Genomic DNA, 71576 nt, shown 5'->3' with positions numbered 1-71576 from the left:
AGAACACAACTTCCTGATTGTGAGTAAATTAAGTTGTGTTTTTTTTTTCTTTGCCAGTTTAACAGTTTCTGTTGTGCCTGTCACTGTTCCCTGTCTGTTTTCTTACCTGCTTCTTCCTGATCTTGTACTTTCTCCTCACGTTCCCTCTTTCCTCTCTCCCTCTTTGGACTGACAATCATACACAAATAGATTCAATTAGATGATAAATTACATTAATATGAAAAAAATTCTAATAAGATCACTAATAAAAAGTCCTCTCTCAGTGTACTTTCAAGCAAAAGGCAAATAACCAAAACACATAAAAGATGTGTTTTATATAAATATTGAAACACTGATCCAACATTATTCTTGATTGATGGATCATTTGATTTTACACTTTTACTTCGTTAACTTAAACTTCCTTATATCCATTATGAACCTGGCTGTCTCTCTGTACACACACACACACACACACACACACCAGGAGTTATAAGGTTAATGGGCATTCAGTCAGTTAGCTAGTTAGTATCCATTTCAAACAGGACAGTGGTAACAACAGCAGGCTACGAACAATTTTAAGTTTTAGATAATGTCAATGGGAGCAACAGGACGGTCAAATGTCACTGATTTTACTACAGAGCAGGACGGATTGTAGGGTAGCAAACATCGTCGCAAAACACGTTTTCAACACTGAGAGTTACCTGGTGTAATGTTTTTCAGCTAAAAGGAAACATGGTCTGACTCCTACCTAACTATATTAAAAGTAACTGAAAGTTTAATGCAGCTAATATGTCCTGTTTTAAGCCAGGCACTCACACCTCCTCTCCGCTGCGTCTCAGCCACCATCGCTCTGGCAGCAACGGTGCTAGAGCCAGAGCAGGGGAGAGGCGAGCTGGAACAAACCATTTTGGGAGGGGGGGTTATCTATACATTTGTTGTTAAAATGTTACGTCTCAAACAAGTACAGTACTGTATGCTTTTTAAATTTTTAGTAGTGTGTCACCCAAACAGCATATATTGTCAAAAAAAAAGTAAGAAATCTTTGGGGGTGATTTGATTCATTTTGGGGGTGCTTAAGCACCCCCAAAAATGGGCTAAAATCACCCCTACATTATACCACCGTCCCAGGCTCTTGATGGACATCTCTTAGACTTTTGGAATTGGTTCTCCACTGATATAGAATTGCTTGGCTGTCAGTTTTCCTTTTAGGATGGAGATGCTGCAAGATTTACTTCGCCTAAACTCCATTCTTGCCCATTTGATGTTTTCCTGGAGCTTCTGTAGCAATGAAGCTTTTTAAAACTGCTTTTGGTTCATTTTTTGCCTGTTTTATTTTCTCTTTTTAAATCTTTTTATGACTCTTATGTGCAGCATTTTATGATTCTGTCTTGAAAGGTGCTTTATAAATAAAAATGTATTTATTTATTATTTATTTATATATTAATGGCCTAGTACATGGTTTTGTTGTTGTAATGATCGTCATGTACTCCTTGTAGGCTCTAATACAAGAGAGGAGCTAGACTCAAGAAATTCAGCCACCAATTCTTTCCATCATTACAGAAGCCGGAAGAGTGCATGGATAAGGAGTGTGTTACAAGCACGTCTGTGGATACACTAATAAGGGTATCTCACATAAGAACAGCGCAACCTCAGAAGTGAATACTGCCTACTTGGCAGATGTGAAACAGAACAGAAGTGGGACTCGAAAACACACCTCCAGGAAAAAGTGTGCCCTAATCGTAGCACCTTAGAGCGCTCGGCCATCCTAACTCTTGCCAAGTTGCATTGTGGCGACAGTAAAAATTCCAGACAGCTGTTGTTATCGAGGTTATGGCAGAAATGTAATATTTGAAGTGAATGAAAAAGACAAAGAAGGGCTGATGAGGCTTCTGTGGGATGTAAAGTCAGGTATACCTGACATATTATCAATTCTGTGACAGCAACATGAATTGAATGTATAAGATGATATCAGGTGCTGTTTGGAATTTTTAATGTCACCGTAATGCATGGGGCTCATGCTACAATGAAAGGGTAAAAGGCAAAAGGTTAAAGGTAACACACTGATTGAGTTACTAATGTTTTTTTTTGTGCTGATGTTAAATTCAGAGGAGGTTTTGAGCTGTGCAGTTAGTCAGCAGAGTGTGACTTTTACACACAAGGGACCTCAGCACTCAGACATCCCACTGTGTAACTTTGTGTGGTGTGCATCTGCATTTCAGACAGCTCTTTAGTACCATTCTTTCGTGATTCACAAGTGTTTCTAAAGGCAGGCGTCATGATTAGCTGCTTGATTTTATACACCTCTGACTGAAAGCACAATGTGCTAGAGAAGACATGCACTATGGTTTCATATCCCAAAAGCGAATCCCACTGGATTCGCTGCATTCAGAGTGCTAACCATTGCACCGTGGAACCACAACAAATCATATCAGCATTATTGTCGTAGTATTTTTAAATGGCTGTACAAGAAAAAGAACGGCAGATGCATTGGCTGCATTTTTAGATTAATAGTCATATAAAACTTTGTTGTTTACAAAATTTGTAAACTTATGGACAAAATCTTTGCATAAGTTTTAAAAATGTACAATTTCTATTTGCATTTCAAGTTATGAAGATAATTTACTAAACATGTCTGTGGTTTTACAGTAAGAAGAAAAAATAACTACTACTAGGATTTTATGTTCTTGTGTGATTTCAGAAAAGTTGTGTTAATACAATATGTCAATGAAAAAATAACTGTAAATTCAGACACGTGAGGTTGTGCTGAAAAGAATGATACCAAGCAAGGCAAGGTAGAAAAAAAAAGAGAGAAAAAAAAAACCATTCAAACAAACATTTACACAGTAAACATCTGGAATGATGACAGCCTTTCATATTTTCATACCATCACGTGGGAAGGACCAGTCCTTATTTTGGGATAGTTGGAGTAAAAGATAAAGATTGTTTCAACTTGCTGAAAGTTTTGACTTCACAAAATCAGGTTTTTAGCACATCAGTGACAGTGTGAACAAATCCACCCTCTAGTGAATTTTATTGCAATTATCTAGAATGTTGTTACATTGTGCATGATTACAAAATCCACTGCTGTCAGGGATGAACAGTGCACAACTCTCATAGTTGCCAGTTTCAAGTGTATTTTGTCACAACAGTAAGAAGTCTCCAAAGGTTGATTCTGTTCATCTGGATGTAGCGTTTTCAGTGGGAGAAACGTCTCGTCACTCATCCAAGTGACTTCTTCAGTCTCAACTGACTGCAGGTTTCCCCAATCTTATAAACAGTATATTTGCATAATGACTGAAAGCAGCCACCTGAAGGAACAGTGGGCTTGGAGGTCAGTTCCTTCATCATGATTATGCAAATTCTCATGACCATTGATCAACAACCACTGATCAAAGACCCATGAGTAGCAGTAAGAAAGAAGTGCAAAGATACAATTGTCAGAAGTGGGATTCGAACCCACGCCTCCAGGGGAGACTGCGACCTGAACGCAGCGCCTTAGACCGCTCGGCCATCCTGACATGTTGGAGCTTACCACTGGTGAATAATCCAGCGCAGTTGCTGATTTCCATACGACATTCTTGTATGTTAAGTGCTTGTAATAAAAAACAAATGAAAAATACTTACAAAGAAAATATATTGATTTAAAAGTTTGTGTTAAATGTTGTAAGTCACATCAAAATAGAAAGATCAGGTGTGGGTGGACAGGAATGATTAGATGTCAACAACTTGATTGGATGGCCAAAGTGTGAAATGTGACGTCCTGTGAAGGAAGCGTGAAAAAGTGTGAGCAGGTATAAAAATTAGGTAAAAAAAAGACATTCTGGGTTCTTCCATTTTATCTTTTGCGAGATGAGCAGTTGGGAAGGTTGGATCTAAGAGGTTCACAGTTGAAAGTTCAAGCAGAGACACTAGAGGGGGAACCACAGCCCAACCTGTGAACTGGTTTCAAATGAATGCCCAGCTGCTTTCCTGTTGGGTGATTTTCATCAACACAGAACACGGGGATAAATGCATTTCTGGTTCCATCCTCTCTCCTCACCAATAAAATAAGAATAAAATCTGCATTAGCTCAACGTAGTTTAGTCAGATAAGTGATGTTTACATACATAATTGTTTGGCGACCATAAGCATGCACGTGTTATCATCAAATTTTCATGGCATGCTGCTGTTACACATGTTGCAGATTTAAAACAAGTGGGGCTTAAAACTTTACTTTGGAAGACATAAAGATTATACTTCACAAAACACATAGCTGCTGTTCAGCCATGGAAACCCATACCACGATGCTCATGTTTGTTTTTTGATGTTAAAGACAGAGGAGGTTTAGTGCTGTACAGTTGTTGAGTCAGCAGCGTGTTTGTGACTTTTACTCTGTAACTTTGTGTGGTGTGCAACTGAATTTCAGACAGCTCTTTAGTACTACTCTTTACCGATTGACAAGTCTTTTGTAAAGGCAGGCGTCATGGTTAGCTGCTTGATTTTATACGGCGTTCACTGAAAACACAATTCATACAGAAATTCAAAGTGCCAGAGAAGACATGTAGTATGGTTCACCTCCCAAAACTCAGGTCCCACCGAGATTTGAACTCGGATCACTGGATTCAGAGTCCAGAGTGCTAACCATTACACCATGGAACCCTTGTTGTAGCATTTATACTGTCAGGTCGTGGCAACCTGCCAAAAAGTATTCTGAATTAAGTAAGAACGGTTCCATGTAAACCCATGCCGGAGGTGGATCAGATGAGAAATAGTATATCATCATGCACAATTGTGCAGCCCAATAGTACCACTGAAAGTTAGGACCCTTAAGCCCACCCCTGTCAAATGGCAGATATAATAGAGTTAACCGAAGCCGATGGCGATGATTTTGCCAAATAAAATTGGTAATAATTTTCTTTAAGTTAAGAAAAAGACCTACAGGTACTTGTAGAGGGATATTCTGAAATAAGTAGAGGATTTTAGGGAGTACGCTCATCTTCACAATAATATGATATGGGAAGATTTGTCTACCTATCTACAACCTCTGGCAAAGCGGATGGCACAACACAGAAGAGCACAGAAGAGGTCAAGGCCCAGCCAAAAGTGAGTTTCAACAATGAGATGGGATTCATGATAAAAAATGAAAAATGTCAATGTGATGACATCCAAAGAGGGAGCTCGCAGTTCCCAGTTTTCATGCTGATGTTAAAGTCAGAGGAGTTTTTGAGATGTGGAGTCAGTGAGTCAGGAGAGTGTTACTATTACGCACAGGCACAACTCAGCACTCAGACACCCCATCGTGTAACTTTGTGTGGTGTACAACTGAATTTCAGACAGCTCTTTAGCACCACATAGTGATTGACAAGTATTTGTAAAGACAGAGGTCATGGTTAGCTGCTTGATTTTATACACCTCTCACTGAAAACACAATTGTAGCACAGTTCTGGTGTGCCAGAGAAGACATGCAGAATGGTTTCACCTCCAAAAAGCAGCTCTTTCCAATTTTTGAATTCAGATCACTGGATTCTAGTCCCACAGTGCTAACCATTACACCATGGAAGCCCTACTAAAAAAAAAGGTATGACTACCAGATTGTTGCACTGTGACAGCACCATACCAGACTGAACCCAGAAAAAAAATGTGGGATAAAATAAGACAGATTATAGTTACTAAATGACTACAAATCAATTTAAATTGGAAAAAGGAAAGAAAATTAAAAGCAAAAAACAGAAATAAATAAATACATAAGAGAAAAAAAGAAGAGAAAGACTCTAGCTCATAAGAGGGAAAAATTGATTGAAATGATCAAAAACCTCACCTTATGATAGTTCTTGTTTTAAATACAATATTTGAGCGAGCTGACTGGAATTATCTCGATACTGTTAGATAATAATCATATATTGTTATATTTGTGTCTTTAAAAAAGATAATTCCTCAGTGGACAACTCCTGATAAACCTTTTTTTTTTTTTTTTTTGAAAATATTGTTATTGAAAAAAGAAAACAACAGTACTTGCAGTTACCAAAATACAATCAACCTTTCTTCATTTTCCTAAGTAAATAAACTTTAAAAAAAAAAAACATGACATCTTTAAGCCACCGGGAAATACTATAGGATACTACTAGGATACTTAACAGACTTCCAATGCAACAATATTAGACGTCTTGCTAATAGGGATGTGAAGGCTATAATATCCTTTTGTGTGGAATCAAGTGTAAGTGAGCGAACAGGAATCCCAAATACAGCAATCAGAGGACAAGGATGAAGAGTTACCCCAAGAACAGTTGACATAATAGCAAAATACCCTGTCCAGAAACTTTGTAGCTCAGGACACAGAAAAAACATGTGGCTAAGGTGACAAGGAGAACCATGGCATTTATCACATTTATTTTCCACTTCTGGATACAATTCAGAAAGTCTAGACTTAGAGAAATGCACCCTGTGTATGACCTTAAATTGAATAAGTCCAAGACGAGCACAGGAGGTGGAAGATCGTACCCTCGCTATAGCCTGTTCCCAAGACTCCTCATGTATTCGAATTCGTAGTTCTCCTTCCCATGTACACTTAAGCTTAACATTAGAGTGGTTACTAAAAGACAGAATAGCATCATAGAGTTTCGAAATGGTTCCTCTGTGATGAGGAATAAATGATAACGTAGTTTCCCACTGCTGTTCTGGAGGTAAAGAGGGGAAATCTGGGAAACACTTGGCAACAAAATTTCGAATTTGAAAATAGCGAAACAAATGGGTGATAGGGAGATTATAACGAGAAGACAAGTTGGGAAAACTATCGAAAACACCATCCACATATAAATGTTTGAACTGTTTTATACCCTTGTCACACCACACTGAGAATGTCGAGTCCAAAAGTGAAGGGGGAAACAAATGGTTGTCGCTTAAAGGACCCGAGGAAGACGGCATTACAAAATTAAAGTGACGTCTAAACTGAAACCAGAATTTGAGTGTGTTAAGAACCACCTGATTATCAGTGTACAGAGAGGGTTTTACGGGAAAAGAGGAATAAAGCAAAGCCGGTAAAGAAGAGCCCTTACATGATGATAGCTCCAATTTACACCACGAGGAACCAGAAGATTTTAGCCAGTAGCAAAGTTTATGGATGTGTGAAAAAAAAAATCCAGTTAAAATTAGTCCTTTTACATGCACAGCACCAGGAAACCAGCACTATGACAGTGAATTGGTTCATATAAAATGCAATTACACCTTTAATATCAGTTTGTTTAGGAGTAGGCTAAAAAATTAGGTAATGCAAGTCCTCCACTAAATCTGCATCGCTGCAGCAAAGTTTTAGAGACCCTGGGTGGCTTCCCTCCCCAAATGAAAGAACCAATAATCTTGTCCAGTGAAACAAAAAAATGTTTCGGCAAAAATAAGGGAATTGACTGAAATAAAAATAAAAATTTTGGTAAGATGTTCATTTTAACAACATTAATCTTACCGATTAAAGAAAGGGGGAGATTACCCCATCTTTGAATATCAGATGTGATCCTTGATATAAGAGGAGACAAATTTGCTGATTTAAGGCTAGCTAGAGAGCGAGTCACGTTAATCCCTAAGTACTTAAACCCAGATGGACTGAGACGAAAGGGTAGATCGGACTGTTGAAGTTGACGTGCTGCCGTATTAACAGGAAAACACTCACTTTTCCCCAAATTTAATTTATAACCTGAAAACGAACTGAAGTTCTCCAGAATACTTAAAACAGCAGGGATGGAGCATGCATGGTCAGTCACATATAATAACAAGTCATCCGCATACAATGATACTTTATGTGTAATTCCATTACGGATGATTCCCCTGAATACAGAAGATCTCAATGTAATAGACAGAGGCTCGATGGCAATGGCAAAGAGTAAGGGAGACAAAGGGCAACCTTGACGACAAACACGACCCAGTGCAAAATAATCAGAGTAAACATCATTAGTATGAACACTGGCTTTAGGGGACGAATAAAGAAGCCGAATCCAGGAAATAAATTTATCGCCAAAACCAAATTTCTCTAAAACTGCAAACAAGTACTCCCACTCCACGCTATCGAAAGCCAATACCTTTGCATCAGCATTAAGCAGAGATAATGGCCTGTAGGAACCACAGGAGGTTGGGTCCTTGTCCTTTTTGAGAAGGAGCGCTATGGTTGCTTGTGTGAAAGTAGGTGGTAATGAACCCATTTCCAAGGATTCGTTAAAGACAGACAAAAGCAATGGAGCCAATTTACCAATAAATGTTTTATAAAATTCAATTGGAAACCCATCTGGGCCCGGGGCTTTATTAGACTGCATAACTGTAATAGCTTTTAATACTTCTTCAACAGATAATGGGGAGTCCAATTGCCCCGCATCATTAGCACCAATAACAGGGTTTGAAAGATTATGAAGAAATGCATTCATTTTAGCTTTATCCGTGGGAAATTCGGACTTGTACAACAAAGAGTAAAATGTTTTAAAGGTAGAATTAATTTCCAAGGGATCTGTAGTGATATTGTCATAAGAGTTTTTAATACTGGGTATCACACGTGAGGAGGCCTGACGTCGTAACTGATGTGCCAACAAGCGACTAGCCTTGTCACCATATTCGTAATATGAGCCACGACTGCGTAGTAATAAGTGCTCAGCCTCTTTGGTTGACATAAGATCAAATTCTGCTTGCAAATCAAGTCGCTGCTTCATTAATTCTGGAGAAGGGTTCAGTGTACAACTTTGATCAAGGTTACTAATTGCAGCTATAAGTTCTTTAAGCCTGGCATTAATCTTTTTATTAGCACAGACAGAGTAAGAAATAATTTGACCTCTCAGGTAGCATTTAAGAGTCTCCCATAGCAGAGAATATGAAACAGAATCATCCTGATTGAAGGACAAGAACTCCTCAATAGAGCTTGAAATAAATTCACAAAATTCTTTATCCGCCAGAAGGAGAGAGTTAAATCTCCAAAGTGGAGGACTACGTTTATGGGTAGAAAGCTGAACATCCAATAGCAGAGGAGAGTGATCAGATATTACAATACCAGAATAGTCGGAAGAATTAACACATGAATTAAGAGTTCTGTCGATGAAAAAATAATCAATCCTGGAATAAGACTGGTGGACCTGAGAGAAAAACGAAAATTTTTTGATTGAAGGGTTGCAAAATCTCCATGGATCAACAAGATCATTCTGTTTCATAAAATCTGAGAATGTTTTAGACATAGATGATGGAGTCAAATTACGAGGACTAGATCGATCCAAAATTGGATCAAAAACACAATTCAGATCACCACCAAGGATAAGCAAATGTGTATTCAGAAAGGGGATATTACTCAGCAATCTATTAGTGAATTCAGCATCATCAAAATTCGGGGCATATACATTTACCAACAAAACCTTTTTCTGCATTAGGGTACCAGCAACAATGATGTATCTACCATTCCTATCAGCGATAACACTGGTCGAAGAGAATTGAACTTTCTTATTAATGAGAATGGCCACTCCTCTAGCTTTCGAATTAAAATTTGAGTGAAAGACCTGACCTACCCAAGGGCAATATAACATATAATGATCCTTAATGCGAAGATGAGTCTCCTGTAAAAATGCTATGTCAGAATTTAGATGTTTCAAGTGAGTAAAAACCTTAGATCTCTTAACAGGGTTACCCATACTTCTGATATTCCAACTAGTGAATCTAAGAGGCATGCCTGACCCAGCAATGCTGGGGTCTATATTGCCATTAACCATTCATAAAAAGGAAGAAGAAAAAGACCAAACCAAAATGCCAGTGGCCAAATGGGACAGCCCTCCCCCCAACCCAACCCTGAACACAAATACACCCCAAGTCTCCACAGAAAAGAACAAAAGAGACAGCAGTGTACCCCCAAAGTAGCAAAAATGATTCACCAAAGTGACTGGACTAATTGGAGTCTAAATAAAAATAAAAGCGAGAGAGGGAAAAAACAACCTCTCGCCAACTTCTCTACAGTATAACAGTGTGCGTGTAACAGTAAACATGTTTTTTTAAAAAGGGAAAAAAGAAAGAGGAAACCAACCAACCAAAAAAGATCTCACAGTACAAAATATGACTTCCTCAGAAGGAGAACTTTCCAACAAATCACCGAAAGTGCATAAAAGTAAAAATAAATAAATACATACATAAATAGATAAACAATTAAAACAAAAACAACCAAACAAAAAATAAATAAATAAAAATTTAACAGAAACAAAAAACAACCCACTCCTATGCAAATCAATGCAGCAAGCTTGGAGAAGATTGTGCCAGACTGGTCCGAAGTTCAAGAGTATATTATATGATTCAGTTTCAATAAATAACAATGAAAATAAAAGGAACCAGCACACCAACAGTACAATAACTAGCACAACGGCCTAAGAAAACAATGCACAGGTGGTGAGCGTGAACCCTTAGCAGCATTACAGCATCAAACTGAGGGGCTATTGAGGCTCATCCAGAGATCAAAGTTTTGACATAATCACTGGCCTCCTCTGCTGAAACAAAGTCCTTCTCGACACCCTTATATGTGATGCGGAGTCGCACTGGATGAAGCAGGCCATACCGAACACCTTCAATGCCACGGAGTTGCTGCCTGACCGTGTTGAATGCAGCACGAGCCCGTGCCACCCTGGCGGTGTAGTCGGGGAAGACTGAGATGGTCCGATCTCCAACCTTAATCTGTCGGCGTTCTCTAGCACGTCGTAAAATGTCAACACAGTCAGTGTGGTAATGAAACCTCCATACAATGGCTCGTGGACGGTCGCCAGGCTTAGGTGCGGGCTGGAGGGTCCTGTGCGAACGATCCAAAAGCGGCTCCTTCCCCAGATCAAATGCTTCTTTTAGCAAGGAAGCTACAGCAGCAGTGGTGCACGTGTCAGGGCCCTCCGGTACTCCCACTATCCTAACATTGTTGCGCCGCGACCTGGACTCCAAATCTTCACACTTACTTTCCAGCTTGGCTACATGAGCTGTGAGGCCCTTGATAGTGTTTTTCATCTCAGCTGTATCATCAGAGCAGACAGTGAGTGCGTGCTCCATCTCCTTGACCGTACCTTTTAGCTCAGACATGGTAGCGTCATTGGCAGCTTTATCGATCGCCAGCTGCGTCTTCACCGCCTGCAGGTCGAACTTAATGGTAGACAAAGCATCACCCAGAGTATCCTGAAGTTCCTTTTTAAAGATGTCGGCAATATCTTTCCTCAGTGAAGCCAGCAACTCGACCTTGAGAGCCTCAATATCAGGATTAGCTTGACATGTGGGGGGCTTTGCAGGAGACGATGGCTCACCCGAGGGTGTGGTCGCGGTTTGCAAACTAGGCCTCAGTTGTGTTTGAATAGTACTGCGGGTTTTAACATTTTTTGCTGCCATTTTACGCTGGCCCGAGTAAAACTTCTCAACAAAACAATCCACAAACCAAAACAGGACTGGAAATATGGCCAAAAAGCGCGAATAAATAACAATTTAATCGAAGTCGGCGGGAGCTCCCAGACTCGCGTCCTACTCCATTAAAGCTCAACCGGAAGTCCCTGATAAACCTTTTTACAAGACATTCATTCAAATCTGTGGTTATAAGGTGACACAGGCTCACCAAAATTCAACAATAGAAGATTGGAAAACTGTTGCCTGTACTTCATATTCTATAAAATAATATGTTTTTAGTTGCTGTCTGTGAGGCCCACATTTAATGAGCTGGATTTACAAAAACATAGTAAGTATTTCAGCTGAGCCCATGATAATGCAGAATAACATTGGCGGGGGATTTTTCACTTGAATGAATACTTTTAATTTTGAAAATTTAAATTGGATTTTTTAATACATTTTAAAAATTGTGCAGTTTATTTGTAGTATAATATAGTATTGTAGGTACTTTCATAAAGCACGTAAACAATTCCTCATCACTCCTCATTGTCATTTAGTGGTTAAAGGATCGTCATGATAGTGAGACATTGCTAATGAAGCTGTAAAACTTGAGAAGGCCACATAAGAGTACAAATCTGTGATTTAATTACAAAATAGCATATTTTATTGTACCTGGTGTACCAGGTAACTGAAAGTGATATTGCTGCAGGGTGAACTACAGTTACAATTATTACCTAGAATTAATCTCACTGGATCTCCTGAGTATGGGTGTGTAACTGTAAAATACAGACAAGGAAAAGCCAACAGGACGTGTCCTAGTAAAGTGCTGCAAAACTATGTGCTGGCATAACAACTTCAGTGCTCCTTGTTAGTGAAGCTCAAGATCACTGTCTAATACAGGGGTCTCAAACTCACAGTCTGGGGGCCACTTCCGGCCCACATTACCCCTATTTGCAGCCCGTATATTGACGTGAAGAAATATAATGCACTTTGGCCCTTGAAGTTACTTTTCTTTGTTAGTGAGGATTTTTTTATTGTTCAGTGCAATGTTAAAAAATGTTCTTTAAAAAGCAAAAAAATTATTTAATACAAAGGCAATATGAGCAGAGAGCACAAACATGTCGAGGGACTGGCTGTGTTAGCTCAGTGAGAGAGTTATTTGTAAAGAAAACAATTTTCACTGGCAGTCAAAAACTAATGTGTACACTTATGTCTGCATTTTTGTTTTGTTAAGTAGAAGCAAAATTAAAAGTGCTGGCACGTGTCTGGCCATGAAGAGAGTACCAATTTGTTTTTTTGGTAGTCAATGAAAGGCTTCAGTTAGTTAAGAGTGAGAAAAAATTGTGTTCACATTTGCAGTTTTTTCTTGCTATACAATATTTGAAATAAATAAAAAAAACACTACATTTTCAGAAATATTTGTGGATGTTTTCTTGTTTGTTTGTTTCTTGTACTACTTAAACACTAAAGTGGGCCTCACATGAGATGTCAGTGCCAGCAGTGGCACTGTCATCTTACATTATTTTCACCCTCTTCGTTGTAAATGTTAAATTCACTTTGAAGAGGTGATTGATCAGAAAAAAAAAAACGTACACTACTTTAAAATGATGGTTCCCTCTAAAGGGATAAAGTCAAGCACCCAGACCCTCACTTTAGGCATCAAAAGTTACATTTTACCTTTAATACTGAAGACTCACAGATTTTACCAGGTCTTTACACACACACACACACACACACACACACATACAGTGCATTATTTACATGTCATTGCTTGGATTTGAAAAAAACTTTCTCCACTGTCAATAGATGGACAAGGAGAGAGCTCGAGAAAGCTGGTTTGCATTGTCTGCTCATGTGAGGTAGCAAGAAGGACAACCCAGCATACCTGAAGATGTTTATTACACGGAGTCTTCTTAATAATTTTATCTGTTTTATTAATGATTTAATTAAAATGTTTTGACGGACTTGACCCACATTTCCAATTTATTAGAATGAACTTCTGTTTGCCATTTCTTTGGGTTTTCCTCCACAGTGTTACATCTGAGTACTTAGAAAACCTTACAGCTGAGTAATGTGTGAGCAGATGCAATTAATTTTTAGTCTGTCTTCATTCAGTCTTACTGAGATTGACTATTTTTCCTTGCTGAGCAGTCTCGCTGTAATATGGAAGTTTGATTTGTGGTGGAGCTGTAATCTGCAAATACAGTCTGCATCTCCACCTGTTCATTTATTTTTGAGGCTTTTCATTGGTTTCCTTGAGTGCCTTGCAAAAGGTGCTTACACCTCTGGTGCGGTGGTTATGTTATTCATACTACACACAGGTACTCTCTAGTATAATATGTATATGCAGTGTTTCATTTTACAGTATACTGCAATGATCGTCCTTCAAGGTAATTTGAACCATCAGACACTTAAAACCCTTTGAATTGTTTTTCTGCGCCAGTTTGAAGTTTAGAAATATCTCTATTTATAGAAGGAAAACTAAACTAAAATCAGGCTTTATTTGACAAGCATATGCTGGCATCCATGAAAGAGTGAAATTTAGACGCAGACACTCTCCCATGATGCCAGTGGTTTTACTTGGAACCCCTGTTGGTAATGACACATGCGGTTTTTCAAACCTTAGCTCATGATTAATAGTAGGTAGGTCAGCTACCACCTCCATAGAGAACAACCTCCATTATGGTTTAAATAGCTGGGACTCTTCACCTTTTTGTTTTTCAAGCTGAACAAACCTCTTGGATGAGAAGTGAAATGTTTTAAATGAGTCCAGCTGCCTCTCTTAAGACAAACATGACCTGATTGACTAGGAACCTACACAGACATGGAGTCAGCATGTCTTGTAGATTTCAAACGACATGCAGATAATGTAAAGACTGTATCCAGTCTTTGTTTATCTTGGGTCTGCGTTTGTGTCCTTCCTGGCAGACAGAACAGTTCATTTTACCTGAGATTTACTGCTTAAAGCACATATGATAAAACACTAAATGGATCCAGGCAATCAAGATCTGAGACTTGCAACATAAGAAAATGTAATTTTTCAGAAGCTGACCACGCTGCAGCTGTCAGCAAGTGACCAGGACAGTGAGCCGGGCGAGCTCATCTACCGCGTCACCAAACAGACGAGCCTGGGACACCTCGAGCATGCTGCCAGTCCAGGTAGACCAGACCTATATGTTAGTGTTTTTAGAAAGGACGCAAAAGTAAAGATGAAAGCCAAACTAAACCAAACCAAACTTTTCCCACCGCTTTGTGAGTAGTTGGCATCCAACATGCAAACTGCAGATGACTATGGCAATCTGATTGCAACCAAAGCAATCACAATTATGTTTTTGGTGCAGCAGACCCTGATTTCACCTGGCAACCACCACAAACCAGTGGCTTTACCCCCAAAGTTGCCAGGGGTGTGCAGCGCTGTGGTCCATTGATCACCTCTCCGGTTTGAGCCTGTCCAAAGACATGCTTGTCAATTGGTGATTCTAAAGTGCCTGTTGGTGTGATGGAAGAAGAAAAAAGTGACGACAGGGTGTGGGGACGGGAGCTGAGCCGAGGAAGCATTCATGCATCAAATACCAAAAGAGTCAGGGGAACACTGGGGGGGACGACAACAAAACTAAAACAGGGAGCTAAGAACTTCACTACTGTATGTTTTCAATGTTTTTGTCACTTTTTACGGAATCAAACTCAATGTAAGCTTTAAACCCTGCATGGTCGTACTCTCTCCTGCACTTCATATTATCCTTTGTCGATCTACACATGTCTGTTGCTGCCACGGACGTCGCACACTTGTACGTCATTGACACTCTCACGAAGAAAATGACGAGGATTAGTAACGCAGTAATGTAGCCTGCTTACGGGAAAGTAACAGTAATCTAATTACCTTTTTTGCAATAGTAATCCCTTACTTTACTCGTTACTTGAAAAAAGAAATCAGACTATGCGGTGTTGCCCATCTCTGGTCCACATACAGAAAGTATCATAGAAAGATTTAAGGTATCGTGCTACATTTGACCTCTGACCTCTTGTTCATGGTTAGTAAATTAAGAGTCAAAGTGAAAGAGAATTTTGAAACTTTGTTACTTATTACCGTTGTTTGGAATAGATAGGAATATAGGGAATTATATATTTTTATTTAAAGACAGGACTCACATGTTTTCATTTCTAGTCTTTAAACCCTGTCTCTATCCATCTAGTATTAATTCTTTCTGGGAAACAAGTATGTATATTATGCACACACACAAACACACATGCAGCTATTACCTATTTCTTGTTTTTATACCTAAGATGAATTATTGTTGAATAAAGACATTTTTCAAACACATGTAAAATGTGGGCAATTGTGTTTATTGGGTAAAGGAAAAGGCAGAAGGGGGGGGGGAAAGGGGGGGATAGAAAGAATGAGAGAGAGAGATGAGAGAAAACCCCAACAATCCCCGCTGAGCAAGCACCAGGCGACAGTGGATAGGAAAAACTCCTTTTAAAGTGAAAGGAACCTAAAGGAGAAACCTATGGCAGAACCAGGCTCAGGAGGGGGCAGTCAACTGCCGAGACTGGTCGGGGGGTGAGGGTGAAAAAAGTCAAAGGAGGGAGGGGAGGGGAGGGGGAAGGGGGGAAATGAAGATGGAATAGAGGTGGAGGAAGACGAGGTTACATCGGGTGAGAAGCAGCAGTGTCCCTCCTCCAGAACCAGCGGAAGCGTTTTTTCTTCTTTTTCAAATACTCTTCCACGAGCACTTTTTTCTCAATGATGAGGGTTTTCAGCTCATCGATTGTTTCTGCGTTTTCTTTCTCAAGTTTGTTGCATCTTTTCACCATGTCTTCTAATTATTCTTGTTTTTCTTTATGCTTGTCTTTCAGTTCTTTAACTGTTGCCTCCTCTATTCGCTTTGCCTCGTGCACATCTGTGTGCATGTCTTCCAGCTTCAGGTTTCTCTTCTGGATTTCTTGAAGTCTACACTGCAGGTCTTTATGTGTTTTCTGTTGTTCTTGCTTTTGCACCTGGATTTCAGTGTTTTTGTACTTCAAGGTCTTAGAAAGTTCCTCAAGTTCGGTAATTTTTCTCAGCATCTCCTTGATGCTACTCTGCATCGCTGAGCATTGTTTTTCCAGTTTTTTCTTTTCTCCTTCCAGTACAGTTGTTTTGTACTTCGTTTCGTTATACAATACTTGGAGTTCTTGATTTTTCCTCTGGAGATTAAGTTTTTCTTCTTCCTGTTGTATTTTCTGTTGGTCTTTTTCTTGAAGCAGCTCTTTATTTCCCTGCGCTTTTTTATCAAGCCTGATTTGGAGCGATCTGTGTTTTTCCTCCATCTCGTCAAGCTTGGAGTCCATTTCTTTCTGTTTCATTTCCATTTTCTTCTTGTCTTGAAGCAACTGTTGATTTTTCTGCAGAGTTTTGTCATGTTTCACCTGCAGCGCTTTGTATTTTTCCTCCATGGCTTGGAGTTTGCTCTGCAGGTCTCTCTGCTCTACGGGCTCTTTTTTCTTGTCTTGGAGGATCTCCTTATTTCTCTCCAAAGCTTCATCAAGTATTACTTGCAAGCCTTCATTGTGTTTCTCGATTTTCCTCAGCTTGCAATCCATTTCTTCCTGTTGTATTTTCTGTTGGTCTTTCTCGTGAAGCAACTCTTTATTTTTGAGCAGTGTTTCCTCAAGAGTTATTTGGAGCATTTTGCATTTTTCCTCCAAGACTTCAAACTTGTGGTCCGTTTCTTTCTCGAGCATTCCTTGTTGCTCTCTCTCTTGAATGAACTCTTTATTTCTGTGCACTTTTTTATCAAGCTTGATTTGGAGCAATCTGTGTTTGTCCTCCATGTCGTCAAGCTTGGAGTCCATTTCCTTCTGTTTCATTTCCATTTGCTTCTTGTCTTGAAGCAACTGTTGACTTTTGTGCAGAGTTTTGTCATGTTTCACCTGCAGCGCTTTGTATTTTTCCTCCATGGCTTGGAGTTTGCTCTGCATGTCTCTCTGCTGTGTGGACTGTTGCTTCTCTTCTTGGTGGATTTCTTTCAGTTTTTCCAGAGCTTCGTCAAGCTTCTCTTGGAGCTCCTGATTCTTCTTGACCATGTTTTCCTGTTTTATGCTCTCTTTTTTCTCCTTTTGGAGCAGATCTTTATTTTTTTCCAGAGCTCCATCAAGCTTTTCTTGGAGTTCCTGATTCTTCTTGAGCATTTTATCCCCTTTAATGCTCTCTTTTTTCTCATTTTGGAGCAGATCTTTAATTTTTTCTAGAGCTTCATCAAGCTTTTCTTGGACCTCGTGATTCTTCTTATCTTGGAGAGCCCATTGTTTCTCCTCAATAATACCTTCCCTTTCCTGAAGCTGGTAGGATAATTTTTCTAATTCAGCGCTCTTTCTCTCATTTTCTTCTGTCAGGATCTTAATCTTTTCTCTGTTCATTAGATTTTCATTCTCCATTTCTTCTACTCGCTTTTCCTCTAATTCTACCTGTTCATCCCAAGGAAGAGAGCTGATATAAGGGTCTAGGGACTCATACCATGGAATAGAGCTGGGGTCAGCTTCTTGTCTTTCTTGCTCTTTCTGAGACATGTTGGAGTCTGTATACCCTGAGTACGAAAAGGATCCAAATGTTTGAAAATGCTTTACTGGTGAACGTTTGAATGCTGCTAACATAAGTGCTGCAAATAACGGACTAAAAGTTGTACCTCCTCACCCCTACTTAAGGATTCATGAGGATCAAAGCTTCAAAGGATCAAAGCTTTAGAAGCCTGTGACATCAGAATTCCATAAGCCAATGAGGTTGTCACATGACATTTTTGAATGAGGTCATGTTTTTGTATGAATTTTTTAAATAACATCAACATTCCGTAAGCCAATGAGGTTCTTACATGACTTTTGAATGAGGATAATTCTTTTGTGTTAAAAAAAAAAGTGTAAAAAGTGTTATTGCAATAACATAAAAAGTGAGTAAATAAAGTAAATAAAAGTACAGTTTTATTTATATAGCACCTTTCAAAACAAATTGATTGTGTCTGAGTTGTATTGGTAACTCGTTGAAGTGTTACTGGGTATCATAACTAGACAGTTTGCGCATACAGTGAGTGAAAGCATTGGGTGGACTGAATCAGGTTAAATTAAATCGATAGAACTGAGTGGATTGTATTGATCAGAGAGTTAGAACAAGGAAACTTTGATTCATCTGAAAGGAACTAATATAGGTTAACAGGTAGCTGATACAAATCGGGATTTAAAACCATTTTTGGTTTGTTTGTTTTTCTATTTGACTCCTTGTTTAGACTTAGTTTATATGATAGCATTATGGGTTTGTTAAACTGTTCCATTTGAAAATGTTGGGAAATGAAATATCACAGGTGGAAATCAATGAAAGTGGAAATTCAGAAGAAATTCTGTCCTATTCCTCATTAATGCACATCATAGATAACTATGTAATGTGTCTGTTGCACACTTTGTATGTCAGGAATAACCATAAATGTGTTGTCTTACAAACAGCTGTATCAGGTCTTTACATCCACAATAAGCGAGGATAGCAGAACTCCTGGAAAGCAAAAAAAATGTGGTTCTTGTTTTTAAGACAGTCACATTTAGTTTCATGCTGAGTGATGCTGGATTGTTGCAGACAAACCTGATTATGTTTCCCACTGGGTTTTATACTTCAGAGGCAACACAGAGTAAAGAGAAGCATTGTTATTTCAGTGTAACTTTAGTCTCAGTTTAGTTTTATCCCCTTGTAAATTTGATAAGAGCCAAATTGAGGAAACAAACTCAGTGTGTGGCCAGAAAATGCCATGGTGGCTTACAAACACATGTCAGAACAAAATATGAAGGATAAGACATCACACGTATAACGGAAAGAGACGCAGAAGAATTCATCTCTGAAATTTCTCCCTTTATTGAACTGGCATTTGCCCGAGACCACTGGAATTGGTGGGATGGACACAAAGAAAATCAGAGGTAGACAAAAATCCGTCAGGAGGGATCAGGAGAGAACAATGGTCTGCCAAGCCATTCCCTGCTTCAGAGTTTTGTAATTTTGCACCTGCTGTCGCTTTAATATTAAACTAACGAGGTTGAAATAGACTCACAGTGGTTTCTGCTTCTTAATTAGACAGATTTATATCCCTTCATGTGCTTCCGTCTTCTGTGCTTCACTGTCTGTGATCATGCTCGAGCTCATCTTCAGTCAGTTATCTTCTGTTTGTTTCCTGCTTCCTTTTAAAGGTCAAGGATCCCACCTTCACCTTGCCACCTGCCTGCGTGCCATGGTTGCCCAGGTTTGCAAATACAATAACTTGAAAACGAAGCAATGTTGTATTTTCAAATTGATACCATAGATACATCTAGTACAAGTCTTGAAAAAGTTTGCATCTTCGTGACCTTGACCTCAAGGTCTGATGCCAAGTCTTGTCACTTGAGACTGAGGTGATGCAGGATTTTGAAATTTATTCTATATGTGCAGCTACTAAGAGGCTGAAGGATAACACTGATATTCTTATATTTTCATGGAGCTGCTCTCAAAGATTTTTCATCTCACCTCAGTTCCTATAATTCAGTCCTGGTCCTGCATCACAGTGTGTGGTGTGGAATAAAACTGTGACAGTGTCAGAAATTTAGCTTGATCATCTGAGCGTAGCTGCTGCTGCTACTAGCAGCAATAAATAGAATCAGTTTTTAAATTTTAGCGCAGGTTTGCTTTGATGCAAATATTTGCAGTCTGCTATATGTGTTTAAATCACTGTCTGCCTGTAATGTGTTAGAGGGAAGATGAAGGAGGCACAGGAGAGGAGAAAACTGGAGGAGGAGCTGAAAGAGCAGCAGAGGCTCATTGATGCTCTCACTGCTGAAACCATGACTCTAAGAGAGGAGGCTACAGCCCTGCATTTGGGACTGGGCTTAGGTTATTGTTAGTCCAGCTATGCTGCTAAATCATGAGTTGGTGACGATGTGCCTCTCAGGCAGGGTTACAGCAGCGGACGGCAGAGCTGGAGCGGAAGTTGGACACAGTGGTGTTGGCGATGGGATGGCCTTTAATTGGACCCCAGCAGAGAGCTGAAACATCAGGATAATTCAGGTGTTTAAATGAGCTGAATATTCTCCAGCAGAGTAAATGTGTCTGTGTGAAGTGTGAAGGAGAAGCTCCATCACTGTTTGTTCCGAAATTAGCCACTCCACCTGCACCTGCTGGCTTGCACACCTCATTGCAATGCAGCGCTCAGGTTTGTTTGGTAGGCACTGAAAATATGTCACATCGTTCATTTATCCTCAATCTGTGCTGTGTTTGTGCTGCAGGTAATTAAGTCCTGGGAGTTTTATCACTGAGCCAAATTATCACACTGTTACACTCCTGTATCTTCTCCTGAGTGCTGGAGGGGAAAGCAAAACCTGACCATTACCATCTTTTGGGGAAACCTGCAGTCAGCTGAGACGAATGAGTGACGAAACGTTTCTCCCACTGAAGACGTTACCAGTTTATCATATAGGCAGGAGACCTTTGGTCAAAGAAAATTATTAATCCATCTGAACTCATTAATATTTGTAGGTACAACTGTGTTCTGGGATATCCTGCACTTCCATGTGCAAACATGGATAGCCTGAGGTTAAGAAAGGAGCAACAAGGTGGTCCCATGATAGTGCAGTTTTTGTTATGGCCTGCAGGGGGAGGCAATTTCCAGACAATTTCTTACTGAGTTTCATTTAATACAACACTATGTGTCGGTTACTAATTGTGGCCCTCTTTATTTATTTAGGTAAAGAGGGCCATGCTTTACAGCATCATTACCCTGCCTCTAACTTAGGAGTGTGCAGTCAAAATGTGGAAAGTGTTCAGTGTTATAAATATCTCCCTTTTGATTCAAAGCTGAATTTCAAAGCAAACACTGAAGCTGTGTGCAGAAAGGGGCACCAGCGGCACCTGTCTTTAAGAAGGCTTTTTTGTTTCCACGTTGATAAAACCATGATGGTTTTATTTCACCGTGCTTTTAATGAATCTGTTTTGTCCTTTTCCTTGGTGTTGTGGTTTGGATAGTTATCTGAAAAGAGCAGAAACTCTCTCAGATTGTTAAGTGGTGTAAAAAAGGCTGATTGGAGAACCACAGCTGAAATTTTCTGTACACCAGACAGTTACAGCGGTCAGCTGGTTTAATTTTTCTTGATGATCCTTCACACAGTGAGAATCGTTTTCTTCCTCCCGGACAAAGGTTTCTGGTCCCAAACTGTGAAAACGACAAGATTTAAAAAGTCACATTTGTGGATTATATGATGGCCAAAATTAGTGTTAAGTTTTGTTGTCAGTATTTTTTGCTGTACTTTTTTGTTTTCTGTTGTTTCTTCGATTCATGAGAACAAATCTAACTACAGTTACATATTAAATACCTGAACCTTAAAATGTTCAAATCAAAGATTCCCAGCTAGTTCCGAACCCAGCGTCCACATAGAAGTAATTGGCAAATTGAAAAAGAAGGTTGGTTGCAAAGTGGTTTGCTGAAGAAACGGCTTAAAAAACACAGCAGATATAAACTTTCTTTGAAATCGTTTATTATATATCTGGCATTAGAGGTGAACTTAAACACTTATATAATGTCATTTCAGCTCTCAATGCCACCGTGGCTGTTCAGAGAGGAAACATCAGTCCTGGTTTCTCAGGTTCTTAATCCTGATCCGCCTCAGAGCAAGTCAGGTAATATCTGCAAGGGATGGATTTTCTCCAAAATGAAATACTCTGTTTGAAGATGAGATCATGTCAGAAAATCAGTGTTGTTCTTCTTTTATATGCTGAACAGACTGGATCGGTAATCACACCAGCAGAGCCAGGAAGTGTGTTTCCCAGGGTTCAGAGCTGGACGGCTCCCCTTTTGCCTCTCTAAGCGGGGATCAGTCCAGTCTGGGCCTGCTGCAGGCCATGTTGGGTCAGGTGGAGCTGGATAAAAACAAAAACAAATAAACAAAAACAAATAAAAATAATTACAAAGAAAATATATTGATTTAAAAGTTTGTGTTAAATGTTGTAAGTCAGATCGAAATAGAAAGATCAGGTGTGGGTGGACAGGAATGATTAGATGTCAACAACTTGATTGGATGGCCAAAGTGTGAAATGTGACGTCCTGTGAGGGAAGCGTGAAAAAGTGTGAGCAGGTATAAAAATTAGGTAAAAAAAAAGACAATCTGACTTCTTCCATTTTGTCTTTTGCGAGATGAGCAGTTGGGAAGGTTGGATCTAAGAGGTTCACAGTTGAAAGTTCAAGCAGAGACGCTAGAGGGGGCACCACAGCCCAACCTGTGAACTGGTTTCAAATGAATGCCCAGCTGCTTTCCTGTTGGGTGATTTTCATCAACACAGAACACGGGGATAAATGCATTTCTGGTTCCATCCTCTCTCCTCACCAATAAAATAAGAATTAAATCTGCATTAGCTCAACGTAGTTTAGTCAGATAAGTGTTGTTTACATACATAATTGTTTGGCGACCTTAAGCATGCACTTGTTATCATCAAATTTTCATGACATGCTGCTGTTACACATGTTGCAGATTTAAAACAAGTGGGGCTTAAAACTTTACTTTGGAAGACATAAATATTATACTTCACAAAACACATAGCTGCTGTTCAGCCATGGAAACCCATACCACGATGCTCATGTTTGTTTTTTGATGTTAAAGACAGAGGAGGTTTAGTGCTGTACAGTTGTTGAGTCAGCAGCGTGTTTGTGACTTTTACTCTGTAACTTTGTGTGGTGTGCAACTGAATTTCAGACAGCTCTTTAGTACTACTCTTTAGCGATTGACAAGTCTTTTGTAAAGGCAGACTTCATGGTTAGCTGCTTGATTTTATACGGCGTTCACTGAAAACACAATTCATACAGAAATTCAAAGTGCCAGAGAAGACATGTAGTATGGTTTCACCTCCCAAAACTCAGGTCCCACCGAGATTTGAACTCAGATCGCTGGATTCAGAGTCCAGAGTGCTAACCATTACACCATGGAACCCCTGTTGTAGCGTTTATACTGTCAGGTCGTGTCAACCTGCCAAAAAGTATTCTGAATTAAGTAAGAACAGTTCCATGTAAACCCATGCCGGAGGTGGATCAGATGAGAAATAGTATATCATCATGCGCAATTGTGCAGCCCAATAGTACCACTGAAAGTTAGGACCCTTAAGCCCACCCCTGTCAAATAGCAGATATAAAAGAGTTAACCGAAGCCGATGGCGATGATTTTGCCAAATAAAATTGGTAATAATTTTCTTTAAGTTAAGAAAAAGACCTACAGGTACTTGTAGAGGGATATTCTGAAATAAGTAGAGGATTTTAGGGAGTACGCTCATCTTCACAATAATATGATATGGGAAGATTTGTCTACCTATCTACAACCTCTGGCAAAGCGGATGGCACAACACAGAAGAGCACAGAAGAGGTCAAGGCCCAGCCAAAAGTGAGTTTCAACAATGAGATGGGATTCATGATAAAAAATGAAAAATGTCAATGTGATGACATCCAAAGAGGGAGCTCGCAGTTCCCAGTTTTCATGCTGATGTTAAAGTCAGAGGAGGTTTAGAGATGTGGAGTCAGTGAGTCAGGAGAGTGTTTGTTACTATTACGCACAGGCACAACTCAGCACTCAGACACCCCATCATGTAACTTGTGTGGTGTACAACTGAATTTCAGACAGCTCTTTAGCACCACATAGTGATTGACAAGTATTTGTAAAGACAGAGGTCATGGTTAGCTGCTTGATTTTATACACTTCTCACTGAAAACACAATTGTAGCACAGTTCTGGTGTGCCACAGAAGACATGCAGAATGGTTTCACCTCCAAAAAGCCGGTCTCACCAATTTTTGAATTCAGATCACTGGATTCTAGGTCCACAGTGCTAACCATTACACCATGAAAGCACTGCTAAAAAAAAAAGGTATGACTACCAGATTGTTGCACTGTGACAGCACCATACCAGACTGAACCCAGAAAAAAAATGTGGGATAAAATAAGACAGATTATAGTTACTAAATGACTACAAATCACTTTGAATTGGAAAAAGGAAAGAAAATTAAAAGCAAAAAACAGAAATAAATAAATACATAAGAGAACAAAAGAAAAGAAAGACTCTAGCTCATAAGAGGGAAAAATTGATTGAAATGATCAAAAACCTCACCTTATGATAGTTCTTGTTTTAAATACAATATTTGAGCGAGCTGACTGGAATTATCTCAATACTGTTAGATAATAATCATATATTGTTATATTTGTGTCTTTAAAAAAGATAATTCCTCAGTGGACAATTAACTCCTGATAAACCTTTTTACAAGACATTCATTCAAATCTGTGATTATAAGGTGACACAGGCTCACCAAAATTCAACAATAGAAGATTGGAAAACTGTTGCCTGTACTTCATATTCTATAAAATAATATGTTTTTAGTTGCTGTCTGTGAGGCCCACATTTAATGAGCTGGATTTACAAAAACATAGTAAGTATTTCAGCTGAGCCCATGATAATGCAGAATAACATTGGCGGGGGATTTTTCACTTGAATGAATACTTTTAATTTTGAAAATTTAAATTGGATTTTTTTTAAACATTTTAAAAATTGTGCAGTTTATTTGTAGTATAATATAGTATTGTAGGTACTTTCATAAAGCACGTAAACAATTCCTCATCACTCCTCATTGTCATTTAGTGGTTAAAGGATCGTCATGATAGTGAGACATTGCTAATGAAGCTGTAAAACTTGAGAAGGCCACATAAGAGTACAAATCTGTGATTTAATTACAAAATAGCATATTTTATTGTACCTGGTGTACCAGGTAACTGAAAGTGATATTGCTGCAGTATAATTATTACCTAGAATTAATCTCACTGGATCTCCTGGAGTATGGGTGTGTAACTGTAAAATACAGACAAGGAAAAGCCAACAGGACGTGTCCTAGTAAAGTGCTGCAAAACTATGTGCTGGCATAACAACTTCAGTGCTCCTTGTTAGTGAAGCTCAAGATCACTGTCTAATACAGGGATCTCAAACTCACAGTCTGGGGGCCACTTCCGGCCCACATCACCCCTATTTGCAGCCCGTATATTGACGTGAAGAAATATAATGCACTTTGGCCCTTGAAGTTACTTTTCTTTGTTAGGGAGGATTTTTTTATTGTTCAGTGCAATGTTAAAATAAGTTCTTTGAAAAGCAAAAAAATTTTTTAATACAAAGGCGATATGAGCAGAGAGCACAAATGTGTCGAGGGACTGGCTGTGTTAGCTCAGTGAGAGAGTTATTTGTAAAGAAAACAATTTTCACTAGCAGTCAAAACCTAATGTGTACACTTATGTCTGCATTTTTATTTTGTTAAGTAGAAGCAAAATTAAAAGTGCTGGCACGTGTCTGGCCATAAAGAGAGTACCAATTTGTTTTTTTGGTAGTCAATGAAAGGCTTCACTTAGTTAAGAGTGAGAAAAAATTGTGTTCACATTTGCAGTTTTTTCTTGCTATACAATATTTGAAATAAATAAAAAAACACTATATTTTCAGAAATATTTGTGGATGTTTTCTTGTTTGTTTCTTTCTTGTACTACTTAAACACTAAAGTGGGCCTCACATGAGATGTCAGTGCCAGCAGTGGCACTGTCATCTTACATTATTTTCACCCTCTTCGTTGTAAATGTTAAATTCACCTTGAAGAGGTGATTGATCAGAAAAAAAAACGTACACTACTTTAAAATGATGGTTCCCTCTAAAAGGATAAAGTCAAGCACCCAGACCCTCACTTTAGGCATCAAAAGTTACATTTTTCCTTTAATACTGAAGACTCACAGATTTTACCAGGTCTTTACACACACACACACACACACACACACACACACACACACTGTGCATTATTTACATGTCATTGCTTGGATTTGAAAAAAACTTATACAATAAGTATACAATTATACAATAGATGGACAAGGAGAGAGCTCAAGAAAGCTGGTTTGCATTGTCTGCTCACGTGAGGTAGCAAGAAGGACAACCCAGCATACCTGAAGATGTTTATTACACGGAGTCTTCTTAATATTTTTATCTGTTTTATTAATGATTTAATTAAAATGTTTTGACGGACTTGACCCACATTTCCAATTTATTAGAATGAACTTCTGTTTGCCATTTCTTTGGGTTTTCCTCCACAGTGTTACATCTGAGTACTTAGAAAACCTTACAGCTGAGTAATGTGTGAGCAGATGCAATTAATTTTTAGTCAGTCTTCATTCAGTCTTACTGAGATTGACTATTTTTCCTTGCTGAGCAGTCTCACTGTAATATGGAAGTTTGATTTGTGGTGGAGCTGTAATCTGCAAATACAGTCTGCATCTCCACCTCTTCATTTATTTTTGAGGCTGTTCATTGGTTTCCTTGAGTGCCTTGCAAAAGGTGCTTACACCTCTGGTGCGGTGGTTATGTTATTCATACTACACACAGGTGCTCTCTAGTATAATATGTATATGCAGTGTTTCATTTTACAGTATACTGCAATGATCGTCCTTCAAGGTAATTTGAACCATCAGACACTTAATACCCTTTGAATTGTTTTTCTGCGCCAGTTTGAAGTTTAGAAATATCTCTATTTATAGAAGGAAAACAAATCTAAAATCAGGCTTTATTTGACAAGCATATGCTGGCATCCATGAAAGAGTGAAATTTAGACGCAGACACTCTCCCATGATGCCAGTGGTTTTACTTGGAACCCCTGTTGGTAATGACACATGCGGTTTTTCAAACCTTAGCTCATGATTAATAGTAGGTAGGTCAGCTACCACCTCCATAGAGAACAACCTCCATTAGGGTTTAAATAGTTGGGACTCTTCACCTTTTTGTTTTTCAAGCTGAACAAATCTCTTGGATGAGAAGTGAAATGTTTTAAATGAGTCCAGCTGCCTCTCTTAAGACAAACATGACCTGATTGACTAGGAACCTACACAGACATGGAGTCAGCATTTCTTGTAGATTTCAAACGACATGCAGATAATGTAAAGACTGTATCCAGTCTTTGTTTATCTTGGGTCTGTGTTTGTGTCCTTCCTGGCAGATAGAACAGTTCATTTTACCTGAGATTTACTGCTTAAAGCACATATGATAAAACACTAAATGGATCCAGGCAATCAAGATTTGAGACTTGCAGCATAAGAAAATGTAATTTTTCAGAAGCTGACCACGCTGCAGCTGTCAGCCAGCAACCAGGACAGCGAGCCGGGCGAGCTCATCTAGCGCGTCACCAAACAGACGAGCCTGGGCCACCTCGAGCATGCTGCCAGTCCAGGTAGACCAGACCTATATGTTAGTGTTTTTAGAAAGGACGCAAAAGTAAAGATGAAGCCAAACTAAACCAAACCAAGCTTTTCCCACCGCTTTGTGAGTAGTTGGCATCCAATATGCAAACTGCAGATGACTATGGCAATCTGATTGCAACCAAAGCAATCACAATTATGTTTTTGGTGCAGCAGACCCTGATTTCACCTGGCAACTGTTACGGATTCAAATATTGAGGAGGGATACAGGAGGAAAACCCAAAATAACAACACTGGTCCGGCCGGGTCAAGTCAAACGATGATTTAATGAACACACGCGTGGGAGATGGACACCATACAGCAGACAGCATCAGATCTCATTACAAACTCCACACACTCATTGTTTTATGAAAATCAGGGTATTAGAACGCCCCCTCATGCGTACAGATGGTACAATACAGTCAATATTGACAACTTTAGACACATCAAGAAAAACATTCTCATCGTCTCGAGGACAGACACTGGCTCCTCCGCCTCTCCTTGGAGCGAACTGTCCCCTACGGAGACACAACATTACAGCTGCAAGGTTTTCCAAATTATCAAGTTGACCTGTATATAATACGCTGAGTCAGGGATACAATATTAAATGAAGGTTGGTTTAATGAACTACCACTACTTAAAAACTTAATGAAAAGATATAACTGAATAAAAAATCACAAAGAATCACATAAGATCAGTGTTATGTAAGCGCGTGCAACCTCCTGGGCCCAAAGTCATCCCACACCATGGATCAGCCAGTCATAACGCTGACTGAAGTTTTTGACCTTTATTAACTCGGGCACAACTCTATAATGAGCAACAAACTGCCATATGTATAAGGTGATCATGTTTACACCTGCAAAGAGAGATCATATAATTATTCTGACACCTGTAAATAAAAGATTAACACCAGGTTATAACAATCACTGTAATACAAATGTTAAATGTAATGTCAATAGCTTCAATCAATGTTTAATGCAATGCTTATTAAATGATTCTGATATAATGATGATGCTACTGCTAAAAATGAAGTAAAACACTTTTTTTTTACCATTTCTTCTTGGAGCAACTGTAACGCACATAATTTCCTTAGGGATTAATAAAGTATTCTGATTCTGATTCTGATTGTTTCAGGATGACCTGCCATTATCCAATCACACATCTGCTTACCTGTATCTTTTGCTCGTTTCTCCTCCTCTTCTTTTCTCTTTTTTCTAAACTGAGGACCTGATGGCTTTGAACTTTTCTTGTTCATCTTCCATTGGTTTTAATTTTGCACTCCAGTATGAACACAAATCCCCCAACCCGAGGATCACCACAAAATAACCTAACAGACCTACACCTTAGTTCACAGATTCACTTTGTCTAAGGTGCATTTCTGGGATTTCACACAACCCAGGATTCAAATCATGAATCCATAATGGGCTTGGATTTACAACATTATGAATGAAATGTGCTCTATTTGGAAGCCCCTCCCCTTTCGACAGGTCGTGTGTGAGACTTTAAATCATCAAACTGTAAATTTTAAATTGTTATTGATCCCTTTACTCCGAGTCCTAAAGTGTATATTTATTTTCTTACTCTTCTTATATTTATTGTTGGTTTACTTGCACTGCTGTAACTGGAGCCTCGTCGTCTCGTCTCTCTATGTACTGGACTTATGTAGCGGAGATGACAATAAAGTTTACTTTGAATTCAGCAGCAAGCAGGCGCACCGAGGGCTCTCGCGCTCACTTTTTGCGTACAGAATTTCAAAAAAACATCGGTGCAAATTATAAGTCTGTATCATGATGTCTGGTGTTTTCGTGTTCGTTTGTTTGTTTTTATTTTGTTTTATTTTGCGAGTTGGTTATTAGACGCTGCTCCAGCCACCAGAGAATCCCCCGCCGCCCCGCCCTCTCCTCCTTGTGCCGCAAGCAGCAGGCGCACCTCGCAAATGGGCGCCCTTACTCCCAGCAAATGGGCGATAGAAAACCGATTGGTGCCTGTGCCATTCACAATGTGCGCTGGCTGACGTCGGGGCAGCATGAGTACGAGCATTTTTTATTTATTTTTTGCCGATGCCCGTGATGCCGCCCCCACCACGATGCCGCCCCGGGCAACCGCCCGTGTCGCCCGTATCTAAAACCGCTACTGCCTTGACCTATACAGCCTGTTCGACGTGCATCAATGGCATCATGGACATCGGAGTCACAACTCTAGGGTCCACTGCCCTTGTGATCACTTTCTCTAACAATGCTCTGGCACAAGGAATGAGACAACACCCACAAATAACAAAAATACCCACCAAAACAGACAAAGTAAGCATGACCGAAAGCACAAGCCCTTTCCACCGTCCGAACACCGAGGTCATCCAGCCCTCCAGCGGATTGTCAACTCCTGAGTGATCATGCATTGTTTCAGACAGGCTCTTTAAGCCCTCAAGAGCCCGAGTCACTGAGCCGTCCGGAGCGGTGTTGTTTGGAATGAAGGTGCAGCACTGATCTCCAAACATGGCACAAACGCCCCCTTTTTCTGCTAATAACATATCAAGGGCCATCCTATTTTGCACACCCATTAATGAGGTGGGACCCACCTGCTCCGCTAACCCCTCCATCCCGTCTCTGGTCAGGTTAGAGAGTCTCAGCACATTATAATGAACATAATTAATCCTGTCTACGTTCTTGCTTGGGGTCACTGGAAAGAAAGCAGAGATTATTGGAAGATTTTCAAAGCCGGCTGCTAATTGGTCAGCAAGTTTATATTCATTTGGAACCCCCCTGGGCACTCCAATGGAGTCGATCCAGGTTGGTGAATTCATTCTAGGGTCATAAACATGTGTTCCATCAATTTGTCTTTTTAGCAAAATGTGTCTCTTGCGTCTGGCTGCCAGTGTGCGTGTGTTGTGCTGTGGGATCGCTTTTACCTGATTTCCAATTAGCATAAGTGGCGCTCCTAGTCTCACCATCGCGCACGTCCCCACGCTTCCCAGAGGAACACGAACCAAAAGAGTCTTGTGGCCGCAATAATAATACAGCCCGCTCCTGGCCCAGGTTCCAATTAATGTAGATGCATCACTTACATTATTTGTGGTCCTCCCCAGGTGTGTAACAGAACACCAACTGGGATCAATTTCTCCCAAATTATACTTTACTTTATCCGTGGAGAACTTAAAACACGTATAATTATCCTTTCTAGGCATAAACGGTCCTACTTGGGTGTATTTGTTGATAGGGGGAAATAAACTCGACAAAACAGTGCAATTCCCACTATTCACTACTTCTCTCGTCATTCGCAACATGCAATTATAGCCCCACTGATCCTCTGGATGCAGTGGCGCAGGCTCTGTAAACAAACGCGGTCTAGCGGAAGCACAAGCTACACAATTAGACAATTTTTGTTCTCTCGCATTTTGAGCCATCCAATCCAGCCAGATGTTGCTGTCACTGAACCCGGTGGCGCGTTCAATCAAGTCTCGAGGTTTTAGTGTGCTATAGTCCACTGACAGGACCCGTCTACCGTTTGGTTCCTGCTCCTCTGGTACCGCCTCCGACGACCCGCTTCCCTTGTGGCCTGTAAAAGAAGTAACAGAGTTGATTGGATTGAAAGTCACGTGTGTTGCCGTTTCTTTTCTAACTGACTGTACTAGGTTATGTTTTTCTAAGAAATTAACTTTAATTAACCTTTTTGGATCAACTCCTGCAGTTTCCACGCCCACAACTAAATATACAGGTTTTTCCCGCTGCCAACTCCCCAATGACAAAGTCAACAGATTTTTAGATGGACTGTAATCCCTTTGAAGTTTAAGCTCATTTCCTGGTCCTAATTCTGACGGTTCCCAATTTTCCCCAGTATAACCCTTTACCTGATTCCAATTCCTACACCACCCGTCATAAGGCCGATTTCCCCTTTCGCAATGTGTACTCACTGAGTAGTCCCAGCAGATCCACACATTGTATCCCCTCCAATTACTGCTCGCGCCCTTACAGTTAAAAAACATCACACAAATCAAACGTAAACGAGGTTGTGGAGCCGTTAACATAATCTAATTCTAAACCACCATAAGTGCTGAGACACTCATCCGTTTTACCAGAGATTTCGCGCTTCATTCTCGCCCGCGACTTGAGTTCACTGAGTGGTATATCGAGTGGCGCTGGGCTGGAATGACCTCCGTGCTCAGACAGTCTGCGTGGGCCGGTCTGCAACAAATAAACCAAAAAACATATAGCGGTGATTAATAACATAGTCAACATCAAACGAAGTAACATTTTGTTAATTTTTGTAACTTCTCTCTCATCACAGGTTTCTGATTGTTGTGATGGCATTGTATTATGTGTGAATTATTTTTTCTTTGTTTTTTTTTTTTTTTTTTTTTTTTTTACATACAGGTTCAAAGCTCTTCTTATTAAAGCCTTTATGTGAAATATTCAATTTGATACCGCTCCTTTTTGCTGTCGTGGTGACTTCCTCCTAAGCTGGTCTTCGTTCTTCGGCCTCCCAGGTAGACTACCGGTCGGCCCGTTGCACAGGTGTGAGGGTTTATTCTGCCTCTGTTTTTCACCTGTGTTGGGTGGAGTTGCAATTTTTTCCACCCAGCTGTCGCGTGCCGGTGCACACTGCGACCAGTGATACCAGTTGTCGCCTTTCCCTTTCAGTTGAACCGCTTTCGCCGTCCGGGCAAACACCTCATATGGGCCAGTCCAACGAGGTTCCTTCCACTTGCGTTTGATGACCTTCAGCCACACCACTCTCACGTCTGGGACCTCTCCTTCTCCTGGGGGTCTTTCACAAGCCACCTGCTTTGTGAAGCTGGACACAAGCGCCTTTAACTCGATCCAATAGTCTGCGTGAGACCTGTTCCCTCTCGTGCCCTGTTCCACCGGGCCCACCGTCCAAGGTGCCGGAAACTGTCTCCCAGTTAGCAGCTCGTATGGCGTGAAACCTGTGGACTGATTAACAGAACATCTTATGGTCATCAACGCAATCGGCAGGGCCGCGACCCAATTGAGCCCTGTTTGCGCGCAGATTTTAGCTAATTTATTTTTCAAATTTAAATTCATCCTTTCTACTTTCCCTTGGGATTGAGGATGATACACTGTTCCAAATTTGTGCTGAACTCCCAACATTTTTTCCACCTTTGCCAAATCTTGATTTTTAAAGTGGGTTCCATTATCTGATCTAATTCTTTTAGGGAACCCATGTCGAGGAATATAATGATTGATTAAACATTTGATCACGGTACTCGCATCTTCCTTTTTAGTCGCCCATGCCTCTGGCCAGCCGGTCAGTACATCTACACACACCAACAAATAACGAAGACCACCAGGGCCTGAATCAATCATATCAGTGAAATCAATGACAATCTCCTCTCCCGGCCTCTCAGGCATCCGGAACTTACCCAATTCTGGTTTGGTCACTGGCTTGGGATTGTGTGCTCCACAGATTAGACACATTCTGACCTTCTCCCTTATCATTTCTCTGAGGTTAGGGTGCCACCAGTGACACAGATTTCTCTCCATCTGTGCTATTCCGACGTGTCCAAGCCCGTGGGCCTCGCTCACCTTCTGTTTCGCCATTTTGGCTGTTAGCACGGGACGCCCGTCTGGCCCCCTCCACAAGCCTCCATCCTGCCAGGCTCTCTTGTTTTTCCACACCCCCTTTTCCTCTGGGGATGCCTCCTCCTGGGCCTGTTTGACCTCCTCCGTTTGGTTAATTGGCCCTTCCTCTTCTGCAATTACCTGTATCATTTGTCTCCGTCCTTTGTAACCTGCTGCCTCCTTTGCGGCTTCGTCCGCTTTCTGGTTTCCTTTTGCCACCATGCTGGTTCCTTGTGAGTGCCCTTTGCATTTTATGATACTCACCTCTCTTGGATCGCCCAAGGCCTCCTCCAGTTCCTCCATTTCCTTCTTGTGGCAAATAGGTGCGTTGGTTGCTGTTCTGAATCCTGCTCTTTTCCATTGAGGCAGCTCCACATGCGCTGCTCCGAATGCATACGCTGAGTCAGTGTAGATGTTCACTCTCATATCCTTAGCTAACCTCAAAGCTCGAGCTAGGGCTATCACTTCAGCTCTCTGGGCCGACTGCTGTCCCTCAATCCTTCCTGCTTCTTTGACCTGATACTCATTTCCTACTCTACAGACCACCGCATACCCGGTTTTTAGTCCTTCTTCATCTCTGTGGCAACATCCATCTGTGAACCAATCCTCAGCTCCAGGTATAGGTTCCGCCTTCAGGTCCTCTCTAATTTTTTCTTCAACCTGTGCTCTTTTGACGCAGTCATGTGGTACCCCTGCTCCCATTAAATCTGCCATGTTAGTTCCTTCATGTGTGAATGTCAAATTTGGAGCCTCCAAAACTTTACTCAATTTCTGTTGCGCCCGTGGTGTCATACTAAATGCTTGTGAGTTCACATACGCCACTATACTATGTGTAGTGAGTATTTTTAGTGGATGTCCTCTCACTACATGTGCTGTCTTCTGAATGACTTTGGCAACCCCTGCTGCATGTTGTGTGCATGTGGGATGTCTTGCTTCTGTTGGATGTAGTTTTATACTAACATACATGAGAACATCCCTACTTCCCCCTTTTTTCTGAAACAACACCCCGTTTACGACGGAGTTTGTTTCGGAAATATCCAAATAGAATGGCTCATCATAATTAGGTGTAACCAAATCAGATGCTCTTGACAGATCCTGTTTTAATGCAATAAACGCGATTTCAGTGTCAGACGTCCAAGGCAATTCAGCCTTAAGATTTCGAACGCCAACTTGCTTCATTAGGCCCCTTAAAGGGGCAGTTTTACCTACATAGTCAGGAATGAACTTTCTGCTGTAACCTGTCAAACCAAGGAAAGAAAGCATTTCTCTCACTGTTCGCGGTTTTGGGTGTGTCAGAATTTGGTCTCTGTGTGTGTTCATTAAACCCACTGATTTGTGTGCGATTACCCGACCCAAAAATGTTACCTCAGGTCGAACCAATTGCAACTTTTCTTTACTCACTTTGAAGCCACACTCCGCCAATCTATTCAACACGACAAGCGAGGCTGCCGCACAATCCGCTGCTGACGGGGCTGCAATGAGAAGATCATTGACATATTGAATCAATGTACATCCATCTGGCAAATTACATGTTGACAGGGCCTCTTTGAGCACCTGATTGAAAATGCCAGGAGAAAGTGCAAAACCTTGTGGTAGACATGTGTATCTGAATTTTTTGCCTCTGTATGTGAATGAGAAAATGTCTCTGAGTGACTCATGCAGTGGAAGACAAAAGAATGCATTTGCTAGGTCAATACAAGTGAACCACTTTTGGTCACACGTAATATCTGATAGTGCAGTGTAGGGGTTTGGACCAGGTACAGTGTTAGTGTGCAATATGGCATTAATGGCACGCAAATCATGTGCCATACGATACTTTCCTGTTCCAGATTTCTCCACCGGTAGAATTGGTGTGTTCCAATGTGAGTAAGATGGCTCTAACACTCCGACATTTAACAGCCCTTCAATTGTTTCTGCAATTCCCTCTTCTGCTTCAGGTTTATGTTTATACTGCGGTCTGTTGATTGGTGTGTTTGATTTCAGGTGGAACAGGACAGGCGAACAGGTGGCCAGGCCAACATCTGCGGGCCCTTTGGACCACAGAATGTCAGGCAGTTTTGACAGTTCAGCAACTGCATCAGGATGATCTGCTCTCTCTCTTCCATATGTTTCTGAAATTTCTTGATGTTCAAGGGTCACTACATCATTAGACATACAAGTTATACAATAGATTTTAGAATTTGGTGCATAACATAAATTTGGAATTTGGGTGCTTTGCCACCCTGCGTCGTCCAGCGCCCGCCTGATCATTGGTCCCAGATCACATGCTCCATGACCTTCGTGGACCGCCAATGTAATGTGAGGGGCCGAATTTTCTCCCACATTATACCAAGGCAGTTGTTCATCAGTTAATTTTACAGCCGCGGCTACACCTTCTGGCCCAATGTAAATGTTATTTGTTTGCACATTCCAGATCTGACCCTCAAGATCAGACTGGAATAATTCACGATAGGTGTCATCATTTTCCCTGTCATAAAAAAGAGTGACGTGGTATGGATCTCGTGGTGGGGAGTAAACTGCCAAGCTCATTATCCAGGGTCTCCACAGTTGGAATTGACTTAGAATGCCTTCCTCCAGCAGCCTTCCCCAGTAAATATCGGCTTTGGGTTGTTCACAGTTCTGAAGCAGATACTGAGTCTTTGAGTTTGTTCCCAGGCACGGGAAATGCTGTCCTCCTGGCAGAGTAACAGACAGTCCATCTGCAGAGCACATGATAGTAGCTCCCAGCTTCACGAGCAGGTCCCTGCCCATGAGATTCACTGGCACTTGAGGTGACACCACATATTGGTGTTTCACAGTCTGCTTTCCCAGCTTTGTCACGGCTGGATTGGTCAATGGCAGAGTCATTGGGACCCCGGAAAAACCCACCACATTAACTGTGTGATAGGAAAGTGTGGCACAGTCTGGTGTTGCTCTCAATGTGGAATATGTTGCTCCAGTGTCCACTAGAAAGGGCAATTCTGTCCCTTCCACGGTCATTGACAGCATAGGGTCTGCCATCCCCATGCTGTTTGGTCTCTCCGGGCTCCTTCAGTACTGCTCCTGTTCCCAGCCCCAGTCAGCCACTGGGTACTGAGCGACTGGCGCTGCACTTGGGTTTGGGGCTTGATATGCTCCCCTGTACCCATTTCTCCCTCTTTGTGTTCCACGTGCCTGGGGTCGATAGCCTCTCCTTGGATAGCTTTGAACAAGTTCTGGACACTCTCTCCTCCAGTGTCCCTCTGCTCCACATCTCCAACAGGCATTCCAAGGCATGTTGCTGGGATTCCCTGTTCCACGAGCTCTTTGCACTCCCCTCACTGATCCACCACGCCCTCTTTGCGGACCACCGGTCCCCCAATTCCCTATGGGTTGACGCTGCCTTGGTGCATTGACGGGCCACCTGTCATCAGGGCACGGACCCGGGTCTCCCTCTGGCCATTCAGGCACGAGACCAGGCTGGGGCCCAGCTATCATTATTTTCTTTGCGTTCTCTTTTTCCTCCTTCTTTTTCTCTCCAACTTTATTTCTTGCCTCTGTCAGCTGTAACTTAACCAAGGACGCCTGTGCCTCCTCCAACTCTTTTTTTGTCTGTTCACGGTATCCTGTTCCTGCTGCAAGCGATGAGTTACATGTCTTTCCCACTGCACAGAGTCTGCTACAGCAAAATCTGGATTTTTCTCTAAGTCAGCTTTTACTTGATTGGGCAGCCCTGCCAGCACCGCAGAACGGAACCACGCACGATGCTCACCTTCATTACCTGGATGGATACCTGTTTCTGACAACCACTGCTCTTTGGCTTTTGCTAAAAACTCCCTAGGTGTATGTTGGGGGTCCCAATTTATTTTAGGTATAGCTCCAATATTAGGGGTTGGGTACTTCTCACGGACTGCGTCAGATAAGGCACATTGCACTTCATGGTATGGCAGATCATTTGCATAACAAGTTGTATGGGCTATAGCCTCTACATCAGCTAGCCCACCACCGAGCATACAGTGGCCAGCAATAGCACGGAAATCGCCAATGGCAAGTTCCTGGCCTTCGGTCAATCTACTTAATGTTCTTAACCAACTCGCTCCTCCCTCTGTTATAGGTGGAAGTTGTTTAACCAATGCTTCCAAATCTCTTATTTTATATGGGCGATACAGTGGTTCATTTTTTGAACCTGCTATTAAAGGGAGATTATAACTAGGGCCAGCAGCTCCTGGCTCTAAGGACACTTGTTTATAGTGAACCACATGTTCCTTTCCTCTTGAACTTTGAAACATGGGCCTTCTCACTTCTATTCCTCCACGTCTCGGTCTCAAATTTCTGCCTACATTTGACTCTGACTCAACTACTCTGTCTTTTTCCTCATCACTCTCCTCTTCTGATGAAGTCGCACCATCTTCACTCTCCTTCTCTGGCTTAGCTTCGCTCAGTTTTTTCTTGACGTCTTTTAGTGTTTTTATTACTTCCCTTAGTGCATTTGGGTTTTCATGCATCCAGCCATAGACTTCTCCTCTCCAGTTTCCGTCCTTAGCCATTGTGTCAGGTCTCTCCGACCTACTGGTTTGGGTCTGCCCTTCTCTTACTGGTGTTGGCAACTCCTGAAAGGTTGACCGTTCACTTCCATCCTCCATTGACATTGTATCCTCCGTTTTAAGGGTCTGTTCAGTCTGTCCACTGTAACTTGGCTGTTCCTCCATTATTACTTCTGAGTCTGACATTTTTTCTTTACTTAGTGGGCGGGGAGGCGAGGTTAAGCCTTCATCTGCAGCTGAGGCTATCATTCTCCCTCCCCCACTTTGGGGCTGACATTTAACTGTCATTGACCTTTCTTTGGGACGAACTGTAGGTGGGCTGGTATATTCAACGTCCGCTATTCCTCCAAGAACCACTCCAGTTTGTCCATGTGGACCATGAACTTGTCCCCCACCAAGAGTCATCACAGGCATGATGTATGATTGTGGTGGGGCACTAGGTGTTACTGTGGCCCAAGGATATAATTTTGGTGTGTGATGTCTGTTAGCATCTTCTGGGTTTGACATTAAATCCTTCATTTGGCTCTTTATCTTTTTATTTTCCTCCTTCAGCTGTTTCAATGACTCCATGACATTTTCCATGTCTCCTGTTTCCTCCATGACATCCTCCATCATCCAAGATGATGCTCCATTCCACAGGAACAGCCATTTACAGCACTTTGCATGGGTCTCCTTTAAATTCTTGATTTCTTTTTTGGCTTTCCGGTTAACTGAACGTCCCTCTGTTTCCTTTTCCAGTTGTTCCAGTTTCTGCTCGCATCTCTCTCCTTCCGTTTTAAACACAATGTTTAGGGCTATCTTCTCCTCCAGCCCTCTCTGTTGGGAGGCAATAATTTTCCTTACCTCCACATCCATCATTTCGCATTCTTTCTCCGCTATTTTTAATGATCCAGGGAAAGCCAAGCGAATGGCTTTTTTTAGCTGTTGCAGTTGCTCCTCCAGAGGCCTAAATGCCCTAGACCCACTAGATGTCGCGCTGGAGCTGTTTGCCATTTTCCTGAAACACAGGCTTACCTCCCTCTCAATGACGTTACTCGACTCCTCCTCCTGGGTCACCCCACTACGTCTCCTTGAGAGTTCTCAGAATTAATCTCACCACTCCAACGGTCACAGTCTCCTCCTGACCTGCTCGGTGACACACAATTAACCCAGTGCGTCAGAGATTTGACCGTGGTTTTATTAATGTTCACACTCAATTACAATGTTTCACTCTCCCATTTAATTTAGTAAAACCAAATACATTGTGTGCTGTACTTTATGCACGCTACAGCCACACAGTTTAACACCTTCTCACCACACCAAGTCGCCACAAAACCTGCGTCAAGGCGCTCTCACATCACATAATGATAAATAAACACCATTCTATTTTAACCGGTGGGAGAGTGATGAATCAGTCAAACCCAAACTCCTCAAGAGTTCACCATTTTACTTATTTTATTTCAACACTGAACAATCAAACTCCACTTAGTCTCATTTACTCCAGACACCATTAACCATTTCAAACATACAGTCACAAACAATTCATGTCAGCCACACAATTTCAAAAAGCCAATTATCTCCTTTTAAATAATTTCTCACTTCGGGACTTCTCCACCACTAACTCCACAAATTTTAAGAAAGCATATTAAAATCAGTACCGGTTATTACCGCTTCTACCATGGAGAAAACAAACATAGCCGCCTCTGTGACTTCATACTCGGGGTCATCCTCCTGTATGGCTAGTTCAATCACCCCTTTAAATAAAAGTAAACACCGACTAATATATTGATCCAAGTCGTCCAGGTCTATTTCTGAACTTACTGACACCTCATAAGGGGCATCTCCCTCTTCTGTCTGTGCAGAACAGTCACAGTTCACCTCCAGAAGCCCCTCTACCCCTGTAACTTCAATGTGACAGGACGCTGATCGCAACATTATTAGGTTTTTATATAACTTTATATGAACAGGAATTTATCAATATTGAGTGGGGTTTTTTTTTTGTTTTTTTTTTTCTTTCAAATATGTGTGTAAATGTAAATCAATTTCTTACTTTTCACAAGTCCACTTTATTGCGTGCTCATAGATTCACTTCTGTTAAAGTTATTCAACAAATATATATTTATTTATTTATTTATTTATTTATTTATTTATTTATTTATTTATTTATTTATTTATTCCTTATGGATTATGTCACGCTTATTAGTGGCTCATATGTACTTAAACTTATGTCTAGACTTGAACACAGAGGTAGAGCATCATTCCATCCTTTTTAGGGTGACAAACTCCACTTTCTCTGTATCAAGACAGCTCATAACCTTTTAACAATTTTATCTAAAGGTATTATTGATTAAGATTCTTCTAGGGGAATAAATGTGTGGTTTTCTAAGTACACTTAAATTTTGTCTCAAATTAATTCACTACAATTTGATCCAAATTGTAAACACTCACCTCCGCATACACCACAATAACTCAGAGTTAAATGTATTATATCTTATATTATCACAAGAAAGCAACTGGGTTAATCAAGCATACTTGTCTATAGTCTCACACTGAAAGAAAAAGATGCTCACAGTCTTATAACTTCATATATATCTTGCTTGAATCAAAAGCATTTTAAACTTTCCAATTTTCAGCCATGCAACACAAGAGAAATATGCCACCCACAGTCATTAATCATATATTCACAGCAATATTCAAAACTCATTTATATTATCATAATACACAAAACCAGCATGTTATTTACAGGGCTTTAACAATACTTGCAGAGCATAATTATAACAGTCAATCACACTCTAAACAAAAATGAACGTCCTCTGTGTACCTCACAGCAGCCACGTCATTTGCATGTTCACACACAATCCAAACATAGCTCGCAGCGCTGCAGCACGCTATCGTCACACACAGCCTCGTTTCACACTCAACTCTCTATCTTATTTTACAAAGACGTCTTATATTTACAATCACTCTCAGGCCTGAAAGTTTTAGCGCCTACACAATTTTGACAAATTTAAGATAACGGGTCCAACCGAAGAAAGTCCAACTTTTTTGTAATCAATTAACCAGTATCAGACTCTAACTGTATCTGGCCTCATCTCTAAAGTCCCTAACTCAATTTAAAGTGTCCAAAAAAGCGCAGATAAGGAGACTCTAACTCCTAGCTTGTTCCAGGATGCCCTGTACCCCACAGTCAAGCCAACTGAACTAACCCTGTTCGCCGACAGCTCAAAGTCGCGCGTCCGCGGCCAGGAGGGAGCGTAACCTCCGGGCTATGCGCCTCTTAGTGGACTCTAACCACCGTTCTAACAAAATTTATAATACTTTTAAACAACAGACAACACCCAAAAAACAAGAGTATGACTGAGGCAGATGCAATGTTATGGACATTGGAGACTCTAACTCGCAAAATGACCAACACAGATGCAATCCTTAGACCAATGGAGACTCTAACTCGCAAACTGACCAATTCCCTATCAAACTACCTGAGACTCTAACTCAGTATTATTTTCCTTTATCTTGGGACTCTAACCCAATATTATTACTTTACCTTGGGACTCTAACCCAATATTATTACTTGTAACCTTAGTTCAAATTTCAACACTCATGAGATTTTTCATCAAAATCAAAACAGTCCTTCACCAGTAATTTTAGTGAGTAGACTTTTAATTTATACAATCCAATTTGGCACAGTTTGGATTTACATTCAACAGGTTGTGCCTTACCTTTAGATGTGCTGGCCTGCCCACTCACGTCAGGCTCGTGCCTGCCCGTTCGACCACCTCGGACCGTCCAAACCTCCAAACCTTCCTCCTCAATACCACAGGACGAGCCCCCAAAACTGTTACGGATTCAAATATTGAGGAGGGATACAGGAGGAAAACCCAAAATAACAACACTGGTCCGGCCGGGTCAAGTCAAACGATGATTTAATGAACACACGCGTGGGAGATGGACACCATACAGCAGACAGCATCAGATCTCATTACAAACTCCACACACTCATTGTTTTATGAAAATCAGGGTATTAGAACGCCCCCTCATGCGTACAGATGGTACAATACAGTCAATATTGACAACTTTAGACACATCAAGAAAAACATTCTCATCGTCTCGAGGACAGACACTGGCTCCTCCGCCTCTCCTTGGAGCGAACTGTCCCCTACGGAGACACAACATTACAGCTGCAAGGTTTTCCAAATTATCAAGTTGACCTGTATATAATACGCTGAGTCAGGGATACAATATTAAATGAAGGTTGGTTTAATGAACTACCACTACTTAAAAACTTAATGAAAAGATATAACTGAATAAAAAATCACAAAGAATCACATAATATCAGTGTTATGTAAGCGCGTGCAACCTCCAGGGCCCAAAGTCATCCCACACCATGGATCAGCCAGTCATAACGCTGACTGAAGTTTTTGACCTTTATTAACTCGGGCACAACTCTATAATGAGCAACAAACTGCCATATGTATAAGGTGATCATGTTTACACCTGCAAAGAGAGATCATATAATTATTCTGACACCTGTAAATAAAAGATTAACACCAGGTTATAACAATCACTGTAATACAAATGTTAAATGTAATGTAAATAGCTTCAATCAATGTTTAATGCAATGCTTATTAAATGATTCTGATATAATGATGATGCTACTGCTAAAAATGAAGTAAAACACCCCTTTTCACCCGACACAACCACCACAAACCAGTGGCTTTACCCCCAAAGTTGCCAGGGGTGTGCAGCGCTGTGGTCCATTGATCACCTCTCCGGTTTGAGCCTGTCCAAAGACATGCTTGTCAGTTGGTGATTCTAAAGTGCCTGTTGGTGTGAAAAAGAAGAAAAGGGGGGGACAACAAAACTAAAACAGGGAGCTAAGAACTTCACTACTGTATGTTTTCAATGTTTTTGTCACTTTTTACAGAATCAAACTCAAAGTAAGCTTTAAACCCTGCATGGTCGTACTCTCTCCTGCACTCCATATTATTCTTTGTTGATCTAGACACGTCTGTTGCTGCCACGGACGTCGCACACTTGTACGTCATTGTCATGAGACACTCTCACGAAGAAAATGACGAGGATTAGTAACGCAGTAATGTAAGCCTGCTTACGGGAAAGTAACAGTAATCTAATTACCTTTTTTGCAATAGTAATCCCTTACTTTACTCGTTACTTAAAAGAAATCAGACTATGTGGTGTTGCCCATCTCTGGTCCACATACAGAAAGTATCATAGAAAGATTTAAGGTATCGTGCCACATTTGACCTCTGACCTCTTGTTCATGGTTAGTAAATTAAGAGTCAAAGTGAAAGACAAATTTGAAACTTTGTTACTTATTACCGTTGTTTGGAATAGATAGGAATATAGGGAATTATATATTTTTATTTAAAGACAGGACTCACATGTTTTCATTTCTAGTCTTTAAACCCTGTCTCTATCCATCTAGTATTAATTCTTTCTGGGAAACAAGTATGTATATTATGCACACACACAAACACACATGCAGCTATTACCTATTTCTTGTTTTTATACCTAAGATGAATTATTGTTGAATGAAGACATTTTTCAAACACATGTAAAATGTGGGCAATTGTGTTTATTGGGTAAAGGAAAAGGCAGAAGGGGGGGGGGGAAGGGGGGGATAGAAAGAATGAAAGAGAGAGATGAGAGAAAACCCCAACAATCCCCTCTGAGCAAGCACCAGGCGACAGTGGATAGGAAAAACTCCTAAAGAAGAAACCTATGGCAGAACCAGGCTCAGGAGGGGGCAGTCAACTGCCGAGACTGGTCGGGGGGTGAGGGTGAAAAAAGTCAAAGGAGGGAGGGGAGGGGGAAGGGGAAGGGGGGAAATGAAGATGGAATAGAGGTGGAGGAAGACGAGGTTACATTGGGTGAGAAGCAGCAGTGTCCCTCCTCCAGAACCAGTGGAAGCGTTTTTTCTTCTTTTTCAAATACTCTTCCACGAGCACTTTTTTCTCAATGATGAGGGTTTTCAGCTCATCGATTGTTTCTGCGTTTTCTTTCTCAAGTTTGTTGCATCTTTTCACCATGTCTTCTAATTGTTCTTGTTTTTCTTTAAGCTTGTCTTTCAGTTCTTCAACTGTTGCCTCCTCTATTCGCTTTGCCTCGTGCACATCTGTGTGCATGTCTTCCAGCTGCTGGTTTCTCTTCTGGATTTCTTGAAGTCTACACTGCAGGTCTTTATGTGTTTTCTGTTGTTCTTGCTTTTGCGCCTGGATTTCAGTGTCTTTGTACTTCAAGGTCTTAGAAAGTTCCTCAAGTTCGGTATTTTTTCTCAGCATCTCCTTGATGCTACTCTGCATCGCTGAGCATTGTTTTTCCAGTTTTTTCTTTTCTCCTTCAAGTACAGTTGTTTTGTACATCGTTTCGTTATACAATTCTTGGAGTGCTTGATTTTTCCTCTGGAGATTAAGTTTTTCTTCTTCCTGTTGTATTTTCTGTTGGTCTTTCTCGTGAAGCAACTCTTTATTTTTGAGCAGTGTTTCCTCAAGAGTTTTTTGCAGCATTTTGCATTTTTCCTCCAAGACTTCAAACTTGTGGTCTGTTTCTTTCTCGAGTATTTCTTGTTGCTCTCTCTCTTGAATTAACTCTTTATTTCTGTGCACTTTTTTATCGAGCCTGACTTGAAGCAATCTGTGTTTTTCCTCCATCTCGTCAAGCTTGGAGTCCGTTTCTTTCTGTTTCATTTCCATTTGCTTCTTGTCTTGAAGCAACTGTTGACTTTTGTGCAGAGTTTTATCATGTTTCACCTGCAGCGCTTTGTATTTTTTCTCCATGGCTTGGAGTTTGCTCTGCAGGTCTCTCTGCTCTACAGGCTCTTGTTTCTTGTCTTGGAGGATCTCCTTATTTCTCTCCAGAGCTTCATCAAGCATCACTTGCAAGCCTTCATTTTGTTTCTCAGTGTTCCTCAGCTTGCAATCCGTTTCTTCCTTTTGTATTTTCTGTTGGTCTATCTCGTGAAGAAACTCTTTATTTCTCTCAAGAGCTTCATCAAGCATCACTTGCAAACCTTCATTCTGTTTCTTGATGTGCCTCAGCTTGCAATCCATTTCTTCCTTTTGTATTTTCTGTTTGTCTTTCTCGTGAAGGAACTCTTTTCTTCTCTGCAGTGCTTCATCAAGCATTACTTGCAAGCCTTCATTTTGTTTCTCGATGTTCCTCAGCTTGCAATCCATTTCTTCCTGATGTATTTTCTGTTGGTCTTTCTCGTGAAGCATCTCTTTATTTTTGAGCAGTGTTTCCTCAAGAGTTATTTGCAGCATTTTCAATTTTTCCTCCAAGACTTCAAGCTGGGAGTCTGTTTCTTTCTCGAGCATTTCTTGTTGCTCTCTCTCTTGAATGAACTCTTTATTTCTGTGCACTGTTTTCTCAAGCTTGATTTGGAGCAATCTGTGTTTTTCCTCCATCTCGTCAAGCTTGGAGTCCATTTCCTTCTGTTTCATTTCCATTTGCTTCTTGTCTTGAAGCACCTGTTGACTTTTGTGCAGAGTTTTGTCATGTTTCACCTGCAGCGCTTTGTATTTTTCCTCCATGGCTTGGAGTTTGCTCTCTATGTCTCTCTGCTGTGTGGACTGTTGTTTCTCTTCTTGGTGGATTTCTTTCAGTTTTTCCAGAGCTTCGTCAAGCTTCTCTTGGAGCTCCTGATTCTTCTTGACCATGTTTTCCTGTTTTATGCTCTCTTTTTTCTCCTTTTGGAGCAGATCTTTATTTTTTTCCAGAGCCCCATCAAGCTTTTCTTGGAGTTCCTGATTCTTCTTGAGCATTTTATCCCCTTTAATGCTCTCTTTTTTCTTATTTTGGAGCAGATCTTTAATTTTTTCTAGAGCTCCATCAAGCTTTTCTTGGAGCTCCTGATTCTTCTTGAGCATTTTATCCCCTTTAATGCTCTCTTTTTTCTCATTTTGGAGCAGATCTTTAATTTTTTCTAGAGCTTCATCAAGCTTTTCTTGGAGCTCGTGATTCCTCTTATCTTGGAGAGCCCATTGTTTCTCCTCAATAATACCTTCCCTTTCCTGAAGCTGGTAGGATAATTTTTCTAATTCAGTGCTCTTTCTCTCATTTTCTTCTGTCAGGATCTTAATCTTTTCTCTGTTCATGAGATTTTCATTCTCCATTTCTTCTAATCGCTTTTCCTCTAATTCTACCTGTTCATCCCAAGGAAGAGAGCTGATATAAGGGTCTAGGGACTCATACCATGGAATAGAGCTGGGGTCAGCTTCTTGTCTTTCTTGCTCTTTCTGAGACATGTTGGAGTCTGTATACCGTGAGTACGAAAAGGATCCAAATGTTTGAAAATGCTTTACTGGTGAACGTTTGAATGCTGCTAACATAAGTGCTGCAAATAACGGACTAAAAGTTGTACATCCTCACCCCTACTTAAGGATTCATGAGGATCAAAGCTTCAAAGGATCAAAGCTTTAGAAGCCTGTGACATCAGAATTCCATAAGCCAATGAGGTTGTCACATGACATTTTTGAATGAGGTCATGTTTTTGTATGAATTTTTTAAATAACATCAACATTCCGTAAGCCAATGAGGTTCTTACATGTCTTTTGAATGAGGATAATTCTTTTGTGTTAAAAAAAAGTGTAAAAAGTGTTATTGCAATAACATAAAAAGTGAGTAAAGAAAGTAAATAAAAGTACAGTTTTATTTATATAGCACCTTTCAAAACAAATTGATTGTGTCTGAGTTGTATTGGTAACTCGTTGAAGTGTTACTGGGTATCATAACTAGACAGTTTGCGCATACAGTGAGTGAAAGCATTGGGTGGACTGAATCAGGTTAAATTAAATCGATAGAACTGAGTGGATTGTATTGATCAGAGAGTTAGAACAACAACTAAAGGAAACTTTGATTAATCTGAAAGGAACTAATATAGGTTAACAGGTAGCTGATACAAATCGGGATTTAAAACCATTTTTGGTTTGTTTGCTTTTCTGTTTGACTCCTTGTTTTATTCAATATTGCAGTTTATATGATAGTATTATGGGTTTTTTAAACTGTTCCATGTGAAAATGTTGGGAAATGAAATATTACGGGTGGAAATCAATGAAAGTGGAAATTCAGAAGAAATTCTGTCCTTTTCCTCATTAATGCACATCATAAATAAATATGTAATGTGTCTGTTGCACACTTTGTATGTCAGGAATAACCATAAATGTGTTGTCTTACAAACAGCTGTATCAGGTCTTTACATCCACAATAAGCGAGGATAACAGAACTCCTGGAAAGCAAAGAAAATGTGGTTCTTGTTTTTAAGACAGTCACATTTAGTTTCACGCTGCGTGATGCTGGATTGTTGCAGACAAACCTGATTGTGTTTCCCACTGGGTTTTATACTTCAGAGGCAACACAGAGTAAAGAGAAGCATTGTTATTTCAGTGTAACTTTAGTCTCAGTTTAGTTTTATCCCCTTGTAAATTTGATAAGAGCCAAATTGAGGAAACAAACTCAGTGTGTGGCCAGAAAATGCCATGGTGGCTTACAAACACATGTCAGAACAAAATATGAAGGATAAGACATCACACGTATAACGGAAAGAGACGCAGAAGAATTCATCTCTGAAATTTCTCCCTTTATTGAACTGGCATTTGCCCGAGACCACTGGAATTGGTGGGATGGACACAAAGAAAATCAGAGGTAGACAAAAATCCGTCAGCAGGGATCAGGAGAGAACAACAGTCTGCCAAGCCATTCCCTGCTTCAGAGTTTTGTCATTTTGCACCTGCTGTCGCTTTAATATTAAACTAACGAGGTTGAAATAGACTCACAGTGGTTTCTGCTTCTTAATTAGACTTAGACTGCTTCTTTATATCCCTTCATGTGCTTCCGTCTTCTGTGCTTCACTGTCTGAGGAAACAAACTCAGTGTGTGGCCAGAAAATGCCATGGTGGCTTACAAACACATGTCAGAACAAAATATGAAGGATAAGACATGTAGAGGAATTTCTTTTACCTAGGTATTTAATCGCATTATTTATTGTATTAACATGTCTGACACTCATACTTAAGACAAATGGTAGGGGGTGTAGTAAGGATGTTGGGGAAACAGGAACTCCAGAGGACCAGTCTTTTGTCTCTTGAGGACTCTGGGAAGTAGCAAGGGAGTGTGAACTTTAAGGTGTGAAACAGCTGTGTACTGCCTTTGTTCCTGGAGAAGGTATTTAACTGAGAGCTATGCTAGGCTCAGTGAGACTCTGCTGACCGTCGGTCCCGCGGCCATGGGGGCTCCACAAGCTTGTTTGTATGTTGTGTGCATGGATTAAAGAATGTTAGCTACCGCTCACCGCTCGTCTGCAGGCTTTATTTAAGTGGAAAACTTCCACAACAAAATGGCGCTGTGAGCAGGGTGGTCCGTGTGGTCGCTGAACAACGGTTCCGTGGACGGGCTGATCACCCCTGAGGGAAAAGGTACCTTTGTCCTACCAGCTGTTGAAGCGAAGGAAATGGAGGAGTCACGGAGCCGTGTGTTTCAGTCACCACCGAGATTATCGATTTTGAGGGGACTTCTGCAGATGGGTGAGTTGTAGCTAACTTTGTATACAGTTATGAGGAGTTTTGTGTCTGGCCGAGTGGTGAAGTGCTTGCTGCTCCGGAGTTCGAGTCTCCGGAGGGAAAATCCTGGGGTTAGAGTCCCCAGGCTTGTGTTGGGTTCTGGTGTTGTGCAAAAGAAAAGCAGTCGTCTGCAAGAGTAATTGCAAAAACACCGGTCCATCACAGGGAACGGTGGTTCGAGTCCACCGTTGATAATCACGTCTGCACAATACAGTGTGTGGAGTGACGGTATTTTAGCACTTTTCTGCCGGTAAGGGAAGAAGGCCATTGCAGGGGACGCTCTGAATGTAAATATGGGATCTAGATCCAGTAGCAGCGGACGTTCCACCAGGCGGCCAGAGACAAAACTCAATACGTGACTGTATGGTAAGAATTGAGTAGATGTGTAGTGTGTAAGATTGCAGAGAATGGTTGTGTGGGAAATGCTGATGTGTGTGTAAAAACAGTAAAAATTGGGTTACAAAATGTTGAAAATGGGGAACAAAAACAAGAAGAAAAAAAAAAAGAGAGAGGAGTGTAGAAATGTGTGTAACAGTTGTTTCCAACTAGAGGGAGAAGGTGGTACTGCAGGCCACCAGCTCCCCTAGGGTGGACACACACGAAAAAAAATTTTTAGCAGAATTGTTGATAAAAATAAGCAAAATAGGAAGAGGGTTTGGTGTTTTTCAACGTAGAACAACTACAATCTCTCTGGGTTTTTAAGAAAGGGGAGTTCAGAACCAGAGAGGGGAGATGTGTTGTTTTAAGCAATGAGAAGAATGATCAAAATGTCTCAGTGTGTCACTTGCAGGTGAAGAGCAGACCTGGATGAATTTTCCACGTGCAGCAGTCGGAAGAAAATTATAGGTTAACATCATTAGAAACACTCAAGCCAAGTTTTGGCTGAATTGTTTTACAGCTTAACTTCCATGTGTTTGTCACCCTGAGAACACAAGCTCCAAGAATCTCTCCCTGAAGACAAGAAATGCAGTTCCAGAACAACGAGATGGATCTCGAGAGCTCACAGCAGCATCCTGAGCAGTGAAGAAAAGGTCCAGCAGCAACAGCTGTGCAAGACAGCGACAGCAAGGAGAAAAATGGCATCATCATGACTGGATGGATGGATGTGCATTTCCAAGGAGCTGCAACTTCACTGTGTGAATGGACTTTTGAAAAGACTGCTTGAGTTGGACATTTGCCACTTTCGACGCAAAATGGCAAAATGAGAGTGTTAAAGACACAGGACAAAGCTGAAAGACAACTGACTCTCACTGGACTGCTGCAAGGGGGAGAGATGAGATGAGACCACAGTGAAAGGAGCAGGGGACAACATGGAGGAAGGCTGTTGTAGTGTGGGAATGAAATTTGGGTTTAGGAAACTGGGAAGGAAAAAACGACTGCCTTGCGTGGAGAATTGAAAAGTGTCTGCAGCACCGCAAAGAGGAGAGGTACACAAAAAATAACACAAACAGAAAAATGCATTAATCCTACTAACACAAACACACATGAAATGAAGCTCATGAAGACCAAATAGCATTTTAAAGCATGCATTTCTGTTACCGTCATCTTGTCCGGTTCACTTAGTGGGTTAAGCAGTGATACATAGACTAGTGAACTAGTATTATTTTTGGGGAAGGATGACTGAATCATTGCAGGGGTGAACAGAATGCTGCGGGAGGGTCAGATGAGTGGGGACTAATAGATTATTGAGTTTCTGGTTTCTGATGTGTGGGGGAGGTCTTATCATGACACACATCTGGGTACATGGGGAAAACAAAAACTCATTTTCTAATAGAATATTGCTGTTGTGTGAGGTGTGTGTGTGACTGGTGGATGAAAGTTTTGGAGATTTACGTGGCTGATGCATTTTCTTTTGGTACCACTTTGAACCTGCCAATTAGTTTTGTTTTTTCATCATTCTAACAGAGTATGTTTAGACAAGTCCTAAAACTAGGCCTTCATATTTTTTGATTTTTAACAGTGCACTGAGATTTTTGTTTGGCAATTTTCTCTTTTTCAAGCAGGCCTGCAAGATCGGAATCGAAAGCGCTACACAACATGTTGATCAATCGCAAGTGAGCTTCTCCAAAATTAAAATGGGCTCGGGAGAAAGCCACTTATTTGGGACAATCAGAAAACAAGTCCCTGGCAAAAAGGATTCAGCGAGGTAATCCAGTCTAAATTCTTTTTTTTCCTTTTTGAAATGACGTCATTGCTGGCAGTAGAAACTTATTGCGACACAAGAGGTTCTGCTATCAGCAATAAACACGGGGATTGACTGGACTGACAAAAACTTGACTGACTTGACACCAATATGCAAGATTGCACCTCCACCCAGAGAGACAAAAGGGTGGATGTATATATGTATGTTTCTTTTTACAGGAGCAGAAAGGTGACAGCAACGGGTTGCATGGGCTTTTGAGCCGTGCTGACTTAACCTTATAATTGCCACTTTCTGTGTCTTTGTGAATTTACCAGCGGTGTGTTATTCATGACCTTGTATTGTTTACAGTGCAGAGGTCACTGTGAGAAAGTGTGCATACAGACGCGCTGCGCTAACATCTATATCACTTTTTCCACAGCAGAGGGCTAATCATATGATCTAATCACATGATTTACATGTGATTAGATCATATGATTAGAGTGGTGTGTCCTGGCTAATGATTAGATCATTAGCCAGGACACACCACTGGCTAATGTTTTTTTTCTTATGACAGGGCCTGGAGTAAAGCTACTTCAGGGGAGAAGCCCTGAGAATTTTTAAGAGACAATGCACAACTTTATTGTGTATGTCTAATGGTGATAAGCTGACATAGGACAAAAGAGGGTTTTTTCCGGGGAAGTTTTCATTTTTAAATTGCAGGAACCGTGACATGAGGGATATGGAAGGATTGACTGAGGCGCAGATGCAAACTATGACTAGGAGAGAACGCTTCAAGAGGACCACTGAGAAGCAGGGACCATCTGCAGGACAACAGACAAACGACAGTGGGCTTCCAAAGGATTGTCATGAGGAGATTTTGAACAGCAAAATCTTAAAATAAAATGAAAGAGTTTCGACGTTGACGCTGAGGAAGACAACTAAGGTGTACGACGTGCTCTGCCTTAAATCTACAGCCGCGTTGGAACAGAAATCGAGGGATGGAGAGAGCGTGCTAAGCTCCAAAAGTGACAGCGCAAGGAAGATCAGCGTTGGAATTATGACTCTGTAAATGACACAGACACCAGGAGCCATGACTGTGACTGAGACTGACCACCTAATGCTGTTTCACTTTGCCATGCAAAGTACTTTGACACTCTGGAGAAGACCTTTCCTCTGTATCATTGTTGTTTCCATTTGCATGTGAGAGCTTAGATTGTGGGGAAGATTAAAGATGAACAAAGGGTGGTGGGAGAACAGTGAAGTGAGGATACACAGTGTGAAACTCCTTTAAGTGTACAATAATGTTGATGTGATATACAGAATGTCAGGAAAGAAATTCTGGTTTTAATGTGATTCTTGATTTTAGAATCAAAGGGTGGGATGGTAGAGGAATTTCTTTTACCTAGGTATTTAATCGCATTATTTATTGTATTAACATGTCTGACACTCATACTTAAGACAAATGGTAGGGGGTATAGTAAGGATGTTGGGGAAACAGGAACTCCAGAGGACCAGTCTTTTGTCTCTTGAGGACTCTGGGAAGTAGCAAGGGAGTGTGAACTTTAAGGTGTGAAACAGCTGTGTACTGCCTTTGTTCCTGGAGAAGGTATTTAACTGAGAGCTATGCTAGGCTCAGTGAGACTCTGCTGACCGTCGGTCAGCGGACCGTCGGAGCTGCTCTCAAAGCTTTGTCATCTCACCTCAGTTCCTATAATTCAGTCCTGGTCCTGCATCACAGTGTGTGGTGTGGAATAAAACTGTGACAGTGTCAGAAATTTTGCTTGATCATCTGAGCATAGCTGCTGCTGCTACTAGCAGCAATAAATAGAATCAGTTTTTAAATTTTAGCGCAGGTTTGCTTTGATGCAAATATTTGCAGTCTGCTATATGTGTTTAAATCACTGTCTGCCTGTAATGTGTTAGAGGGAAGATGAGGGAGGCACAGGAGAGGAGAAAACTGGAGGAGGAGCTGAAAGAGCAGCAGAGGCTCATTGATGCTCTCACTGCTGAAACCATGACTCTGAGAGAGGAGGCTACAGCCCTGCATTTGGGACTGGGCTTAGGTTATTGTTAGTCCAGCTATGCTGATAAAACATGACTTGGTGTGCCTCTCAGGCAGGGTTACAGCAGCGGACGACAGAGCTGGAGCGGAACACTGAAGCTGTGTGCAGAAAGGGGCACCAGCGGCTCCTGTCTTTAAGAAGGCTTTTTTGTTTCCACGTTGATAAAACCATGATGGTTTTATTTCACCGTGCTTTTAATGAATCTGTTTTGTCCTTTTCCTTGGTGTGGTGGTTTGGATAGTTATCTGAAAGGAGCAGAAACTCTCTCAGATTGTTAAGTGGTCTAAAAGGCTGATTGGAGAACCACAGATGAAATTTTCTGTACACCAGACAGTTACAGCGGTCAGCTGGTTTAATTTTTCTTGATGATCCTTCACACAGTGAGAATCGTTTTCTTCCTCCCGGACAAAGGTTTCTGGTCCCAAACTGTGAAAACGACAAGATTTAAAAAGTCACATTTGTGGATTATATGATGGCCAAAATTTTGTTGTCAGTATTTTTTGCTGTACTTTTTTGTTTTCTGTTGTTTCTTCGATTCATGAGAACAAATCTAACTACAGTTACATATTAAATACCTGAACCTTAAAATGTTCAAATCAAAGATTCCCAGCTAGTTCCGAACCCAGCGTCCACATAGAAGTAATTGGCAAATTGAAAAAGAAGGTTGGTTGCAAAGTGGTTTGCAGAAGAAACGGCTTAAAAAACACAGCAAATATGAACTTTCTTTGAAATCGTTTATTATATATCTGGCATTAGAGGTGAACATAAACACTTATCTAATGTCATTTCAGCTCTCAATGCCACCGTGGCTGTTCAGAGAGGAAACATCAGTCCTGGTTTCTCAGGTTCTTAATCCTGATCCGCCTCAGAGCAAGTCAGGTAATATCTGCAAGGGATGGATTTTCTCCAAAATGAAATACTCTGTTTGAAGATGAGATCATGTCAGAAAATCAGTGTTGTTCTTCTTTTATATGCTGAACAGACTGGATCGGTAATCACACCAGCAGAGCCAGGAAGTGTGTTTCCCAGGGTTCAGAGCTGGAAGGCTCCCCTGTTGCCTCTCTCAGCGGGGATCAGTCCAGTCTGGGCCTGCTGCAGGCCATGTTGGGTCAGGTGGAGCTGGATAAAAACAAAAACAAATAAACAAAAACAAATAAAAATAATTACAAAGAAAATATATTGATTTAAAAGTTTGTGTTAAATGTTGTAAGTCAGATCGAAATAGAAAGATCAGGTGTGGGTGGACAGGAATGATTAGATGTCAACAACTTGATTGGATGGCCAAAGTGTGAAATGTGACGTCCTGTGAGGGAAGCGTGAAAAAGCGTGAGCAGGTATAAAAATTAGGTAAAAAAAGACATTCTGGGTTCTTCCATTTTGTCTTTTGCGAGATGAGCAGTTGGGAAGGTTGGATGTAAGAGGTTCACAGTTGAAAGTTCAAGCAGAGACGCTAGAGGGGGAACCACAGCCCAACCTGTGAACTGGTTTCAAATGAATGCCCAGCTGCTTTCCTGTTGGGTGATTTTCATCAACACAGAACACGGGGATAAATGCATTTTTGGTTCCATCCTCTCTCCTCACCAATAAAATGTCCTACTTTGAGTTTGTCTCCACCTGCTGGGCGGTGGCGTGTTTAGGGTGGAGGATGTAGTTGCAGCTGTCCTGCAGGTGGGGGTAGTGCAGGACAAGCAGAGCAGCAGATTTGTGAGTGTTTTGGACTTGAATTAAAAAGACCAAGACGTGCTGATGAGGTTGCTGTGTGAGGTAGAGACAGGTATAAGGATGTGTATAAAGATTGGGTCTCGCTGTATTGCTCAGGCTGCACTACAGCATCTATTCACAGGCGCGATCCCACTACTGAGCAACACGGGGGCTTTGACCTGCTCCGTCTCCGACCTGGGCCGGTGCACCCCTCCTTAGGTGACCTGGTGGTCCCAGGCTCCCCCAGGATCACCATATCAATGCCGAACTTAGTGCGGACACCCGATCGACATAGCCTGCTGCAGCTCAGAGCTCCTGGGCTCAAACGATCCTCCAACCTCAGCCTCCCGGTAGCTTGGATTACAGGCACACGCCACCGCACCCGGCGAGAAGCAGCTACGTTAACAGGGCTTTTAACTATGTCTGAGGTGACATCATGACACTAACCTGCTGCCCATCATTAGCAAAGTTGTAATGATGGGCAGCAAAGATGAGGAATGAATGGTGCACAATTGTTATATGCAAGTTTTTAGAAAGCTCGTGGTTAACCCAAGAGTATTTTGTCACAATATCAAGAAGAGTAAAGCTTCAATGTCAGAAGTGGCATTCAAAGCCACGCCTCCAGGGGAGACTGCAACGTGAACACAGCGCCTTCGACCGCTCAGACATTCTGACATTGCAGCGTCAGTTTGGTGGAGGTTACCACTGTTAGATACTTTGGAAGAAACAAACATTATCCTTCTCATAACACATATAGCAGCTGTTCAGCCATGGAAACCATTGTAGCCAATAATCTACAATGTCATCCATACTGATCATTTGGCTAAATACTTTTTGGCAGGTTGCCATGACCTGACAGTTCCCATATTTTCATATCATTTCCATGGTGTAATGGTTAGCACTCTGGACTTTGAATCCAGCGATCTGAGTTCATATCTCGGTGGACCTGCTTTTTGGGAGGTGAAACCATACTGCATGTCACGTAATGATAACTTGTGCAGGTTTTTGGTCTCCAAGCGGTCTAAGGCACTGCGTTCAGGTCGCAGTCTCCTCTGGAGGCGTTTGTTCGAATATAGCAGCTGTTCAGCCATGTAAACACATACTACGAAGCTCGTGGCGCCCACTTTCTGTGCTGACTTTGAGGTCGGAAGAGGTTTGGAGCTGTGCAGTTAGAGAGTCAGCAGAGTGTTTTTGACTTTTGCGCACAAGCCCACCTCAGCACTCGGATACTCCAATCTGCAACTTTGTGTGGGTTGTAACTGAATTTCAGACAGCTCTTTAGTACCACATAGTGACTGACAAGTGAAGGAACTCTTTAGTGATTGACAAGTGTTTTGTAAAGGCAGACGTCATGGTTAGCTGCTTGATTTTATAAAGCTCTCACAGAAAGCACAAGTCATACAGAAATTCAATGTGCCAGAGTAGACATGCAGTATGGTTTCACCCCCCAAAAATCAGGTCCCACCGATTTCACCAGATTTCACTCCATAAGAGTTTCCTCTTTTCAACACTCTCCCAATTCATCCAGTGACCCTGCTTGGCCAGCGCTATGGCTCTGGCGCGTCTTACTGTTTCCTCCTTTCGACACACCTCCTCCACCACCATTTTTTGACGTTCGGTTACAAATGCCTGTTGCCACTGAGGTTGCCAAGACCAAATCCTTCTCTGCCCTGTTGGACGCGACCCACCACGTCATTATGGCTCAGAGCCGATTTGGCCTGTAGCACAGACGTTGCCAGGTATCATTGAGGTCTACATTATACCACCGTCCCAGGCTCTTGATGGACGTCTCTTAGACTGTTGGAATTGGTTCTCCACTGATATAGAATTTCCCGTTTCAAGTGTATTTTGTCACAACAGTAAGAAGTCTTCAAAGGTTGATTCTGTTCATCTGAATGTAACGTTTTCAGTGGGAGAAACGTCTCGTCACTCATCCAAGTGACTTCTTCAGTCTCAGCTGACTGCAGGTTTCCCCAATCTTATAAACAGTATATTTGCATAATGACTGAAAGCAGCCAACTGAAGGAAGAGTGGGTTTGGAGGTCAGTTCCTTCATCAAGATTATGCAAATTCTCATGACCACTGATCAACAACCACTGATCAAAGACCCATGAGTAGCAGTAAGAAAGAAGTGCAAAGATACAATTGTCAGAAGTGGGATTCGAACCCACGCCTCCAGGAGAGACTGCGACCTCAACGCAGCGCCTTAGACCGCTCGGCCATCCTGACATGTTGGAGCTTACCACTGGTGAATAATCCAGCGCAGTTGCTGATTTCCATACGACATACTTGTATGTTAAGTGCTTGTAATAAAAAACAAATAAAAATAATTACAAAGAAAATATATTGATTTAAAAGTTTGTGTTAAATGTTGTAAGTCAGATCGAAATAGAAAGATCAGGTGTGAGTGGACAGGAATGACCAGATGTCAACAACTTGATTGGATGGCCAAAGTGTGAAATGTGACGTCCTGTGAGGGAAGCGTGAAAAAGTGTGAGCAGGTATAAAAATTAGGTAAAAAAAGACATTCTGGGTTCTTTCATTTTGTCTTTTGTGAGATGAGCAGTTGGGAAGGTTGGATGTAAGAGGTTCACAGTTGAAAGTTCAAGCAGAGACGCTAGAGGGGGAACCACAGCCCAACCTGTGAACTGGTTTATGAATGCCCAGCTGCTTTCCTGTTGGGTGATTTTCATCAACACAGAACACGGGGATAAATGCATTTCTGGTTCCATCCTCTCTCCTCACCAATAAAATGTCCTACTAATCCTTCTCTGCCCTGTTGGACGCGACCCACCACGTCATTATGGCTCAGGGCCGATTTGGCCTGTAGCACAGACGTGGCTGGGTACCACTTCCTCCCTGTTGCTAGGGTGGGAGCAGCGCCCCTCACTATGGGGTCCCGGGAGTCCTTGAGTGACATCTCAAGCCTCACTCAAGGAGTGCAGTGTTGTTGTTTAGTTTTTCAAGTTGCCAGGTATCATTGAGGTCTACATTATACCACCGTCCCAGGCTCTTGATGGACGTCTCTTAGACTTTTGGAATTGGTTCTCCACTGATATAGAATTGCTTGGCTGTCAGTTTTCCTTTTAGGATGGAGATGCTGCAAGATTTACTTCGCTTAAACTCCATTCTTGCCCATTCGATGTTTTCCTGGAGCTTCTGTAGCAATGAAGCTTTTTAAAACTGCTTTTGGTTAATTTTTTGCCTGTTTTATTTTCTCTTTTTAAATCTTTTTATGACTTGTAATCTTGTAATCTCAGCTAACAGATCATCTGCAGAGGAATGGTTTATTTGAAGAGTTTCAGTCAGGTTTCAGAGTTCATCACAGCACAGAAACAGCTTTATTGAAGGTTACAAATGATCTTCTTATGGCCTCTGACAGTGGACTCATCTCTGTGCTTGTCCTTCTTGACCTTAGTGCAGCATTCGATACTGTTGACCATAATATTCTATTAGAGCGATTAGAACATGCTGTAGGTATTACAGGTATTGCACTGCAGTGGTTTGTATCATATCTATCTAATAGACTCCAATTTGTGCATGTAAATGGAGAGTCCTCTTCACACACTGAGGTTAATTATGGAGTTCCACAGGGTTCGGTGCTAGGACCAATTCTGTTTACATTATACATGCTTCCCCTAGGCAGCATCATTAGAAGACATAGCATACATTTTCACTGCTATGCAGATGACACCCAGCTCTATCTGTCCATGAAGCCAGATAACACACACCAATTAGTTAAACTGCAGGAATGTCTTAAAGACATAAAGACTTGGATGGCCACTAACTTTCTGCTTCTTACAGTTTTTTCTGATTGCTTAAGCACATTTTTTGTAACTATTGGCTATTTTTGCAAAACTCTACACACAAATAAGAAAACCTGTCACCCAATTATCAAAACATTGTAGTTCTCTTGCAAAAGCGAACACAGCTAGATTAACTCTTCACACCTTCGTAAAAATGGTGTTTTCGTATCAAACAGTACACACAAGCCATCATCTACTAAGCACACAATGCGCCAACTGCACACTGATGGTATGAATACAAAACACATCTGGCTTTTGCTTTCTCTGTGTACAGATGTCAATTGAACATTCTGCCTCTGCCCCCAACATCTGGACGTCTAGCAATTCTGTAAAGTAACAATTTCAGTATTTTTGCATGTATGGTACTGTTGTGTTTCTCATTAGAGTATGGCAGTGCTACAAAGCACTTACCGATTCTCATTTCGAAATGTCCTAATGATGCTTGCCACAGTGTAGCGGCTCAGTTTAGGCTGAACCCGTTGGCCAGCTTCCCTCAGGGTCATCCCATGGTTGATGACATGGTCCACTATTGTAGCCCTGATGTCATCAGTTATTCTGTTTCTTACTCTTCTTACCCTTCCTCTTTCCCCTCCTCGTCCTCTTCTTGCTCCTCTTTGTCCTCTTCCTCTAACTTCCTCTAACCCTCTTGCTTCTTCACCTCCACGTCCTCTTCCTCCAACTTCTTCACCTCCACGTCCTCTCCCTCGGCCTCCTCTGATTCTCACTCTTCTCACTCTTACTGCTCCTTCCATTGTACTCCACATAGACAGCTTACCTGTGGCCTGTTTATAGTGCTTAGGCTGATTGCAAAGTGGACTAATTATCTAAAACAGTTTTCACATCTGAAAGTGTGCCAGACAGTTGGCAAAATAGTGTTAATGATAGCCATACATGTGTATAATTTTGCTAGGAGTGTGTTGGAAATTTGGTAATTGAGTGTAAGCAGTGAGTTGTGCCTACAGTTTTGCAAAGTGTGTGTTACAAAATTGCAAACTGAGTGCAAAGCAGTGTTTGTGCTTTTAGTTTTGCAAACTCAGTGAGTGGTTTTGCTATAAGTGTTAATAGTTTTAGGAATTGTGCTATAAGAATCACAGTTAGGGTTTAAGCATTCAGAAAAAACTGTAAATATCTCCCTTTTGATTCAAAGCTGAATTTCAAAGCAAACACTGAAGCTGTGTGCAGAAAGGGGCACCAGCGGCTCCTGTCTTTAAGAAGGATTTTTTGTTTCCACGTTGATACAGTTTTTTCTGAATGCTTAAACCCTAACTGTGATTCTTATAGCACAATTCCTAAAACTATTAACACTTATAGCAAAACCACTCACTGAGTTTGCAAAACTAAAAGCACAAACACTGCTTTGCACTCAGTTTGCAATTTTGTAACACACACTTTGCAAAACTGTAGGCACAACTCACTGCTTACACTCAATTACCAAATTTCCAACACACTCCTAGCAAAATTATACACATGTATGGCTATCATTAACACTATTTTGCCAACTGTCTGGCACACTTTCAGATGTGAAAACTGTTTTAGATAATTAGTCCACTTTGCAATCAGCCTAAGCACTATAAACAGGCCACAGGTAAGCTGTCTATGTGGAGTACAATGGAAGGAGCAGTAAGAGTGAGAAGAGTGAGAATCAGAGGAGGCCGAGGGAGAGGACGTGGAGGTGAAGAAGTTGGAGGAAGAGGACGTGGAGGTGAAGAAGCAAGAGGGTTAGAGGAAGTTAGAGGAAGAGGACAAAGAGGAGCAAGAAGAGGACGAGGAGGGGAAAGAGGAAGGGTAAGAAGAGTAAGAAACAGAATAACTGATGACATCAGGGCTACAATAGTGGACCATGTCATCAACCATGGGATGACCCTGAGGGAAGCTGGCCAACGGGTTCAGCCTAAACTGAGCCGCTACACTGTGGCAAGCATCATTAGGACATTTCGAAATGAGAATCGGTAAGTACTTTGTAGCACTGCCATACTCTAATGAGAAACACAACAGTACCATACATGCAAAAATACTGAAATTGTTACTTTACAGAATTGCTAGACGTCCAGATGTTGGGGGCAGAGGCAGAACGTTCAATTGACATCTGTACACAGAGAAAGCAAAAGCCAGATGTGTTTTGTATTCATACCATCAGTGTGCAGTTGGCGCATTGTGTGCTTAGTAGATGATGGCTTGTGTGTACTGTTTGATACGAAAACACCATTTTTACGAAGGTGTGAAGAGTTAATCTAGCTGTGTTCGCTTTTGCAAGAGAACTACAATGTTTTGATAATTGGGTGACAGGTTTTCTTATTTGTGTGTAGAGTTTTGCAAAAATAGCCAATAGTTACAAAAAATGTGCTTAAGCAATCAGAAAAAACTGTAGTTCACTTTGCAATCAGCCCAAGCACTATAATACAGGTAAGCTCTGTGTGTGGAGTACAATGGAGGGAGCAGGAAGAGTGAGAAGTAGAGGAGGCCGAGGAAGAGGACGTGGAGGTGAAGAAGTAGGATGAAGAGGACGACAAGGACAAGGAGGAACAAGAGGAGGACGAGGAGGGGGGAGAGGAGGACGAGGAGGGGGCAGAGGAAGGGTAAGAAGAGTAAGAAATAGAATTGCTGATGACATCAGAGCTACAATAGTGGACCATGTAATCAACCGTGGAATGACCCTGAGGGAAGCTGGTCGACGGGTTCAGCCTAACTCGAGCCGCTACACTGTAGCAAGCATCATAAGGACATTTTGAAATGAGAATCGGTTAGTACAGTCACTTTGCACTAAGATTTGTAGCACTGCCATATGCTAATGAGAAACACAACAATACCATAGATGTAAAAATACTGAAATTGTTACTTTACAGAATTGCTAGATGACCAGATGCTGGGGGCAGAGGAAGCCTGTTCACTGCAGACCAAGAAACCCATATAGTCAATATGGCGATTGCAAATAATCCTATACTTGGAAATAAACACTTGTGTTTGTTTTGATGTGTGTAAATAAACACCAGTACTTGAAGTTTGGATCCCTCCATGTTTACAGACCTATGACAAAAGTATGAGCTCAAACTGACATGGCCTAGCTTGTGCACAGAGAAAGCAAAAGCCAGATGTGTTTTGTATTCATACCATCAGTGTGCAGTTGGCGCATTGTGTGCTTAGTAGATGATGGCTTGTGTGTACTGTTTGATACGAAAACACCATTTTTACGAAGGTGTGAAGAGTTAATCTAGCTGTGTTCGCTTTTGCAAGAGAACTACAATGTTTTGATAATTGGGTGACAGGTTTTCTTATTTGTGTGTAGAGTTTTGCAAAAATAGCCAATAGTTACAAAAAATGTGCTTAAGCAATCAGAAAAAACTGTAATTACCTGCAGCGCAAACACAGCACAGATTGAGGATAAATGAACGATGTGACATATTTTCAGTGCCTACCAAACAAACCTGAGCGCTGCATTGCAATGAGGTGTGCAAGCCAGCAGGTGCAGGTGGAGTGGCTAATTTCGGAACAAACAGTGATGGAGCTTCTCCTTCGCACTTCACACAGACACATTTACTCTGCTGGAGAATATTCAGGCAGAGCAGAGTTTTGGACTTGAATTAAAAAGACCAAGACGTGCTTATGAGGTTGCTGTGTGAGGTAGAGACAGGTATAAGGATGTGTATAAAGATTGGGTCTCGCTGTATTGCTCAGGTTGCACTACAGCATCTATTGACAGGTGCGATCCCACCTGGGCCGGTGCACCCCTCCTTAGGTGACCTGGTGGTTCCAGGCTTCCCCAGGATCACCATATCAATGCCGAACTTAGACCCGATCGACATAGCCTGCTGCAGCTCAGAGCTCCTGAGCTCAAACGATCCTCCAACCTCAGCCTCCCGGTAGCTTGGATTACAGGCACACGCCACCGCACCCGGTGAGAAGCAGCTACGTTAACAGGGCTTTTAACTACGTCTGAGGTGACATCATGACACTAACCTGCTGCCCATCATTAGCAAAGTTGTAATGATGGGCAGCAAAGATGAGGAATGAATGGTGCACAATTGTTATATGCAAGTTTTTAGAAAGCTCGTGGTTAACCCAAGAGTATTTTGTCACAATATCAAGAAGAGTAAAGCTTCAATGTTAGAAGAGGGATTCAAAGCCACGCCTCCAGGGGAGACTGCAACCTAAACACAGCGCCTTCGACCGCTCAGCCATTCTGACATTGCAATGTCAATTTGGTGGAGGTTACCACTGTTAGATACTTTGGAAGAAACAAACATTATCCTTCTCATAACACATATAGCAGCTGTTCAGCCACGGATCCGCCGCTTACCGCCAGGATTGGCCTGGTAAATGCTAGGTCCCTAGCGAACAAAACTTTTATCCTGAAGGATTTTTTCACATCCCGAGGACTGGATTTTCTCTGTTTGTGCGAGACGTGGCTGAGCGCCGGTGAGTGCAGCATCTTCTCAGATCTTCTACCTGGCGATTGCTGCTATTTTAATTCCCCACGTATGTTGGGCCGAGGAGGAGGAATAGCTACGATCTTTAAAAGTCATTTTAAATGTAAGCAGCTATCAACCCCGTCATTCACCAGCTTTGAACTGTCTGTGTTTGAGCTGGGCTGCTCTCACACAGTGTTGTGTGCGGTGGTTTATCGGCCTCCAAAATACAATAAGGACTTTGTGAGTGACTTTGCTGACTTCTTGGCTGAATTCATGCCAAAATATGATCGTGTTCTTATTGTTGGGGATTTTAATATTCACGTGTGTTGTCCTGATATGCTCATGGCGAAGGGCTTTTTAAACCTTATTGATTCGTTTAATCTGGTGCAATGTGTGACAGGTCCCACACATGAACGTGGACACACACTTGATCTTGTTTTATCTCATGGTTTTTCTGTTTTTAACATAGATATTTGTGATGCTGTGTTTTCTGACCACAGTCCTGTGATGTTTGAAGTTCCTCTTGCCTGTGCCTCAGTTAAACCTCGCGCTGCTGCTCAACGCCGTCGTGTTTTTAACTCCTCCACTGCTGAACACTTTTCAACAGTCTTTGACCAGATCTGTAAGATCCCGGATTTTTTATGCAGCCAGACTGAGGAACTGAGCTCATGGTTTTATTCTACCTGTCGGACTGCTTTGGACACTGTGGCTCCATTAAAAACCAGACGGCCTAAAACTAAATCTGAGCCCTGGCTGAACGACATGACCCGAGCTGTCAGGCGCGACTGCCGTCGAGTTGAGCGCAAGTGGAAAAAGGACAAACTACAAGTGTCATTCCAGATGCTGAAGGACTGTTGGCGCCAATATCAAAGAACTGTAAAAGATGCCAAAAGAAAACACTTATCTGACATTATTTTGTCAAACTGTCACAACCCGCGTGTTTTATTTAAAACTATTGACCCTGTTCTTAATGCACCATATACTGACTGTATCGAGCCCTCATCAGATGCCTGTGAAAATTTTTTACACTTTTTTATTGAGAAGGTCTCCTCCACAAGGGCTCAAATCTCTCCTTGTGCTTATGACCTCTCAGTCTCTGTTTCCTGCTCTGCTGTCTTTGACAGGTTTGAGCCTGTGACTCTGTCCTTTTTAAAGGAGACTGTTGGTCATCTTAAGCCTGCAGGGTCTCCAAATGATGCTGTCCCTCCTCGACTTTTAAAAGAGGTGTTACCCACAGTTGGTCCTTTGGTTCTTGAGCTGGTAAACCATAGTCTGATGTCAGGTGTTGTCCCTAAAGATTTTAAACATGCAGTAGTCAAACCCCTGATTAAAAAACCTGCTCTTGATCCTACGGTTCTTGCAAACTACAGGCCTATCTCCAAACTACCTTTTCTTTCCAAAATTCTGGAAAAGGTAGTTTACAGCCAAATAATGGCCTTCCTGGAAAAGCAAAATGTTTTAGAGGTTTTCCAATCTGGTTTTAAACCCTTTCATAGCACTGAATCAGCCCTTTTAAAAGTTTTTAATGACATAATTCTAGCGACTGATGCTGGGGACTGTGTTGTTCTTGTGCTTTTAGATTTGACAGCTGCGTTTGATACCATGGATTATGCCATTTTATTCTCTCGTTTGGAGCACTGGGTGGGCATTAGGGGCACAGCACTGGAGTGGCTCAGGTCCTACTTGGCGGGGCGAACTTTTTGTATCAGCCTTGGTGACTATGTGTCGTCCTCCGCTCCCCTCTTGTGTGGTGTCCCACAGGGCTCAGTTCTAGGCCCCCTCCTCTTCTCTTTATATCTGCTTCCTCTTGGTTCTGTACTGAGAAAGCACGGCATTCCTTTCCACTTTTATGCTGATGACTGTCAGATCTATGTCCCTCTAAAGAAAAAAGGCAGATACCTTACACAGCCATTACTTCAGTGTCTCGATGACATTAAGGCTTGGATGTCTGTTAACTTTTTAAAATTCAGTGATAAAAAGACCGAGGTGATGGTTTTTGGTAGCCCCACTGAGACCCCCAATGTGTATGTAGATTCCCTGGCACAGTATGTTAAGCCAACTGTCACAAACCTGGGGGTCAAAGTGGACTGTGATCTGAAGTTTGATAATCAGATAAAAGCAGTGGTAAAATCAAGCTTCTTTCACCTCAGGCAGCTGGCAAAATAAAGCCAATTCTTTCACGGCAGCACTTTGAGACAGTGATCCACGCCTTTGTTAGCACTCGGCTGGATTACTGTAATGCACTTTATATTGGGGTCAGCACATTATATATTAGTCATCTACAGAGGGTGCAAAATGCCGCAGCTCGTCTTTTAACTGGCACTCGAAAGTTTGAGCACATTTCCCCTGTTTTAGCTTCACTTCACTGGCTGCCCATTTCTTTTAGGATTCATTTTAAAATTCTTTTATTTACTTTTAAAGCTCTCCATGGCCTAGCCCCATCTTATCTCTCTGAGCTGCTACAGCCTTATACACCCACCCGCTCTCTCAGGTCAGCTGATCAGCTGCTCCTGAATATACCCAGGACTGGGCGTAAACTTAGAGGAGATCGTGCTTTTGCTGTAGCAGCTCCAAAACTGTGGAACGAGCTTCCTTTAGAGATTAGACAGGCCAGTACGTTATCTGTTTTTAAGTCCCTCTTGAAAACCCACCTTTTTACCCTGGCATTTGACACCACGTGAGATGTTGTTTTTTTAAATTTTTTTAAATTTTTTTATTTTTAGTTGTTTTTAGGTGATTCAATGGTGTTTTATATTGTTTTTGTTTCAATATAGGGCTGTTTTAATTTTATGTTTTATGTGTTTTACTTATTTATTTTGTTGTTTTTTGTTATTCTATTGTTTTAACTTATTTTCTGTACAGCACTTTGTTCCTGTGCTGGGTATTTTAAAGTGCTCTATAAATAAAATTGGATTGGATTGGATTGGATTGGAAACGTAGTGCGAATAATCTACAATGTCATCAATACTGATTGGCTGAATACTTTTTGGCAGGTTGCCATGACCTGACAGTTCATACATTTTCACATCGGTTCTGTGATGTAATGGTTAACCCTCTGGACTTTGAATCCAGCGATATGAGTTCAAATCTCGGTGGAACCTGCTTTTTGGGAGGTGAAACCATACTGCATGTCACGTAATGATAACATTTGCAGGTTTTTGGTCGCCAAGCGGTCTAAGGCACCGCGTTCAGGTCACAGTCTGCTCTGGAGGCATTTGTTCGAATATAGCAGCTGTTCAGCCATGTAAACACATACTACGAAGCTCGTGGCGCCCACTTTCTGTGCTGATTTTGAGGTCGGAAGAGGTTTGGAGCTGTGCAGTTAGAGAGTCAGCAGAGTGTTTTTGACTTTTGCGCACAAGCCCACCTCAGCACTCGGATACTCCAATCTGTAACATTGTGTGGGTTGTAACTTAATTTCAGACAGCTCTTTAGTACCACATAGTGACTGACAAGTGAAGGAACTCTTTAGTGATTGACAAGTGTTTTGTAAAGGCAGACATCATGGTTAGCTGCTTGATTTTATAAAGCTCTCACAGAAAGCACAAGTCATACAGAAATTCAATGTGCCAGAGTAGACATGCAGTATGGTTTCACCCCCCAAAAATCAGATTTCACTCCATAAGAGTTTCCTCTTTTCAACACTCTCCCAATTCATCCAGTGACCCTGCTTGGCCAGCGCTATGGCTCTGGCGTGTCTTACTGTTTCCTCCTTTCGACACACCTCCTCCACCACCATTTTTTGACGTTCGGTTACAGATGCCTGTTGCCACTGAGGTTGCCAAGACCAAATCCTTCTCTGCCCTGTTGGACGCGACCCATCACGTCATTATGGCTCAGAGCCGATTTGGCCTGTAGCACAGACGTGGCTGGGTACCACTTCCTCCCTGTTGCTAGGGTGGGAGCAGTGCCCCTCACTATGGGGTCCCGGGAGTCCTTGAGTGACATCTTAAGCCTCACTCAAGGAGTGCAGTGTTTTTAACCCTCTTATGCATAAATTATGAAAGCCTTGGTCAAGATTTTTTTCTTAAGTGTTTTTATTCTTCTCAGGACATGAAAAAAAAAGTTCAACTCATTTTTTCCAAAAATATGTTTTTTTTATAAAGTTATAGACTTGTCCACTTCAGTAGACTACATGCACCCGAGCACTCAGCATGAAATACTGGGAACTTACTGTAAAAATGAATTATCTTGTGTTCTATTGGAAATATACAAACACTTGTTTGCTTGTATGCTTTGAAAAACATCTCAGCAATTTTTTGGAACTTTCAACTCATATAGCCCCAATGTTTAGGTGTAAATAACAAAATCAATCAACAGTCCTGTTGGCAACATCTTCAGGGGATTGGCCAGCACAGGACGAGACCATGTGGAGGACAGAACTGTGGAGCCAACGTGTGACAGTGATGTTTGCATTATTGCTGACAACAGAACAAGCTCCTCTGCCCAGTTCTTTCAGTTGTTTTTCACTCTTGAGTTTGTTATCTGCTCCCTTCAGCCTGTTTGCTCTGCATGTACCTGTGCCATAGATCCCTTGGTCTTTCAAGGCCTCGATGAGTGGAATGCTGCAGCAGAAGTTATCAAAAAACACCTTGTGATTTTTGTGTTTTATGTCATCACAAAGATGCATCACCACATCTCAAGCCATTCCCAATTCATTGATGCGACCACTACTTGCAGAGCCTTGGTACACTTCAAATCTATTCATATAGCCTGAGGTTCCTGCTCTCACCCATACCTTCACTCCCCAGGGTTTGGGCTTTTTTGGTATGTATTGCTTGATGGACAATAGGCCTTTGAAAGGAATTATCTGCTCATCAACTGACTGAAGTTCATCAGGGTCTGCTGCTGCATTGAATGTCTCCCGAAGAGCACATGGGATTGGTCTTATTTTGAAGAGCCTGTCTGTGTTTGCTGGCTGGTAAGTCAAGTTATCTACAAAGTGCAGGTATCTCAGGATTTGCTCATATCTGTTTACAGACATGGCATTTGCAACTATTCCAAGACGAAGACTGTCCTCACTAGACCAGTACATTCGTGCCCTAGGATACCGAATGTACCCCATGATCAGGTTGATCCCTAAAAAACCAGCATCTCTTCTCCTGTTACTGACAGATTTTCTTTCCCTTTTTTGTAGAGCATACAAGTTGGTGTTGTATGTTATATTATCAATTAGATCTGCTGGAAACAGATTTTTGAAGAAATCTATGGGATCCTTCCCCTCCACATTCAATTTCCACTCTCCTAGATAGGAGGAAAGTCTCCATCAAAGTCATTGTCTTGGACTTTCCAAACATTTTTGCGGTCTTGAGTATGGTCAGGTGCCATGTGCTCATCTCCTACAGCTCCCTGATCATGCTGACCTTCCTCTTCATCCTGGCCCTCATCATTCTCACTTTCTGTACCCTGACTGTCTGTGTCTACATCATAGGTAGCTCCTATGTCTCTGTTCTTCTCTGGCAGCGACTCATCATCACTGGACTTATCACTAAACTCATCATCACTGCACTCATTAATGAAATCATCATCAATGGAGCTGGATGGAATTTCCTGGACTATTCTGTACGCTGCCTTATTCTTTGCTGCATTTGAAGTCTACAAAATATGATAAAATAATTATTATAGTAACTCAAACTATAGCTGATCTGCACAGAAATATATATTTTAAATGAGTAGCTTTTAAATGTAACAATTATATGCTTACTTATAACCAAACAGTCCCAAGAAACAGTGAAGCAACTTATGACTTATGTTAAAAAAATATAGTGGGTGATGATGATGTCCACTTCATTGGACACATGGTTAATTGTAGTTTTCTAAATATTAGACATAACATTTTCTTATTCCAAACAGATAATATCCTTCCCTAGATGTTACTGCATATCGTCATGTTTTTTTTTACCTGTTGGGCTCTTCTAGCATAGAAGGATTGACAGGATATGCAAGCAGTGGTCGGCAGGGGTGGCAGTTTGTCTGCCATCTTTGATTCAGAGGAAATTTACTTGCAGTTGCACTAACTGAACACTGAATTGACCTCAATGGAGTATGGCAGCAGAGAGCACTCTAAAGACTAATATGCAGTTCCACCATAGAAACCAATGCATTAAAGAGATATGTATGTTTTAGTAGCTGTCCACTCCAGTGACCACTATGCATCAGAGGGTTAATCCGCCTGAGGTCATCAGCCAAGTTTTGTCTTAGTTTTTCAAGTTGCCAGGTATCATTGAGGTGTACATTATACCACCGTCCCAGGCTCTTGATGGACATCTCTTAGACTGTTGGAATTGGTTCTCCACTGATATAGAATTGCCAGTTTCAAGTGTATTTTGTCACAACAGTAAGAAGTCTTCAAAGGTTGATTCTGTTCATCTGAATGTAGCGTTTTCAGTGGGAGAAATGTCTCGTCACTCATCCAAGTGACTTCTTCAGTGTCAACTGACTGCAGGTTTCCCCAATCTTATAAACAGTATATTTGCATAATGACTGAAAGCAGCAAGCTGAAGGAACAGTGGGCTTGGAGGTCAGTTCCTTCATCATGATTATGCAAATTCTCATGACCATTGATCAACAACCACTGATCAAAGACCCATGAGTACACAGCAAATTCAAAAGTGTTAAATGTTTTGGTGTTAGTAGTCTTAGAGTTAATTTTACTCTAAGTAGAGTCACATGCTTTTAATGTAACTCTGAGGTGTAAAATGATAGTAGTTAAAATCGAGTGTTAAAAATTAGTGTTTCTATTTCAAATCTGGAGGTGTTACAATGGAAACATTAACTCTTGACCTCTTAACTCTGAACTCCTAGAGGGGCTATGACACTAATAGAGTAAATTCACAGACTCCGCCCCCAGCACGGCTCCAATCGAAGCTGAAGTGAAGCCGTTTCAGAACATTTTGCTCTACATATTTGAGTTGTTTGCCATGCTTGGTAAGTCATTTTTTCAAAGATTGTTTCAATTATTATTATTAGCTTTTACTTCTGTGGCTCTTTGGAGTTGAGACAAAGCTGTGTGAAAGGCATTAGCCATGTTGCTCGCTGATAGCACCGCTCGCTGTTTTAGCTAGCTGAAAGGTATTGTTTTCGGCAAATACCACAGCCTTGAAAAAAAGCTTGCATGTGAATTTTCGGTTAAATTTTTTGGTCAAATACACTTAAAACAATGTCTAGAATGTGAAATGTTGGTATAATGGTGCTACTTGAAGCCTGAAAACGATCTCCCATAAAAAACGAGCAAACAGCAGTAGCAGATGTCCTGACTGGGTTCTACGTTAGCATTTAGATCCCTCCAGAGTTTTGTGCACACGGTTTAGGTAAAAATGAAAAAGGTTGAGGTTTTACATTTAGTTCAGTACTACCTGTTGCCTGTGTCCTTATCTTTTGGGAAAATACTTTACACAAGTAATGTCTCAAAAAGGATTCCTTTTTTTTTTTACTGTGCTGCAATTGATTTGTGCCATTAATTAGTGTCAACTAATTTTTATTCAATCTCCACATAGGATATGCTTGTGAAGATGGAATATGGGGGAGAGCAGAAGTGCGCTGAAGTTCCACAAAGTGATGAATGAAGGACATGCATATTGTATTTTGTATTTATTGAAATAAGTGATGAGAATGCTGTTATTTGCATTTACTAGCTCACCTATGTCAGACCTTTTGATAAACGAAATTCTAATGAAAGTGAGAACATGTACACTGTTACATCTTTCAGAAAATGTTTTGAAATTGTGGTGCACAGTTCAGAATAAATGTTTTTCAAAAACCATTGCGTCTTTTTAGTAAATGTTTATTTCCAAAAGAAATTTCTAGAAGTTCAGAACAGTAAAATTCCCGCTTTTTAGAATTAATTAGAAGATAACTCTTACGTAGTTAAACTAAAATACTCTTTGAGAGTTAATATATAAACTCTTAACACCAAGTGTTAAATTATCAACTCCAGAGAGATTTGGTGTTTAACACTAAATCAGAGTTAACGTACCAACTCTCCAAAAAGAGTTAAATTAACACTCTCTGGTGTGGACCCATATAGACACTTTAAAAGTGTTGAAATCAAATCTGACAGTGTTAATTTGGACATGCTGGATTTGCTGTGTAGCAGTAAGAAAGAAGTGCAAAGAAACAATTGTCAGAAGTGGGATTCGAACCCACGCCTCCAGGTGAGACTGCGACCTGAACACAGCGCCTTAGACCGCTCGGCCATCCTGACAGGTTGGAGCTCACCACTAGTGAATAATCCAGCGCAGTTGCTGATTTCCATACGACATACTTGTATGTTAAGTGCATGTAATAAACAAAAACAAATAAAAATAATTACAAAGAAAATATATTGATTTAAAAGTTTGTGTTAAATGTTGTAAGTCGGATCGAAATAGCTGCTGTTCAGCCATGGAAACCCATACCACGATGCTCATGTTTGTTTTTTGGTGTTAAAGACAGAGGAGGTTTAGTGCTGTACAGTTGTTGAGTCAGCAGCGTGTTTGTGACTTTTACTCTGTAACTTTGTGTGGTGTGCAACTGAATTTCAGAGAGCTCTTTAGTACTACTCTTTAGCGATTGACAAGTCTTTTGTAAAGGCAGACTTCATGGTTAGCTGCTTGATTTTATACGGCGGTCACTGAAAACACAATTCATACAGAAATTCAAAGTGCCAGAGGAGACATGTAGTATGGTTTCACCTCCCAAAAATCAGGTCCCACCGAGATTTGAACTCAGATGGCTGGATTCAGAGTCCAGAGTGCTAACCATTACACCATGGAACCCCTGTTGTAGTGTTTATACTGTCAGGTCGTGGCAACCTGTCAAAAAGTATTCTGAATTAAGTAAGAACGGTTCCATGTAAACCCATGCCGGAGGTGGATCAGATGAGAAATAGTATATCATCATGCGCAATTGTGCAGCCCAGTAGTACCACTGAAAGTTAGGACCCTTAAGCCCACCCCTGTCAAATGGCAGATATAATAGAGTTAACTGAAGCCGATGGCGATGATTTTGCCAAATAAAATTGGTAATAATTTTCTTTAAGTTAAGAAAAAGACCTACAGGTACTTGTAGAGGGATATTCTGAAATAAGTAGAGGATTTTAGGGAGTACGCTCATCTTCACAATAATATGATATGGGAAGATTTGTCTACCTATCTACAACCTCTGGTAAAGCGGATGGCACAACACAGAAGAGCACAGAAGAGGTCAAGGCCCAGCCAAAAGTCAGTTTCAACAATGAGATGGGATTCATGATAAAAAATGAAAAATGTCAATGTGATGACATCCAAAGAGGGAGCT

General features: G+C 41.2%; 2 protein-coding genes, 1 long non-coding RNA gene, 7 other non-coding genes and 1 pseudogene across 10 annotated transcripts; 1 reads left to right on the top strand and 10 right to left on the bottom strand.

The window, feature by feature from the left end:
- Window positions 1-3414: 3414 nt before the first annotated feature.
- trnal-cag (transfer RNA leucine (anticodon CAG)) lies at window positions 3415-3497 on the bottom strand. The gene has a single exon. It is a non-coding gene; the product is annotated as a tRNA-Leu (tRNA).
- Window positions 3498-4545: 1048 nt separating this feature from the next.
- Window positions 4546-4617, bottom strand: trnaq-cug (transfer RNA glutamine (anticodon CUG)). The gene has a single exon. It is a non-coding gene; the product is annotated as a tRNA-Gln (tRNA).
- Window positions 4618-23196: 18579 nt separating this feature from the next.
- Window positions 23197-23268, bottom strand: trnaq-cug (transfer RNA glutamine (anticodon CUG)). The gene has a single exon. It is a non-coding gene; the product is annotated as a tRNA-Gln (tRNA).
- An 8288-nt stretch (window positions 23269-31556) lies between these two features.
- On the bottom strand, window positions 31557-34625 carry LOC146502603 (uncharacterized). The gene is made up of 2 exons (XM_085132003.1): window positions 32946-34625; window positions 31557-32489 (listed from the first exon to the last, which is right to left on the bottom strand). Exons 1-2 carry the CDS (start codon window positions 34462-34464, stop codon window positions 31975-31977), a joined length of 2034 nt encoding a protein of 677 aa, XP_084988129.1. The 5' UTR covers window positions 34465-34625; the 3' UTR covers window positions 31557-31974.
- On the bottom strand, window positions 34568-36700 carry LOC146502602 (uncharacterized). Its single transcript, XM_085134330.1, has 2 exons — window positions 35027-36700; window positions 34568-34616 (listed from the first exon to the last, which is right to left on the bottom strand). Exons 1-2 carry the CDS (start codon window positions 36148-36150, stop codon window positions 34568-34570), a joined length of 1173 nt encoding a protein of 390 aa, XP_084990456.1. The 5' UTR covers window positions 36151-36700.
- Window positions 36701-52879: 16179 nt separating this feature from the next.
- Window positions 52880-54459, top strand: LOC146502601 (uncharacterized). Its single transcript, XR_014869216.1, has 2 exons — window positions 52880-53266; window positions 53370-54459. It is a non-coding gene; the product is annotated as an uncharacterized LOC146502601 (long non-coding RNA).
- Window positions 54177-54475, bottom strand: LOC146502600 (signal recognition particle RNA). The gene has a single exon (XR_014869667.1).
- Window positions 54476-56234: 1759 nt separating this feature from the next.
- Window positions 56235-56317, bottom strand: trnal-gag (transfer RNA leucine (anticodon GAG)). Its single transcript has one exon. It is a non-coding gene; the product is annotated as a tRNA-Leu (tRNA).
- Window positions 56318-61537: 5220 nt separating this feature from the next.
- Window positions 61538-61788, bottom strand: LOC146502598 (signal recognition particle RNA; annotated as a pseudogene).
- An 8632-nt stretch (window positions 61789-70420) lies between these two features.
- On the bottom strand, window positions 70421-70503 carry trnal-cag (transfer RNA leucine (anticodon CAG)). The gene has a single exon. It is a non-coding gene; the product is annotated as a tRNA-Leu (tRNA).
- A 481-nt stretch (window positions 70504-70984) lies between these two features.
- Window positions 70985-71056, bottom strand: trnaq-cug (transfer RNA glutamine (anticodon CUG)). The gene has a single exon. It is a non-coding gene; the product is annotated as a tRNA-Gln (tRNA).
- Between the last annotated feature and the right edge of the window lie 520 nt (window positions 71057-71576).

The sequence above is a fragment of the Neolamprologus multifasciatus genome, chromosome 15 (assembly GCF_963576455.1).
Source record: "Neolamprologus multifasciatus chromosome 15, fNeoMul1.2, whole genome shotgun sequence".
Lineage (NCBI taxonomy): Eukaryota > Metazoa > Chordata > Actinopteri > Cichliformes > Cichlidae > Neolamprologus > Neolamprologus multifasciatus.
This window is presented reverse-complemented; position numbering and strand designations above follow the sequence as displayed.

Excerpts from the sequence above, each read along its gene's own strand:
- LOC146502602 (XM_085134330.1), bottom strand. The coding sequence starts at position 36,150 with ATGGGGATGGCAGACCCTATGCTGTCAATGACCGTGGAAGGGACAGAA. Across the intron at positions 34,617-35,026 it reads GGGCTGTTAAATGTCGGAGT|CCCCGTCAGCAGCGGATTGT; the intron begins GTTAGAGCCATC and ends TTCTCATTGCAG.
- LOC146502603 (XM_085132003.1), bottom strand. The coding sequence starts at position 34,464 with ATGAACACACACAGAGACCAAATTCTGACACACCCAAAACCGCGAACA. Across the intron at positions 32,490-32,945 it reads AGTGACCAAACCAGAATTGG|GTTTCACGCCATACGAGCTG; the intron begins GTAAGTTCCGGA and ends ATCAGTCCACAG.